Source organism: Cupressus sempervirens, chromosome 5, assembly GCF_028749045.1.
Source record: "Cupressus sempervirens isolate cs-2001-9-10 chromosome 5, ASM2874904v1, whole genome shotgun sequence".
NCBI lineage: Eukaryota > Viridiplantae > Streptophyta > Pinopsida > Cupressales > Cupressaceae > Cupressus > Cupressus sempervirens.
The window spans coordinates 65879854-65951942 of NC_143122.1; the positions used below are offsets into that span (position 1 = coordinate 65879854).

Here is a 72089-nt window from a genome sequence, read left to right on the forward strand (position 1 = left end):
AACCACTTATTTTTGTGAAAAACTTATAAATTTTGAATGGTTTGTGGTAAGCCAAAACCACTTGTTTGGGTGAGAAATCCAAAAGGAAAAATAATTTCATTAGTTGGGGCACAATCTTTTTATGTTGTAAATGGGTACCTAACAAGGCTCAATGTCGGGACCTATCCTATCTAAATTTCTTATTGTAATTTCTCCCACTGAAAGAATTTTTGAAGTGGTAGAAATTAAGGGAGGGTGTTAGAAATTAATACTCCATTCTTCCACATCTATGGCTAGATTAAGTCAATGTTGCATGCACTCTAGTTAACATTGAGTCTCCCCCACACGTGCATTGAATCAAGGTGATTTCTCCACATTTGCAACAGATAAATGTAATGGTTGTTTAGCTCATTGATAGTTCTGTCCATCATACCATCCACATAAAGGTCTAGAATCCCTCTATTTTTAGAGGTTATGTAATTGGTTTTTTGGGTGCAGCTAGATTAATAAAATGCTTTTGTTATCTACTGTCACCGCTTTCTTTCTCTGTTCCATTTTTAATACATATATCTATAACTATTGAGTATTAATATCATTTACAATAATGAGATTGCAATATCAACTATAATAGCACAATAAACAAAATATATCGACATTTCAATCCTACTACTATTTGGCTAAGAAAGGGGACTAAAGTGTTACTAGGGAAGAATTTGTATAAATTCAATCTAATGGATCTTATCCCAATAGACGGTAAGGGTCAACATTCTGTAAATCTTCGTAATACAAATGTGGACTCGTAAACTTTAAGGGAGTATGTAGAAGGTGTCTAGACAACTTGGATAACATCTATGTCCTCTGGTTCTAAATCTAAATAATAATAACATTTGATAATTCTAACGACTATTATGAACATCATAATTGATTAAAGAAGTTCCAATAATGACTGGCTCTAAAAGGGGACATTACAACCCACACATAACGTGAACCACTCTTAGTTAAAATTTCATTTGAACTCTAGAGTTTAAAACCCTAGAGTTAGGGGATTGTTGATTTCTTTGTAGCTTAGGTTGGGTTGATTTTACGCAAAATCCATGGCGCATTTTATTTTTTGAACCATTGTGATGCATCTTTTATCTGACTTGGCACTCTTGGAATATTAATGAAGAGTTGTCTCATTGGGTGGAGACTTCATCTTAGGAGTAGCATGATGAAATCCTTTATCTTGTGCTTAGAGGATTGACACGAATAACATGTGTTAGGAAAATTCAAATAACTCTCGCTGAGAGAAACATTGATCACCAACCTGAATATCAATGGTCTCTTTGAGGTTGCAAGATAGATTAACATTAACACAAATCTTTTTTGGGAGACGAGCATGAAGAAAAGTTTGATTCCATGCAAACCACCCTACCAAGTGTTTGGGAAATTGCATATAATAAGGGAAACTTTATAAACTCTATCCAAACAATGACTTTAAGATTTTTCTCATCCAAGACAATAAGGTCTCGTAACCATGGATGAAAAACCAACATGAAAGACAAACAAACTAGGGCCCGTTTTTTAGGACACCCTCAACATGGGAGGGGTTAGAATATTGAAGCAAGAAGAAACCCTTAGTGAGATTCTAGATGTCGTGAAGTAGGACCTCATGAGGGGTCGAAGCTTCAAAAACTTAATCACACAACATACTTTTAGGTGAAACCCTCTCCAAAAAATATCTACTCAAAGTATACCTTTTTAGCTAGTTACACACATTATCAATATCTTACAAAGACAAAATAACATTAGAAGTACTTAAAACCTCAATTCCATAATATTTTTTGATTGTGTAAATTCAACTAAAAATGATGAAAACTCAAAATCACGTCTATGTAAGAGCTAAAATGCATATGATTAGACAATTTGTGCTAGTTTATTAATTAATTTTAAAATTACAGTACATTTATGTTGTAAATTTTAATTTAATTTAATAAATACAAATAAATTGTCTATTCAAGTGAGTTTTCGTCTCTATAAAGACAAAGTAGGCAGGATTCCCATTAGAAGGGCTAAAACTCTATTTTTGAAGAAAATGGCGGTCCTATGAATAAAATTTATTTTGCTACAAGATTATTTAGAATCTACTCTTCAAAAGTAAGAGTCTCCACTTTTTAGCAAGTGGGTGAAGAAGAAACAAGGTTAAACATTGATCTACCAACTTAGAAGTGCTATTTAGTGCTCGTTAATTTTTTTTATAGGAAATGGGCCAAAGCTTAGATTATTTATTATTATTTGTTGAAAATAATTATAAATACGTGTTACCATATATTTTATTTTCATTTTTTTAAGATTAAAAATCCTTTTAAAAAAGAAATATTTTTTATTTTTAATGTTCAAAATATAGAAACCAAAAGTTCTTATTAGTCCCTGGAAACTTTAACACTTTTACTTTTTAATTTGTTTGTCCAATTATAACACTTTATTATTCAATTACTTTTTGAGCTATAAAATTTTCATATTTATTGTATTTAAAATAATTCAAAATAATATATTTATTGACAATTTGCGTGGTTGTTTTGCGAGTGCAATTTTTTCCTTTATTTGTTTGTCCAATCAAAACAATTTATTGTTCAATTACTTTTTGCAACTATAAAGTTTTCATCTATATTATATTTGAAATAATTAATAATTCATAAAAATATATTTATCTTTATTTATTTGTCTAATCAAAACAATTTATTATTTAATTTTTTTTGCAACTATAAAGTTTTCATCTATATTATATTTGAAATAATTCAAAAAATATATATTTATTGACAAATTGACTTGTTGTTTTGTAAGACTTTTAATTATTTATACACAAAATGCAACATATTACTTTCAGCACTTTATACATTTTATTATTGCATAAAATTCATATTATTAGTTCCTGCAGGAATACTTATGCATTCATGTCAATCCAAATATGTCATTAACACTCACCAATCAAATCTAATAATTTAAAAGATTATATGAGATTTCAAATGTTTATATCTTTTTCTAATTTTCCATTAATTTATAAATCACATTTTTCATCCATTCTATTGGTCTATACTATTTTTAGTGGGGGAGAAAATTAATTTTCTTCAAAAAAAAATACAAATATTTTCTAACAAATTCATTTGCATTAATGAATGTATTAATTATAACTTTATCTTTTCCACATTTGTGACAAGTTGATAAAATTTTATTTTTTCAATTATTTTATCTTCCACCTCACATAACATGTCCACCTCACACAACATGTCTAATCAATATTAATTATCACAATCTATTAAATATTTTTAATTTCTTATTTTAAATATATTTACTATTAGTTTTACATTGATGTTTATTTTTTACTATTTGATATAACTTGTTCTTAAAACTTCATGTAATGCATAAGTTCAAATTATATATATATATATATATATATATATATATATATATATATATATATATATATAACTAATAAATATGTCTTTTTAATATAATTTCAATATGTTATATCTTTGTATTTGAATTTCTGATTTTTTTAAAACTTTTCTTTTTTATTAAAAGTAGTTAAATTATTACTATTATTTTACTTTTATAAAAATAAATTAAACAATATTATTTTTTAATCATATTTTATAATAGTGTTCAGTGTTGCAATTTTTGAATTATATTATTTATTATTATTAATATTTTTTATTTAAACAATTTATCATTTAGTTTAAATAAATTTAAAATTTAAATATATATTTTAATATTAAATTAATAATTATATTTTATATTAAAAAAATACTAAAGAAATAACCACAAAATATAAATAATTCAATTCTAAAAGATATATAAATTATTATTAGGTTTTTATAAACTATGTATTAAAATAAAATAGTTATATTTTATTTCTTATTTATTATATCATATTTATTCATCAACATCAAATTTATATGTATTACATCTATTTATTATTTACAAATGTACATATTAAATTATATAGATATTATTTCATAATTAAAAATTACTTAATTTTATGAAAAATTTGGAAATACAAAACATTAATAGTAAACCTTCTCTAATTGTTTAAAATTAAACAATTAGTTTTACTTATAAAATATTTTAATAATCCAATACATTTCATTTTTTCTTATAGAAATGTGAATTTTAATATTAAAAATTAAATTCTTAGTTTCATTAATTAAAATATAATATATTTTAATTTTTTATTATAACCATGATTTTATTTTGACTATTTATTTTATTAAGAAAAATAATTATATTTAATTCTTTCTTCTCACACACAACTTATGTTGGTATCACTCTATCTTACTATTTTATCTCTCTTCCTCTTCCTCTATATTATCTATCCTTTTTTCCTTTGCATATATGTTTATGTTGTTATTGTTGTATATTGCTATTTATATCTATCTATATCTCTATCCTAGTTTTTGTCCAATGGTAATGATTAAATAAAAATAGCGTGAGTTCCATTTGATAATCAAGATGAGAATAATACATAGTTGGGGGAGTTATTCCAACTACTTATGGTTGTCTAGTAGCATGCATGGTATGCTTAAACATATAATGTGATACTCCAAATGCTTCATCGCTTCTTCAAGTTCTATAATTCAAATATTGGTATGAATATCTTTCCTCATTGCACATAATTTAAGTTGTCAATGTAGAAAGTGCAAATTTGTCTAAAGCATATGTATCGATCATAGTATGATATTAAGTACTTAGTGCGATATTTGAGACTTTGGCCTCTTATTCTTGCGCTTAAATGTCCAAAGATATAATAATATAGCACGAGAACTTAACAACAAAATATGAGCCATCCTATCAGATCACAAGCGCATTTCTAAGACGAGAACTTAACAACAAAATATGAGCCATCCTATCAGATCACAAGTGCATTTTTAGGCAAAATTAATGCATTCATAATGTTAATTTAGATTCTCACTCATTTACACCTCTACAACCATTATGCGTTAAGCACGAACATTGCGTCTCTTGTTTACGCTTTCCATCGTTGTTTTAATAAGATTACCTACCAACTTCCTTGATTTAATAGTAAGTTGCACTAACTAGACTACAGAATATATGAATTCCCTGACTTCAGAATATTTCTAAAAACAAGAAGCTAGAAGGAGGAAGCCCTCCTCCATCAGACCCCAGTTTTATTGCCCTATTGGATAGATAGATTTTATCAGGGGTTTCTCTCCTCGCGATGTTCCCTTTCTTCAGTTTTCCTGCCCGTTAAATTTGTGCTGCCACAAGAACGATCGGTGGAAACTATCGGATGCTTAGATTTTTATACATATCCTATAAAACTCAAAGCCGAGGTACAGAATTCAGAAGTTCAAAACATCCGTTTCAAATTTAAGGGTGGACTGAAAGTTAAAAGTATTGCATGGCTTTTAGAAATTTTCTCTTACGAGCTTGGAGTAACTGTACCCGGTCTGTAGCTCGCCCTTATGTAGCAGGTGGGATTTTTTTCTCCTCCCTTCCAATTAACTTTGCATTTTCAGTGCTCGAAAACCTGGATAGTACAGAATGTCTAATTTCTTATATGGAATATAAGAGTGACATTACGGAGAGAGTTGTTGGATGTAGATTTCTCTCTTTCATTTGGGGCTCAATTTTCCCAGTGACAACATTATATGTTCGCTCTTTAATTATTTAAAATTTACGTTTATGGTTGTGAATGTATGCGGCAATTGAATGAAAATAAGACCTTTAAAACACGAGTGGACTTGGTAGATGCCAAAGTAGACGTGACGTTCTGAGTAAATTTGAAACACAATAAGATACAGATTCATATGGTTTTGTGGCTGATTTTAGCTTATAGATGGGATATCTTATAATTGGCGTTGCTTTGCTAGCACCCTTCCTCTCTCGGTACTGATATCCTTATAAGTGCGTTGTCGAGTACCTTAGCTTTTGCCTATTTTTCATGTATGTGGTTTGAAAAATCACAGAGTCACTGCAACTAAATGACATTATTCAGTACCGTAGGTTGAGAGTTTCATTCCACCACAGTATTTAACCATAGTTTCGCGTCTGATCTTAGCTTATAGATGTAATCTCTACTAATTGGTGTTGCTTTGTTAGCACCCTCCCTCTTTCGGTATCAATATCCCTAAGTGCAAATCACAAAGTTGCTGCAACTAAATGGCATAATTCAGTATCCACAGGTTGAGAGTTTCATTCCACCACAGTATTAAACTATTGTGGTCATGGTAAAGAGGTTTGTTAGTGTGTTTTGGGTTTCTGGTAGATTGCTTTAGGCACCTTCTGCGATCCTATTACTGATTTCTTTCCTCCCTTTGGTTTGGCCATTTAGGCATAGTGTCATTGAGGGGCACAGTTTTAACATAAAAATGACTTTCGATTCTCCGTAGATGTCAGGTAATTCCTGAAAGTACTCGAAGATGTTGGCCCTAGATAGTGAACAACTGAGCATTCTCAAAGTAGGAAAGAAATAGGCGTTACTAAAATTCCAGTTGTGTTTTTTAAGTTCTGCTAAAACTGCTGAAGTCGGTTCTAATTTAGGGGTGCTGTTGTTACTATCAGCATCCTGAGGTGTAATTTTGGTGACTAGTTATTGATGAGACCCAGCTGATATCAGCAGATAGAGAGGTATGCTGATCAGATTTGACTACAATATGCTTCTGTACATTGAAAAATCTATCTTATCTGCTGGAGTAGGTTTCTTGGTTTCTCTGCTAAACCGTAAGAACAATCTCTATCTTCACTTTCTGTAAATCTGCTGGTACTTTGAAGTAAGGTTTTGTGGCAGCCAATGGACACCTTCCGATTTAGTCGCTTTATGTCAGTATACAAACAGTTGATTACTTGATATGGTTTATGTACATGGCATCAAGAACTTGATATTGATCTACAGATGAATGGTAAACCCTCAGTTACTGATTCGCAGCTCCCAGGCCTGGATGCAGAAGTGGGTTCGTCCAGAAACTGATTTAGATCCAGATGCCCTGGATGCACTTCCTGTGAGCACTCAGATGACATCCGGGAGCCTCTGCAAGAATCCACGCACCCAGATGTCAAATTTGAAGTTTTTTTTTAAATACACTTTATAACCTGTGCTTTAAATCATTTTTTGCTAATCGTTATGATTCTGATTCAGATTAGTGAATTTTGATTCTTGATTGATGAACATTGAATCATGAACCGAATATTGATTTTGTAATTGTAATGATATTTTGATTTGCATTGGAATCGTGAACATAGACGTATATGACATGGATTATTTAATATTTACCAGATATCTTGATCAATGGTGAAGTATCATACTATCAAATGATTTAATTTTGTATATTTCTTGCAATTGTTTGTGTATATATAGTTAGATATTTTGATCAATTGGTGATGTAATGTTCCCTTTTTGTGAGGATCTTGGATCTTGCTGTAGAATCGCAAGTGCAATAAAAAATACAGAATGTAATAGTTAGAATTATACCTTTACCAATAAATCATCTTGAGATCCTACAACCATGTTGGATAATACTTGAAATATAATTCATAAGATCAGTTATTCCTGTCAGGGTTTGTAATCACACACATGATTACAAATATGCTAAGTTGCCACTTTTGCTCTTGGCATGTGAAATCCAGGAAATGGTTTGCTGTAAATGTTGATTTGGTTTGAATTCGTCCAAAAGTCTGTGAGAGTCTGTCAAATTCGCTGGAAAGTCCTGCAAAGGGACCTGGGTGAAATTTTGATAGACTTTTGCAGACTTCTGATTTCAATGCAGGAACCCGTAACAACTTTCAAGGAAACTTGAGCGAATTAGACCAAAAAGCACATTTTCATTGACTTCTTCGAAAAGTTTATTTTGCTAAATTATGTCTATTTGACCCTCCATTTCTAAAGGTGACTACCAAAAAGACCAAAAAGATTGTTTTTTGTCATTTGTGTATTTGTGAACAAAAGATTGCTTTATGTCATTTGTGTATTTGTGAACTAAGTGGTGTATAAACTTTTTATATAATGTATATATATGTAGTTTGTAAATATTAAAAACACATATTCTTGTATGGATGAACCCAAAACGAGTCTAAACCCAACCCATTTTTTTTCTTTGAAATTTTGAATGAATTTCAAACCCAAATCTTGAACCCAAATTTGTACCCAAATTCAAACCAACAACTTAGCAAATATGTAAAATCATCATAATTCATTAGATAAGTCATGTTTCATATACATTCATCACAATCGGTTTTGAATGAGGGAGCATCATAGGTTGGCCCAAAGCAATCTTTGTACCAATCCCAAGAACAAATATATCATCCCCCCTTGGCCCCAAGTGGTAGACATAGTGGAAATCCATCATGGGGTGGTCCACCTAGTGCAATGCTTGTCTTCGCCTCCTTGTTCATGTTGCCTTATTCATTTTTTAGTATTCAGTTACAATAGGGTTTGAATGAGGGAGCATGATGAGTTGGCCCAAAGTAATCCTCACACTAAGCCAAAGAGCAAACATTCACCCTTTTCTCCCTAATTGGTAGGCACATTGGACATCCAACATTGGGTGGTCTACATAGTGGGGTGCTTGTATTTGCCCTCCCTATTTATGTCTCCTTATTCATCCTCGTATTACTTTTGATTCTCCAACAATCAACCATAATAGTGGTTGGAAAGGAAATCGTAATAGGGTGCTTGGAAATCCTTCCTATCTAAGACTAGGAGCAGAAACGCACCCTCTTGGCCCAAAGTGCTAGGCACATTGGAATCTAGCATGGAGTGGTTTTCTTAGATGGTGATATTGTATCTGCTCCCCTCTCTTGCATTTCTTCCTCTTCTAATGTGATTTATTGTTGGATTATAGCTGGATAAATAATTTAGAATATGCATTTCACATCATTAACTATATCAAACACCAGGGTTACCGGAAATGCAACCCCCCGACCTCTGACACGTGTATTGCCGTATCTGATATGGATACGGAGACAAAACGGAGCAAATACGAGGGAAAATCTTTTCCGCCCGTTTTTGGAAAGATGCCATTTACAAATCTGTGCCAGAAACGGTGAAAATAGATTTCGGAAAAATTGGAGCCGAATGTTGAAACTTAGAGCCCAGAAATCAATAATGATCAACAACAACAAGAATAGAGCTCAAAATTGAAACAGTAAACACCAGAAATATCCTGGGAAAACCCTTCAAGAATGAAGGGAAAAACCCAGTTACACGACAAAATATATCTTTATTGATAATAAAAATTCAAGTGTACAATGCCTATTGCTTAATGCGATGTGTATAACAAAAGAAGAGACTCTTCACATTATAACCGAAGGTCTCTTGAGATTCTTATAACTCCTATAATTAAATATGACTCTTCAAATATTCATGCCTCAATGCATGAGAATGACACGTCATTTACATTTAATGTTACAAATTAAAACTTATGTGTCTTTTTCAGCTGAACATAACAATAACGGTAATAACGTTCATATTTACAGGGATAAAGATCTGTATCGCAGCTACCATCTTTAACACTCCCTCTTAGCCAGAGAGAGATCTTTGGCTGAACAATCACACAAGACTACAACCAAAATGCTAATGATGAAATTTTATCCCATATATCCTATTAGATTCATGGAAAACTATAACAATCAATCATATTCATGGAATTGCTCAACATGAAAGCTTGTAACAATTAATCACATTCATAGAATCTCTCAACATGAAAACCTGTAACAATTAATCACATTCATGGAATCACTCAACACGAAATTTGTAACAATCAATCATATTCATGGAATCACTCAACATGAAAAGATTTGCAAGACTCATAGCTAAGCCTTTGTTCATGGACTCTCTCAACGTAAACTGTCATGGAATCTCTCAACATGACATCCAACTCACATCACGGAATCTCTCAACGTGACGACATCATGGACTCTCTCAACATGATGTTCACTATCACATAGTGAAAGAGTTATCATAGCTGATCTTACAATCTCATTTATTCACACACGAATAAAATAGACAATAACAAACTAAGATTTGATTCCATTTAATTCTCAAATTTTATAAATACCACAAGCATCACAAGCATATGAGAGAAATAAGGGACTTCCATAAGCACTCCTTTTTAATTATGAAGCCTCCCTCTGAAGCTAAAATCTCCCTCTAGAGCTATAATCCTTTGTTGCATCCTGCAATCAAGAAAGATTATTAAAATCAAATATCAATGCTAAATATAATCACTTTTCAAGTAATATAACCATAAATACTCATCTCTTCGTGGTCTAATCTCTATAAACACACATATACAAAGAGGTTCAAAATGATGCCTTAATAGCTACTATAAATTTCATGGCATCAATACAATTATAAGAATATAATATAAACATCACAGTAATACTTATCTCTTCAACTCCATGCAATACTATTTAACAACAAAGTCTCACTTTGTAGCAAAAGAATGCAATCAAAGTGTCGACTTGACACAATCTTGCATGAGATAATGACCAATGTGCACCCATGGTGGCCATGTATAAGATCAAGCTTTCCTAACCATCCAACAAATTGTTGATCCTCCTCCTCCAAAAAAAAAAAACAGAGTGAAATTTATCTACAATCTTCAGATAAAAGAGCTTTACACAAAGATACTCATAAACTATTCCTCAATATTTTATCAAAATCTGAAGACTGTAAGCAAATATCACAAAAAAATATGCCGGAGACTTCCCTCTGAATGTGACTGTGAATAAACATTCTCAAAGATCTTATAGCATCCATTTGCAACCAAAAGAGATTAGTAAAATAATTTTGTCATAAACTTTCCAAATCTAACCATTTCATATATGACAATATAGTAGATGACTTTAGATAGAAAGATAACATAGAAAATACTTGGCTTCCCCCTTTTTTTTTTCGTCGAAAGTTACGCAAATCTCTCCATATGTGGCACTGCGTACAAGAAATCATCACCATTGACAGTTACTGAAAGTAACAGATCGTTAACGCATGAAAACAAGAATATGAGGAGAGGCTATTAGTTTTCCAAACGCCCGTGCACATCTTGTATTTCCAATATCCTTAATAATTTGTCACCTCTAATGGGAGATCAAAATTCTTCTGGTACACAAATCCGTTCACTTCCTATAGGGCCAAACATTACTTCATCGGGTATGATTGATGCTTTAATCCTCGATAGCAGATTCTTTGACTTTTCTTCAGAAAGAACCAAAACGCTACATGAGATCCCCATGTCGGTTATGCTAAAATTGATGGACTTAAATCTGTCCAAGAGCCGCCTCAAGAAAACGGACAAAATTCCCGTTACCATAACGTCTTTCATATTGATCGCAAATAGAAGAACGATGATTAACAGGAGGAACTCTCTGTGTTCTGCAACTCAAAATACATGAACATACACAAACATTTCTCCCGATAATCCTGATGAAGTTGCTATGAGCTATGAATTACAATCAGGATGATGCTCTTCTAGCGACCAAATCTACGATGCAGAGAAGGAAGAACCCCAACTCAAGGACCTCTATTCGGTATTCCCACCATTGAGTTCTGTTAGATTTGGTGACTTCACTGAAAATTAAAATAGCCGCAAACTTTCCTCTACTTTGATGTTACATGCTTCTCCTTGCATAAAAGATCAAGTCTCGCAATAGATTTATCTCCACCAATACATAAGAATGAAACATAAAAGATAGAGAAATAAATGAGAGAACCATCGTGGATCATTAAGGATGGTGACAACAAATACACCACAATGCATTGCATATTTGACAATGGTTAATTGACGTGACGACACATAATGACTTGACCTTTTGAATAGATGAACGCACAATCTCTTCAGAATCATGCATCGATGTCTGACATCATACATTTCATGCAAAACCTCTTTCGAATATTAGCGGGCATGAAAAGTATCAGGGGTATCCATGTTCCCCTTGACCAATGAAAATGTTATTATTTGCAGATCACAGATATCCCTTCAATTGAAATATACAAATACTTCAATAGATAAAATCAAGAACCGACTAATATACTCTGAATCATTTAATATATATTCAGTAATAAGTTAAAACAAAACTTATCTTTATATTCAAGCATTGACGGTTACAAGGACTACAGGCTATGGTACTTTCATTGTTACTTTGAACTCTGTATCCAAACTTTAGATACTCTGATTGAATAAATATTCATCCACCTTTAAACTTCACCATGCAAGACTTGGTCCTGTAACTCCATTCTCGAGTATACAGATGCATAGATATGCAAATCATAAGACTCTTCCCCCGAGTGCTATCATCCAATGTTTCGTGAATGATTTACTTTTACTGACCCATGTGAACACTTTTCAACTGGCTCTGATACCATGTTGAAACTTAGAGCCTAGAAATCAATAATGATCAACAACAACAAGAATAGAGCTCAAAATTGAAACAGTGAACACCAGAAATATCCTGGGAAACCCTTCGAGAATGAAGGGAAAAACCCAGCTACACAACAAAATATATCTTTATTGATAATAAAAATTCAAGTGTGCAATGCCTATCGCTTAATGCGATATATATAACAAAAGAAGAGACTCTTCACATTATAACCGAAGGTCTCTTGAGATTCTTATAACTCTTATAATTAAATAGGACTCTTCGAATATTCATACCTCAATGCATGAGAATGACACATGCCATTTACATTTAATGTTACAAATTAAAACTTAAGTGCCTTTTTCAGCTGAATGTAACAATAACGGTAATAACATTCATATTTCCAGGGATAAAGATCTCTATCGCAGCTACCATCTTCAACACCGAATTTCTTTAGTCGTTCGGAAAAAACTTTGGTTAATTATGATTTAGTAGGAAATATAAAATAGATTGTCATTTTTTTCATGTTGATTTAAAGAAATATCCACACCAGGTTGCCGTTAGATTGCCGTAATCGCTGGGAAAAACTAAAAAAAATGCAGTTATAAATAAACCCCTCAAGCGATTGATAGATCAAACGTTCAAATGGCATTCTGAATATGGGCGTTTTGCGTCTACTCCAGCCTTGATTTCTCCTATGCGTGGAATTCCAATTCGTCTGCATCCTCCATCGTTTTCAGCGCTTTTCATCGCAATACAGGTAAACCGTAACTTGTTAATTGTTTTAAGTTTGATTTTTAAAATTTTTGTTTATATGTTAATGATGTTTTTTAATATAGTTCAAATTAAATTTACAAATTACATTTCTAAGTTTTATTTTACAAATATCAAGAAAATTGAGTAAATGAATATAAAATTTAATAGTATAATTTTAATAAATTAATATTATTTAGTTTTTAAAATAAAATAAAATAAAAATAAAAATTACAATAATAATTATTAAAATTTAAACTAGTTTTATATTTATATTTATTTTTTATTTTTTTAAATTTAAACTTTGTAAAAATTAATAAATATTAAATAGTATTATTAATTATAGTAATAATATGTAATAATTCATAAAGCCTAATAATTGTTTTAGACTGTAGAGTTACCATTAGAATATTAAATTTATATTTCAATGAAATTAATTAATATTATGTGTTGATGTTTCTCAGATCTGTTGCAAATGTAATGGCATTGCCTGTAATAAGGTATATGTTTTCCATATGCAACATCCTCTAATTTATATTGAGCATAGGTGAATGAATAGACATGTCTATTCAATAAATAGATAACTAATAATACAAACTTAATTGTGTTATATATATATATATATATATATATATATATCTCAAATAATATTATATCTCATATATAATTATATGTATAACCATAGAGTTATCCGACAGAAGCTACCAAACATTAACACTCCCTCTTGGCAAGGGAGGATAAACACAAAACAAATATTACACCATTGGTAATATAAGGATATCTCAAAAGTTTTCCACAATTTAATATCGCGTATGATATCAAGAGTATTAATCTCTAGAATATCAACATATGATATTCATCAATTACTCAAACTTAGGGTAAGATATCGCATTTGATATCAAGAGTCTGGATCTCCCAGAATATCGACGTCCGATATTCACCAAGTACTCAAATAAGATTTGATATCACATTTGATATCAAGAGTATTGGCCTCCCAAAATATTAATGATATTCACCACTTACTCAAAATGTTTAGATATCACATTTGATATCAAGAGTATTGGCCTCCCAGAGTATTAATGATATTCACCACTTACTCAAAACGTTTAGATATCACAATTGATATCAAGAGTATTGGCCTCCCAGGATATCAATGATATTCACCAAGTACTCTAAGAGTAATGGCCTTCCAGAATGTTGAGATACAAGACATTCACCATTTACTCAATGTATTTGATCTCATAATACAAGTTTATTGTAAGATCGCCACCTTACAACAACTTCTCCCAAATACAAGTGATGACCATTTGGAAGTCGTCACTTCCTCATGATGTACACAAGAGATAGGTCCATATAAAAGTCACATGGTCACAGTCCTCTTGACCGTGACAACTTATAGATCATTATAGAAACCATCTCAGCATGGTTTACTCCCTCTTAATCAATAAAATCGGGTTTACTGAAGGTTAACCAAATAGCATCCTCAGTCTTCTCCCTTTGAATCTTAATCTCCCTCTTTTTCCTACAATACCATTCTCAAAAGAAAAGATCAAAGCACATAGTTTTTATAGTATGTATTGAAATAAAAAATAAGAGAGAGAATACAAGGATAATAATAAATAATGATAATGATATTAACATATAATATCATCTTTATTCTCAAAACAATAGTATTATCCTATCCTTATTATTTAAAATAGCATTCTTATTTATATTTAGTATTACTAAGAATTTTATTCTATTTTATATTCCTAATAATCATATTAGGAAATTTTCCCATAATAATATTATCATGAATATTAGTATAACTTTATAAACATGTCAGCATACTTACCTTTTACATACATATAGTTGGGTCCCACAATTTTGTTCTATACCAATCATTTCGAATAGCTTCAGCATGTACTATATCTATGGACACTTATCCTTATTTTGCCATTTTCACATTTGCTAAGGTATTGTAATAATGTTTTCAACAAATTTGATCGCAAATGCCCCTTTCTAAGTAGATCAAATTTATTTTGACACTATGGTTGTCATAACATACTGTGGATATGTTGTAACATGAGCTGCATTGCATGAGACCACAGTTCTCCCTGCACAATGATTTCTTGGTGAGAAATAGTGAGTCTTTGAATCAAGGTTCATCCAACAACATTCACTCATTTCAATGAGTTGCCTAGCACATTTAATAACCTCGTGAGCATGGCTTTTCCAAACAATCGATGCACTAAATACTCCCAGTCGTCCTTCTCCACAGTACTCGCCTCCCTCTAATACTGACTTATTTGTCTTTTCTTTTCGCTGCAAGAGAAAATTGATGCCACTTTCGGCACACGTCCCATGCCAACAAAGTTCTGACATTAGAGTTGGCATACTTTCTACCATATACATTTGCATACGTGTATTTTGTTGCATGTATAGTTTGCATTCATTAAGTCCTTTCTTTGTATTGATGGTAATATGATTTGGCTGACATTTTTCACACAAGTTGGAACAACAAAACGCTATATTGGCCTAAATAGTGGATTTAGCGAATCATTGATATCATCAAATATAAAGCGTTCTTGGCCTGAACAATGAATTTGGCGAATCATTGATATCATCAAATATAAAGTGTTCTTGGCCTGAACAGTGGATTTATATTTGATTAATAGGTGCGCCAATTGCACAAATATCAACTCTCGCCTTTAATACTTTATGGTGGCCTAGACATCAAGAGCATCTTACTATTATCTTCATACACAATTTATGCGCTCCATTCCTATTTCAATGTTAGCTTCAATTTGCACTACACACAATTGTGTAGAACTAATGAGAGCTTACGGTTTTGATAGAAAATGCACAGGTGCTGAGAGAAACGCACATCACGACCCTTCTTTATTTTCACAATTAAATCTCTCAGAAAGATCCCTAAGACCAACTAAGCTCTGATACCATGTTGATGTTTCTCGGTTTTGCTACAAATATAATGGCATTGCCTGTAATAAGGTATATGTTTTCCATATGCAACATCCTCTCATTTATATTGAGCATGGGTGAATGAATAGACATGTCTATTCAATAAATAGATAATTAATAATACAAACTTAATTGTGTTATATATATATATATATCTCAAATAATATTATATCTCATATATAATTATATGAATAACCGTAGAGTTATTTGATAGAAGCTACCAAACATTCACATTATGAGTATATTTAATTTATTTTTAATTAATAAATAATTTAGATTTAAGTTTCAAAGTTATATTCTTGTAAAATTAAATTTGAAATAAAAATTATTGCACATATATTTAATTTAATCATTTTATAAATTATTATTATAATTTTAAATTTGTGCTTTATAGCTTAATGTAAATTTGTTTTGATTTCATAATTTTACTAATTTTTAATTTTTTTCAGGAACCTAATTATGGCGTTATCGTCAGCAGATGTTAGAGCATCAAAAAATGACAAGTGGATCAAACCAAATGCTAAATATCCATTATGAAAACATGTGCTAAATATCCATTATGGAAACATGTAACCATCATCGAGAAATTTCAAGGCGGTGAAGGTTTTAAATGGAGGTGTCATGAGTGTCTGATTGATTATAACAGTTCTTATACTAGGGTTCGTGGACAATTTTGTCACATAAAAGGTATAGGATGTGAAGTGTGCCCTGGTCCAAAGGTTGATGGTCAAACAGGGAAGGGATTGTCACGTGAGAAGATTGCAAAGTACCAAAAAGAAGAGGATGAAGCTAATAGTCAAGTTATAAAGTCAAGACAAAGGTCAAGTCTCAATAGACCTCCTTTGCATCCAACTTTAGGAACATTTGCTGGTGACAAGAGGCGTAATTTAGGACCTCTTGAAAAGGCATTTAATTTGCAAAGTTGAGAGGATACAGATCAGAGTATTGCACGTTGTCTATATGTGAATGGGATTTCATTTAATGTGGTTTGCTCGCCATATTGGCAAGAGATGGTTAGGTCTATTGATGAAGCTCCAAAAGGATACAAAAGCCCAAGGTATGAGAAGGTTTGTACTACTCTTTTGATTAAAGAAAAAGAGATTATTGATAGACAATTGCAAGTGATTTGAGATTCATGGAAAATTTCAGGGGTTTCCATCATTTGTGATGGATGGAAGGATGCTAGAAATAGGCCACTAATCAATGTGGTTGCAATGAGCCCAAAGGGGGCAATGTTTTTGAGAGCAGTGGAATGCAAGGCTGAAGAGAAAGATACATAGTTTATTGCCAACATTCTAATTGAAGCAATTGAATTTGTGGGGCCAGAAAGTGTTGTTCAAGTGATCACAGATAATGCAAAAGTATGCAGAGTAGCTAGGTTGGTCATGGAGGCAAGATATCCAAAAATTTGGTGGACTCCTTGTGTAGTTCATTCTTTGAGTTTGATGCTACAAAAAATTGGCAAAATTCAATGGATACAAAAGATTTATGAAGAAGCCAAAGAGATTTAGATGTTTATTTGTAATCATTACATGTCACAGGCCATTTACAGACAATTTGCTAAGCTAGAGTTGTTAAGGGTAAATGTCTTGTCTCAAAAATATTCAATTTGTTTTTCTATTGAAATATATTTAAGATTTATATGGTTTTAAAATGTTTTTATTTTATTTTATTGAAGGTGGTCGAGACACGCTTTGCCACACACTACATTGTTCTCAAAAGGCTTGTTGATGTCAAACAAGCTTTAAAAAGTATGGTGATTAGTGACATTTGGACAGTATGGAGACAATCACAAACAGATAGAGCAGATAATGTCAGGTGGTTAATTCTTGATGAGGATTGGTGGGCTCAAATAGATTATTTACTTTCACTGAGCCAATATACACCCTGATTCGTCGGTGTGATACTGATAAGCCACAATTAGGTGACATCTATGATTGCATAGATACAATGGTGGAGCAAGTTAGAGATATTATTATAGAAAAAGAGCAAGATCCCTCTGAATTTTTTTATAAGCAAATATATGATGTAATAAAAAAAAGATGGGATAAAATGACAACTCCATTGCAACTTTTGGCATATGCTTTAAACCCTAAGTAATACCATGCTGATATGTTAGCATTGCCAAATAGGACAGCACCAAATAGGGATGTTGAGGTTGTTGAAGGATATAAAAAAGCTTTCAAGAAAATGTTTACAGATCCTAGAGTTGCTGCGGAGATTCGAGATGAGTTTGGGACATTTGCTTCCTCTAATGGAACTTATGTAGATGTTGATTCAATGGCAGATAAAAAAGAAATGGATCCTAAAAAGTGGTGGAACTTCCATGGTGCCATGACTACACATTTTCAAAAGCTAGCAATCAAGCTTCTATCACAGGTTTGATTTTTTACTAATTATTCTAATAAGAATTATTTCTTATTTCAAATGTTTTTGATTGTTTGTGTCTTTGTAATTGTAATTTTAATTTATAATATAAAACTCTTTTATTGCAGGTTTCTAGTTCTTCTGCATCTGAGAGGAATTGGAGTACATATGGCTTTATCCATTTTGTGAAACGAAATAGGTTGGCAGCCAGCAAAGCAGAGGACCTTGTCTATGTGCACTCTAATCTTTGTCTGTTGTCACATTCCTCCACAGACTACATCAAAGGACCTAATAGACTTTGGGATGTACAACCTGAGATAAGTGACATTGATGTATCCACAAATGCATTGACACATCTCAACCTCAATGTTGAGAATTCTGACATGGTCAAAGGACCCTTCGCTGAATCGTCAGTGGGTTTCGAGAGTCTAGGTGGTGGTCGTACTCAATCCAGCTATCCTAACTCTTTAGAGAATCTTGATGATCTAGATCTCGAGTTTCAAGAGAACAGTGATGATATTTTTGATAGCATGCGATTCTACCAAACCATTTCTGTATTTGAATTTCGTTTTAATAATAAAACTATATCTAACTATAGTATTTTGGAATATGTTGCAATTATGTGTTCATATTGCTTTCATTATAATGAAAAACTTCTTTAATGACTCTGAAAATTTGTTTATATATATATATATATGTTTTAAGAATCTTGTATTTGCCGTTCCCAAATAAGAGGTCTAAAAAACTGGCTGTACCCGTACCCGATACCGTACCCGTGTCCATGCAACTCTGTCAAACACATAAGAAGTTAGACAGTATCTTTATCAGGCATACACTAAGCACGTATCTCATGTAGACCACCATTGACCAAGAATGCTATTGCCTGTATTAAGTAGTAACCACTGATCTGATCTTTGAACTGCTCTGCTACTTATGAGCACCATGGTAATTCCATTATTTGCTTGTCTGATGACTAAATACTATTGCTGCATAGTAATCTCATTGTTGCTTTATTTACACCACTGTCTCTGCTCTTTCTGAACACCATGCTAATTCCATTTTTTGCTTGATTGATTACTACATACTATTGCTGCATGGTAATCTGTTTGTTGCTTTATTTACATTGTTGTCTTCTAATTAGGATAACCGCTGCTTTTAATAAATTATTGTTGCTGCTCATTCCTCAATGCTTTGAAGACTTATCTTTGCTTATATCTGCGGTACATCCTCCCATATTTTATTGACTTCTTGCTTTCTATACCCTTTCATGCCTGTATAAAGAGGCGACTCCGCCAAGAGAGGCATCTCTCCAAGTGGTTGGCCTCCCTCAACAAAACAGATTTAATTTAAATTGCAATTGTTTTGACTTTTACCCATTGGCAGCTTTCCCCTATCTAAGTGTTCTTTGCTTATTTATTTTTGAAGAAGCTTGCGATCTTATTTAATGGGCCGCACTTTGACAACTGGCTGGTCCTTCCTTATGCCATAGTTAGGCCTTTTTTTAGCAAGTCACTATTATTACTATTAGTAGAGTCTGCAATCCAAGTTGGGTGCATGACAGTTGATGGCAGTATAATGTGTGTGCATGTGTGTGAAGCATGTCCAATTGTGTGTAACAAGTTCAGTTGTACATGACATCAAGATTCAAGTCTAGACATTCACATAATGCATCAACTTTGAGAACAATGTTTGTGTTTGTTGATTCAAGTATAGCAGCAATAAAAAATTCACAATTTTTTAGACCACAGGAATTGGTTCAGCCCCCTTGTAACCCGCAGTGTGCTGAGCAAACATTTGAACGTGGCTGGTGATGTTGTAGGGACATTTCTGGTACCACAAGAAAGAGGGGATTGGACCTCATGACCATGTGCCTGGAACAGGGTGCTTTCAGTCAATTGAGCCAGGATTTCCGCCCTAAAACATATATTTTCAATACAAATTCAGATTTACAAGAAATAATGACATAAGCCTTGAAGACTACAAAGTTTCTATTGAAAGGCATACCGGCAAACAAAATAGATATAAAAATATTCATCTAAGCCTCCTATGACTGCACTTCATTTTATATCAATATGAAAATTGGCCTCTGGTTCTCACTCACCACTGTATCATATGTGACTCATGTAATTGGACCCCAGCCAATCCCTGTTATAATGCCTTTTCATTAATTTTTCCAGCATTGATAAGATCAACTGTCAAACGTATACTTAATTCTCTGTCTTTCTGAAGTCACAAGGTGCCATGAATTGTAACCAACATCTGTGCCCATCTAGTGGAAGGTTGTTCTGCTTCACTAAGTGGATGAAGTTGTGTGTGGACCAGTTCTTTGTTGCAGCAAAGAAATCATTTACTTGTGAGAGAATGTAGCATCCTAAATTGAGCAATACGGTTCTAGTCCTTTGCTACACCCAATTTTAGTGTCCAAGGCTTCCATGCATTAATTGGTCTTTTTCGGATGCAATTAATTAATTAATATTTAAATATTTTCCATTTAATATTTAATTTATATTGAAGATCGTTGACAAATCTTGTGCTCATTCGAGCAACAACATGACGCTTACAAGCTTATTTGAGCTTCTTATGAGCAACCACACTAGAAATATCAATTTAGAAGACTAAGAGTCGCAACTTAGAATTCCACAAAGATGTCTGTCTTGGGGTTTGGAGCAGGGTCTCCACAATGAGAACTCATTGCTTCAACCAACTAAGCTAAACCCCTTGGACTTAATAATTTAATTTATGCAAGAGGCCTCCTTTAATTATGGGCGTGCCCCTTTAATTAAATCCTCCAATTGCAAATAATTAAATAATAAATTTAAATACAAAGCTCCATTTATTAATTCAATGAAATCAAATCTCTGTGAGTACCCTTTAATGATGGGTGTTTCCCATTTATTATTTCAATAATTTGCCTCCTCTTGCATACATAGGCCCTATTTCAAACTTGGGTTGCCTTATGTACTTATTTTGATTCCATACTCAATTTCGTGTTCATTTTCCAAGTTCTTATTTCCCAATTGGTTCCTGATTTAATTTTCAGCCCTTTTTGTTTGGTATAGGGTTCCAAATAAAGCATGGGGCGAAATTGGTTGCCTCATATGTCAGGAGGCGCTCCATTCCACTTAAATGTGGCCCAAATTTAGATTGGAGTTTGTTGTTGGGTTTTTAGTAGGATATTCAAATCCATGTTAGCCCTCTTTGACTTTTGAGCTTTGCAATAGATTTGGAGAGGTATTAAAGCAATGCTATCTCCCTCATTTTGGCGTCTATGGCATCTCATTTCTATCCATGTAAGCATTCAAGCATTAAAGTCAAGGCAATATATTGACATTGATATTCAAGCATGATAGACAAGGAGTGAAGTTTAGATCAAGGTATTTGTGAAGGCATCCAAGATCTTCTTTTCCTAGATCCAAGTTCAAGACAACATTGCAAGCATCTTCATGAGCAATTCATACTTGTAAAGGTATAATATTTTATTCAAGTCTCTGCTGCTAACAACACAGCATTCCTTTTATGCAATTTCAATTCAATCTCAAGTTTAATTCCTAAAAAGGGATTTGACCAAGGCAAACCCCTTTCTCCAACCAAATTTCCCATTGTCTATGTAGTGAGAGGTGGCAAAGATATGGGATCAACCATATGTAGTCTGACAATAGGTTACGAGTTGCAAAACTTTTATCAAAATTACTAGGACTAGGATGCCTCTTGTTGCTGTTTCCAACTGATGTTTGAGATACACCTAAGGGTTTGCCTTTGCTTATGATTGGTTACCTCTAAGCAATGGCCAACTTGCTTGAGAATTCCATATAAATAAGGATGTTCTTCTTCTGTTTGGGCTCTGCAAAAGCCAAGGAGACCCCTCTTGTAATACTTTTGCTTATTGACAAGATTTAATCAAGTATTACACATTAAGCAAATGGTTCTCAGTTTGTTGGACCATAATGCACATGAATCCATCCAAAATTGGCTCTATTATGGTGTACATCATTATTGCATATTTGAGAGCAAGAACATTATTCTATAACATAAATAGAAAATGATTTTGATGATTTCATGGTTGCTGAAACTAACAAGATTATGACCAGTGCCTATGATCATTAGGACATAGTTTGATGCCTGATGAGTGACAACAAGATTACAGAAGCTCTTCTACAACTCAAGCTTTACTTAAGCATCAGTTGTTCACACCACATGTCATAGCTTTAACAAATCATTGCACTTCTCAAATAAATGTTGCAATTCACAGTAAGTATTTAAATTCTTTCCTTGAAAGAAAACAAAACTATGCATGACACAATCATGAGGAATTCATGAGGACAAATTCATCTCTTTTGAACATATAAATTCATACAATTAAGAGAGAAAACTACAGGAGGCAACACATGGTGAGATTTTCATTAACACTTTCAAAATACAACTTATGCTAATCAAACAAAAGACACAATCCCAGAAAGTTACAGTATATGTAGTGCCTGCCCCTAAGTCTCATTTTTGTTATCATTGTCAAACTCTTTTAGCGCTAATTTTATGTTGATGGTTAGCAACATTGTTGTGAGACTCTCAGATATTGTGCTATGGATTTAGTTGATATGTGATGAGATTACTTAGACTTTATATTTCATGTATGCATGATGATTATTATATTGTTTCCAGCTATTGATGCTGATTAGTTAGATGATTTATTATCACGTGTTTTCTTATGGATACTTACCCCATACTTGCATGTGTATGGTGTGCGTGTTTGCTTTTGTATGACATGTCTAATGCGGTTAAGGAAGGGAGTCGTAGTCACCTGCTAGTCGGGATCTACACAATGCACCACTTCCTGCCATTGCTTGTTTAGTTTAGTATATATTGTGCTTGTACATGCATGGTTTTTATGCAGGTTGCAGGTACCGGGTATCGACTTCTCTGAATTGCCAGGATGAGTGTACCTTATCACATTATCTCAATGGTAAGAGAGGGGAGATAAATTCTCAAGTCCAAATCCCAACCCTTTAAGCCATTTGTTCCAATTGAAAATTAGGACAAGTATCTGAGTTGAGTACCCTTCGAATACATCGGATGACGTAATTCGTGATATTAACCCTTTTGGTTTGATTTTGTATGTGTTTTGTTATGATGGGTTTTCGTATTTTATTTTATGAGTCTTTGATGTATTTTCTATTAATTAAGCCTAATTAAAAGATTTAATTAATGGAAAATTAATATAATATTTTAATATTTGTTTTATTTAATTAATTAGGAAATTAATAAAATAAAATAATTAAATTTGAAGATAAAAGTTATAATTTTAAAGTTGGAAAGTAATAATATTTATTTAAGTTAATAAATATTTTAGCAATTAAGTTTTGGAAATGAATTTAAAAGTGGAAAATATATTAAATTATTAAAAGATTCTAGATTTCATGTGATTAAAATATAAATATATTAAGATTAAATAAGTGGAGTTATTAAAGTTAGTGCATGAGATTTAATAAATAAATAAATAAAATTGGAAAGAGTAAAGTAAATATTATATTAATTATTGTGCATTATTTTAATGTTTGCTCACATAGGAGTTTGCAAATTCTCGAGAGTTGTCATGTAGACAACACAGGAGTTTGCACTCTAAGAATGCACAAGTTGTCTACACTTAGGAGTTAGCATATTATTTGAGCACATGGTGTCTACAACCTTATGACTCATCTAGAAGGTTGGAGAAGACTCATGCTTAGTTGTCATGCTTATCTTCTAGTTTTTTCTAGACACATTCTAGATGCATCTTAGAGGCCTTTAAATAGAGGCTCTCCTAGTGTGTTTGGACAAGCTTAAAAGCTTACATGCATTTGAGAAGCTCATAGGCTTCTGCATGCTCATATGCTTTTATAAGCACTTCTAGTCACGTGGGAATTTTGGTTGGTTCGGTCTTGGAGGAATTGCGAATGTTGGAGAAGGAAGGGATTCTCTATGGACTTCTGAGAGATGGCAAATTAGCATCAGTGTCCAGGTCCACTCGTGATTTTCGCTTATTCCCTTTTTACACGTTTTCTCTTCCTGTCTTCATCGTGTTTGCTAGATGACTGCTTGGATAATTCTTGTGATGAATGTTTAATTCAGATTTGCATGTTGATTCTCTCATTGTGTGAAGAAATCAATAGAGAACTCAATTAGAAAACCCTAGCTTCCATTCATGAATAGAAATTAATATAAATCGGGTTTGGGTTTGAATTGTAATAGAATCAAAGATTTGATTAGACAAGGGTTTGTATGAAGAATTTCTAAGTTAAATTTATAGCCAATCCCATTAGAAGAATTATGGGATAATTTAGAGACAAATATTTTAGCTCTTAAAATTGGTAGCCCTTTTAAATTATGTATATGTCTCATTTTAAAATACACATATATGTACAAATCCGCATACATTTCATATATATATATATATATATATACATATATAAAAATAGTAGTGCTAATTTACAATCTGCGTATATACATATATATATATATATACATACATACATATACGCATATATACATATACATACATACATATACGTATATATACATATATATACACATATATTTATATATAAAATTATTTAAATGCTATTTTTGTTTTAATATTGCTGCAGTCGAAAACGTTAATTAAAAACGTTATTGCAATGCACTGAGAAAACGTTTTATTAAAAACGTTATATAAAAAAAATATATATTAAACATTTGGGGTGGGCGGGGTTTATACCCTCCGCACTCCTATTCCCTTTATTATTTCGACGGCGGCGTTTGACGCGGGTCTGCGTGTCGCAGAGTACCTGCAATCGGCAGGCCACGCGCACTGTAAGGACCGCACGGCCGTATTCAATGTGGCTGCAGCTTTAAAAGCTTGCGCCCATTCGTAAAATCGCAGAGTTAAACACTTTGATTAATATATTTCATTTTATTATGTGATTCAAATGCAATTCGGTTATAATAGTTTGTTAAAATATTGTAAGATATATATATATATATATATATATATATATATGTATATGTATATATATATGTATATGTATATTAAATATATTAAATATGTGATTTAATAATAATAAATATATGTATATATATTCATTTAGTGTTTGACTTTAAAATTGTTGTTTTATAAATGTTAAATGTTAAACATGAAATAGCATTTTAATAATAATTTGTCAAGTGTTGATAATCAAAAGAGATATTGAATTCATTTGAATTATTAATTTGAATATTGAGGGATTAGAAAATTAAGTCTAATGGTTGACTTTAAAATATTAATTATTTAATGTATATTAAATATTATTTAATATATATTAAATAATTAAGAGACGGTAATTTATATTATGTAAAGATGTTTAATGATGATTATTTAAATTAAGAGAATTTAATGATATGGGATTAAGATCTAATTGACAAGGAGTCATTGTTACATTATAATAACATTGCTACGATTTGAATACGTTATGTATTATTAAATAAATTATTGATATACCTTAATGGTGTTAAGAGTTAGTTAAATATTAACTAATGAAGTTTATGGAAGGTTCTCTAGATCGATTATTTATAGTTTCGATGAGTTTATTATTTATTAATGTTTGTTGGGTCTAGCAAATCATTAATAAATAATAGTATAATGGTCTAAATGATTATCATTAATACGAATATATTAGTATTCATTCAAGAGTGACGAATGTGGTCATTATAGATTTATTAATAAGATTCCCAATAGAGTTTGTTATTAAATATTAACAAGTTATTATTATTGAATTATTAATATGAATATTTGTGTATTGGATTACAGTTGACTTTTTACGTACAAACTATTGTTAGTTATTAGTCAACTGATTTTCATTGGGTTGTTGGTATGGTTATGTAATTATTAATTAAATCGATTAATTAGAGTTAATTATATTTAATTAATAATTGAGTTATGTAATAGAGTTTTTAATTAATATGATTCTTACGTTGAAGTTGATAAGTCTTATTCTAATGACTTGAATAATGACTTTAGATATTTTAATGGTTGTTAGTGATGATTTAATCAAGAGACTTAAGATTTAGTAATATTTAATTGAGTTTTAATTAAATGATATAGGGTCATGGATTGTGTACCTATGAGCATTATTACTTAATGATTTAATAAAGCATGGCGTTTTAAGTAAGGCTAGTTAGTCTGGTTGTTATCTTCTTATTCAAAGATTGATAATTGGCTCTCTTATAATATAACGAATAATGATCCTCTTATTATGTTGAAAAGTTGAATTAACATTAAAGAAGAGTTAATCAATTAGAATATGGATCTTAGTTAAATAAAGAGAACAATTTAATTAAAGGTCAATGATGATCAGTTTAATGAGTAAAGTATTTACCCTTAAGTTATTCTTAGAATATTATTTTTAAGTAATGGAAGGATAATGCTATCGGGGAACAAATGGGTTGACTTGTAGGTCAAATGATTAATCTTATATACTTGAAGTATACTTGCAAACAGAAATTGAAACCTCCACACTCAATTCAACTATGAAATTTTAGTACACCAAAACATGTGTTTGCATTGTGTTTTCTCTATGCTATCTGTTTTGGGTTTTGGGTTGATTAGTGTTGCCCAGTCTTAGGTTGTTACCAAAGGCTCGGGGGTTATGAGATGTGATGGCATGTTGATCTTATTTGGTCTCGATCTTTCTAAACCCAGCCATGGTTATGTGATGGAATGCTCTATGAGATGTTTGTATTTACTAATTGTTATTGCTTATCAGTCTTCTTGAGTGAAGTTGAGTTATATGTATCTGAGACACTTGACTTAACCATATTTTTGAGTCATCGATCAGTTATCCTTGGTTTACTTTCCAGTTGCCATGATGAGACTGAAATGTTGATTTATTTTTTGATGATGTCATGTTGTGACATGTTTTGACTCAACCATTTTGGAGTCTTCGATCAGTATGATTTTGAGATATATTTTGGTTATTGAGAACCAATGGATACTTTTGATTATCAGTGATACTTTCAGTTGCCAATAGAGAACTGTTGTGGTCATGATTTTCTATGGATGCTTTTTAGATGCTCATGGAGATCTGATGCTTCTATTGCAGATATTTGATGATTCTTATTGTGGATTATCTTTTGGTATTTCCTTTCCAATCGCTTGTATAGGACTGGGGTGATTTTATGATTCCATAAGCTTAGGGTAGGTTATCTACTTGTAGTGTCGGGAAGTGGTTTGCAATGGGGGCCAGGGCCCTAAGTGGCTGCCAGGGTAACTCATTGTAAGTTTTGTTAATAAGTGATAACATTTACACACTAAATGGGTATTAAATGAACCTGAAAAGATAATTGTTTTGGTTCTCGTCCATGCCTCGAGTGCTTGTACAGACTAGGATGGGAGTAGAGAGAACGCTTGGTTACGACCTTGCATTCCATAGTATGCCTCGTCAGTATGAGAGGATACTAGTGGCCGCATGAGGATCAGTAGGGACCTGTGGAGTTTAGCTAACTGCCAGGGTAACTTTTACATGATATATGCGATGACACTTTCCCGCTTGCATAGTAGGTTTCTTACATGTCTTTGTGTGCCTCTGAGAATTAGATGTCGGTTTTGTGATTGGAACCTTTGAGTTAGTATACTTTTAGGATTCCTAGACTTGGAGAGTATTTATGCTTTGTGGTTTGATAATCTATTTGGGACTTGAGATTATCTCCTCAGCATGGTGGGAGTGGACCATTTAGGTTCCACGCGGTTGGGTGGTAGCGCTTTTTCACTCTTACAATTCGAGATCCGTTTGAGACACCATGGCTGGAGCATTCTTGGTTGGTATTTATCTTCATTATGTTCTTGGATCATTATGATATATGATATACCCTATGATGGATGTATTTACTGGTATGTTTCTTATATTGATGATTTGCATATCTTAGATGATGTTATCTTATGCTTTACTTTGCATGTTAGTAAGATATTTTAGGAGTGACATTCTTACTATGTTAATATCGATGGTCTCTTCGGTGATTTGGAATGTTACGCATGAAGGGATGGCTAGGATCCATGATCGTCTAATGATGCTATTTATGGTTGGGAGGAACCGTGCACTTAGTTATTTATGTTTGTGATATATGGTTATCTTTTATGATGGATGTTTGTATCTTTTGTGATTATGTATTATGTATGATATGTGGTTTCATTTACTTTAATTACATCATAGATTAATGTTGGATGATGATGTACTTTATTTACACGGATGTATATTCTTTTAAGCCTTTCATACCCTGTGGCATGTACAAGTGGATGATTGAGCAATCAGGAATGTAATTTAAGAACATTGGATGTATCATTGCTAAGGATGTGATGTTAGGTGAGTAGTTAATTTAGATGTGATACAACGTTAAGGGATTCATGAAGAATGCAATCTGTTATGTATGTTATGTTTACTTTCAGTTGAATTGATGTTAATGCTTCCGTTACTATGTATAAGTTGTGAATGGTTTATCTTTCATGTTTAAAAAAAAAGACAATGCTACCAAACTTAGTGAAACTTTAAGTTAATTCTTTGGATCTCTTGGTGGGGCATTACAGTATAAACTTTTATCTTATATATTTAGTAAAAAATTCTCAAGTTTCGAATCGCACTTACTTTATTACAAAAGCTTGCCTTTATAGTGCAGGCATAACTCAGATCGATCATTGAGTACAAAACCCTAACTAGGTTTAGAGTATAGAAAAGGAAGCTTTAAGAAGGAAGATTAGAAGAAAATCTGATCTCAGATAAAATATCCGTTGCAACCAATCATAAGCAATAAATATGGTCAAAAGATCTCAGTATGTTAATAACTATGCTTCTGACTAAACAAATATGCCCAAGTTGCGTGTGCAAAAGAATATGGTGTTTATGAGAGTTAATGGAATGTAGAATAGATCAAAAAGCAATTGAGAAGAAGATAAACATTCATGGTGATTTTTGTACGCATTGAAGCTAGAACCCTTGCTGTCAACACCCCTTGATCAATATGTCAGTCATGGCTACCCTTGGCCCCAAACCTGATTACTTTCCTCTTATTTGAATAGCTAGACAATCGAATTAGATATCTATTGCCATTGCAGACCATTGATAAATTGTCAAGCAAAGGTTGTGAGGGCTTTGGTCCATTGACCGTTAATATTCAATATTAAGTTGTCACCTCGTCGGTCTAAAGAGGTCAAAGAACGCCGACCAATAGAATCAGAACTGTGGCCCATGGGCCCACCCTTATCTGGTTGCTTCCATTAAAAAACTCCCATCACTATTTTGTGGTCAAAGAAATTTGACCAAAATGTACTTCTACATAACAACAACGAGGCATTTTGTTGTCTTTTTTGTGGATTTGACCATTGCCATTTCATTTTATAAAACCCTTTTTGCTGCCATTTCATTTTATAAAACCCTTTTTGCTACTTTGCGATCAATGAAACTTGACCGATTTGGTTCCTTGTGAAATGGCGAAAGCCATTTGCCTTTATGCATTGTGGACCCACCATCGCCATTTTGCAGTCTTTGAATTTATACTTCTTTGCTTCTTTGCGAAATGGGGAAAGCCATTTGCCTTTATGCATTGTGGATCCCACCATCACCATTTTACAGTCTTTGAACTTTGACCTATTTGCCTCTTCGTGAAATGACAAAAGCTATTTACCGTCGCTATTTTGTAGTCAATGGAAGTTGACTGGAATGTGCTCTTGCGAAACATCGACTAGCCTATCAGTAATCGTCATCATAGTTTCACAAAATTTTGAGATTATGGGAAAAGATTAGGGGTTGGTTATTCGATGATAAGGGGGACATTGATTGGAAACTTTAAGTGATCAGTGACCTAATATAACTGGTCAACATAAAAATTAAACTCAAGTGCAAGATCACTTATGAAGGTGTAGAGAAATTTAGGGTCTTTGTAGGGTTTATGGACTTAGAGATTTTTTGGAGGGTTCGTGCCTAGTTTTTTTTTTTTTGCATCTCTAAGACATGGTGCAATTGAAACTTGTGACAAAAGTTTTAATTAGAGGGCAATGGTGATAGAAAGTCAACAAGTTTTTTGGTGGTCTTAACACCTTCTAGGGCCTTTGGCAAGCCAAGTTGCCATATACCCTCTAGGCTGCCCTGTTATTGCCATTTTAGACCAAAATTTGAATCCCAAGTTCGCCTTTGTTTTTTTATTTATTGATTTGGTGTTGGAATTGGTTTTTGTCTAGGATCTGTCTATATCCACAATTTATTGTGATTTGGTTCCGACATCTTGCATTTTCACTTTCCATTTTTGGATATTGTCAATTTTCAACTCAAATTGAAGGAAATCCCTTACATGCAATTTACACTTGAGTTTCTTTGAGCCTAGCTGATCATATTCCCCTCTAGTTTATGAAAGCAATGTAGGCGTGAGCATTCTAGTTGGATTACCCATCCTCGTGATTCATTGCCCCTCACACCTATTTTCTTTGATCATGGTAAGTGAAAAGCATTTTTATGCATTCATCCTTTGAACATCTTCTTAAGGGCATTCATAAGCCCCCACTTGATCTTACTAGTTTTAGGAGGCATAATGCTAACCCAAGGCGCAAAATACTTGGGGTTAAAAACATAGGTTGTTACATGAAGTGAGGATACACGTGTGTGGTGCATGAGTGTGCCTATCTAATGCAAGAGCATTCTAGGACCTGAGAGCAATCTTTTTTTAATTGGTTATTTGTATATATCTTATTAATAATTAAAAGTAAGTACCTTGATTTTAATAAGTTGTTTTTGAAACCATTGTAAATTGGAAACACTAACCCCTTACCAATATACCACTTTTACAGCTACACATTTTGCATCACATGATCCACATGCCTTCTATAAAATTCAAAAACCACATTTAAAGACTAAACCCTTGGTACTTCATTTGTTTTCCCTTAAGTAGGGATATTTGATACCGTGCTTCTTGGCCAAAAAAACCAAAAAAAGAAACAAAAACACCACCATTGAGCTTGATTGCCCTACATTTGGGCAGCCTAATTTATCCTTACACGTCTTGGCCTTGTCCTCTGTGTTCATCCTCTTCTCAGATCCTGCCTTTTTGCTTTCGCATTGAGTGCCCAGAGAATTCACTCATCCTCTGCATGCAACACCCATTTCAAATTTGTTCACACCACCCTCCTTTTCTCTTTGTATGCCTCTCTTTTCAAATGGCTTGGTTAGCGAATGAATGACACAATGCTGAACCGTTTTGCCTCCTCTAGATCCTCTATACCCTTTGAGACACCAAACCCTACACCTAATATCGTCCATTCAAATAATTTAGTCCAGCCCCACAACATGTCATCCTCCACCAATTTTGGTAGCACCCATTTAATGATAATCTCATCCTCTTCAGCCCCCATGCAAGAACCATACTTGCGATATCTATCGATATCAATATCTGGTTGTGATGAATTCATCACCCAACACTTCCAACACAACCTTTATCACCTTCTTGCTCTTGTATTTTAACATTCATTTGAGTCATCTACACTTTACCTCACCCAAAAAAGGCTTCTTGTTGTCATGTTGTGAGCAGAGAAAAAATGGTCTACATGTGTTCTGCCAATTCTCTACCTAAAACAACAGTCGACATCACAATCACTCTTCTCTGCAACATTCTGGTTTTAAAGCCTTCACATGCACCTCCATTCCATCACACATTTCACCAAGTCGATCATTAATGATGGCATTGGTCCTTTGCCATGACACTTTATCATTTTCTTACCTCATCATCATTGCCGCCAGCGAGTTTGAGATTTTCAAAATCTTTGTCTTTTGTTTCATTAATTGCCAACCTTACAAACCATTTTGATAATGTGTCTACTATGTCATTACCTATGTGCTTGATGTGGGAAATTTTGAATTCATAAAAAAAAAATAGTTCTAATAATATGTATTTCTGTAAATGCCAAGCTGGTATCGATCCTGCCATAATTGCTTCTACAATTACTAGGGAATCACCCATTAAATGTAATATTCTGACCCCCATTTTTCAACCAACCCTTGCTTGTAGAGCAGCTAAGGCTTCCACTATATTGTTTGGCCCATTTTCAACTCATTTAGCTTCCATTCACAGTTTATTACCTCTGCTATCTCGAGCCACACACCCAATTTCTTTTGGGTTTGGATTCCCTTTCAAAGCTCCATCAAAGTTGATTTTGGTCCACCTTTCTTTTGGATTTATCCAACAAACTTTCTCAGCTTTCTTCAATGTTGGATCAACCCAACTTTGCCCCTTAACAGTCCTAATTTTAATGCCTGACCACTCTGCTTGTACTACTTTATCTTGTTTAGTGAATGGCACCTTTGGGTTAATTTTTCTTGAAGCCCTTTAAAGATCCTCTGACTTCTCTCTTTTCAGATTTCCCATACTATAATAGAGGGATTAACATTCCAAATACAAGAGAGAGTGGACTTAGAAATCATGCATGGCCATCCTAACAATAAATCCTTCAAAGTATTTGGAAGAGGATCCTGCTATCCTAACTTCCCTATCACCATTTCCCAGCATTTATGAGCCATCTTACATTGTAAAAGAAGGTGATCCACTATTTCTTCATACTGATTACACATAACACACCAAGATGGCCCCTGAAACGCCAAGCTTATTCTCCTTTCCTCTGTCAAAATTCTGCCTTTATATGCTATCCATGCAAAAGTGCCTGCCTTGAGGAGGCTTTCCTTAGTCCAAAATATTTGTATTGGCCATCTTTTAGTTCTTTCTCTGCAGGCAAGTTATTTATACCCCAACTTTACTGAATATTTCCCATTGGATGCACCACACCACATGACCACACAACCTTAAATTCCCTACAGGAGAATATGATTCCCCCATTGTTAACAATTTCCTATAAACACATTTGTTATTCCTGAGATAAGCCTTCCGGTGTCATGTCTTTCCATATCCATTCCTCGCCATTTGGACCCTACCTACATTCAGCATAATCAATAGCTCTACTACCCTTGGAGCAGAAGAAGATTTAAATTCAAAAGTTGATCATTTCCTGCTATCATTGGAAAACTATCCACGAATCATCCCAGAGTTTCGCCTTTCTACCATTCCCTATTTGCCATGTTAAGTGTGCTCAATAACTACTTCTCGACAACTCAAAATGAAATTCCATATAACAGAGCCTTGAGGAGGGTTTCTAATTGTGAAGATGTGATGATCTTCATTTGAGTCTAGGTATTTTGTTTTAGGAATTCTCACCACCCATAACTAGGAGGAATTTTCATAGATACTCTATACTAATTTTGCTCCAATAGCTTAGGCCATTACCTGCTCGTTTAATGTGGGAAATTTTGAATTCATAAAAAATATTTAATCCTTTCTGAATATTATTGATGTATTTTGTAAATGCCAAGCCAACATTGATCTCATCTGAGATTGCTTCTACAATTACTAGAGAATCACCTTCCAAATGTGATTTCCTGACCCCCATAATCCGACCAAGCCTTACAGCTTGTAGAGCAGCTAATGCTTCTGCGACATTGTTTGCTCAATTTTTGATTTGTTTAGCTTCCATTCTCAATATTTTACCTCTGCTATCTCTAGCCACACATCCAATCTCGCTTGGTCCTGGATTCCCTTTTGAAGCTCCATCGAAGTTGAATTTGGTCCACCCTTTCATTTTTGTCAGCTTTCTTCTATGTTGGACTAATCCAACTCTACACCATAATGAGCCTAATTTTAATGCCTGGCCATTCTGCTTGTACTACTTTATCCAGTTTAGTGAAAGGCATGTTTGGTTTAATTTTTTTTTGAAGCTGCAGTACTGGCAATTTCTTCGATAGAATGATTTATTCTGTAATTAAGTCTTTCCAAATTTTCACTCTTCCCTTGAAAGATCCTTCGATCTGCCTCTTTCCAGATTTTCTTTACTATAATAGAGGGACTAATATCCCAAATACAAGACAGAGTGGCCTTAGAAATCATAGATGGCCATTCTAAGAATAAATCCTTCAAAGTATTCAGAAGAGGACGCTACCATCTTAACTTACCTATCACCATTTCCAAGCTATCTTCAAACATTGTAAAAGAAGGTGATCTACTGTTTCTTCATGCTGATTACACATAATACACCAGGATGGCCTTTGAAACCTCAATCCTCTCCTCCTTTCCTCTGTCAAAATTCTGCCTCTATATGCCATCTATGTAATAGTGCCTGTCTTCGGGAGGCATTACTTACTCCAAAATATCTGTATTGGCCATGTTTCACTTCTTTCTGTGTGGTTAGGTAATTTATACTTCAACTTTACTGAATATTTCCCGTTGGATGCACCACACCACATGACCTTACCTTCCCTACTTGAGAACATAATTCTTCCGTTGTCAAAAATTTCTTTTAAACACCTTTTCTATTCTTGAGATAAGCCTGCCTATGTCATGTTTTTCCATATCATACCTATTTCTCACTGAATGGACCCTACCTACATTTAATATAATCAAGTACTCTGCTACCCTCCCTATCTTTGGATCAGAAAAAGCCTCAAATTCAAAAGTCAATCATTTCCTGCTATTGTTGGAAAACCATTCCACAAATCATCCCAGAATTTTCCCTTTCTATTGTCCCCTATTTGCCATGTTAATTGCTCAATCACTACTTGTCAGCAAGTCAAAATGAATTTAGCAGATCCTTGAGGGGATTTCTGATTGTGAAGATGCGATGATCTTCATTTGAATCCAGGTATTTTTCCTTAAGGGGTTTGGATACTAATTTCTTGTTAGGAACCTGTGTGTTCCTTCTGTTTATTTTGTTAGAGTAGTGTTGTTGGACGCATATGCTTTGTAAGTCGTCCCGTGAGTATATTTTATTATCCCACATGCATAGGTAGTATTACTTTTCTAGATCGTACTCAGTATATAAGAATAGGTTGAGGCCCTTGATGGGCACGGACGAATTTATTGTATTGAGCTTGCTCAAAGGAGGTTACCCCCTCGAAGTGGCCTGCGATCAGTAGATTCATTCTGAGTTCTGCTATCACTTTGTATTCTGTTATTTCGAGCATTCTCACGATATTGCTATAAGGAGGTTCATCACATCTGGTATCAGAGCACTCTCTTGGGCTCGCTGGGTGGAAATTACATCAAATTTTTTTTCTGTCGTGGCCTTCAGGTTCCTCTCACTTCTAATATCTCTTGTTATTGCAATAACTCTTTTCAGTTGTTCTGTCTGTGAGTGAATTTTTCTAAGTCCGTAGCTTCCTTGTTTGCTTTCTGTTTCTGCTCATACTTCCGCAGAACGTCTGCAATATCATTTCGCATACTTCCTTCCTTGGCGACCCAACCCCAAATTTTACATATCAAAGCCCTAAATCCCTCATTTATCTAATTTTAGGGTTTGCCCTATCTTTTTCACCTCTCATCCAATCGCCACCAAACTGAGCCACAAGATTCAATTCCTCATTTTGCTCCCTTATCCCTCTTGGACTGTTCGCCTCATTTCGCCTCCCTACCCTTGAAACCCTCATTTTTCTGTTTCCCTTGTCCCCAGATAGTCTCCCACCACCCGTCGAACACCCATTTCCTATCTGAGTTTTACCCAAATCCAAGTTTGCCGTAACTAAAAAAGTTTTTGTTTCTCATCTTCTACCCATTCCAAAAAAAAAAAAAAAAAAAAAAAAAAACCCTTGCTTTATGGTTGTTACGCGTACAGGAGCCAAAATCATGGAAGAAGAAATGGCATCCCTCAAAACCAAACTTCAAGATCTGGATGACAAAATTCTGGGTCTTAACTTTCAGCAGTCAGCCATGAGCCGAAACCATTCAGGAGATACTGGGTCCTCTTCTGGCAATTTCCGCGGACCAAAGCTTGATTTTTCACGCTTCGATGGTTCTGATCCGACTGGATGGATCTATAGGGCAGAGCAGTATTTTAGCTTGCATAATACTTTGGATAACCACAAAGTCCCCCTTGCATCTTTTCATTTGGAACATGAAGCTCTTCAATGGTTCCGTTGGTACATCAAGGCTAATGTAGGCCCAACGTGGAGAGAATTGTGCACCCTCATTTTGGAGCGCTTTGGCCCTAGTTCCTTTGATGATTTCACAGGAGCACTCACTAAACTGCGTCAAACAGGCACTGTAAGAGAATACCAGACAGAGTTTGAAAAATTAGCTAATCACACAGAGGGCTTGTCTGATGAATTCTTCCGTAGTTGTTTTGTCAGTGGTCTGAAGGATGCACTTCGCTCAGAAGTCAAAATGTTTCGACCTACTACAATGATGGAAGCCCTTGGGTTGGCTAAGTTAGCGGAAGACAAGATTAGTGCTCTACAACGCTCCAGATCTAATTTTGTTCCATTCAGAAATACAGGTTCTCACAACCCTCCAGTCATACCAGCTCCCAGAACTACTCCGATCAAGCACTTGTCTGAAACAGAGATGCGAGTCAGGCGAGACAAAGGGCTTTGTTATAATTGTGATGAGAAATGGTCTCGGGGCCATAGATGTGTTCAGCAAAAGCTCTATCTCTTGGATGTGGATTCTCCACCGGAACTGGAAGAATATGTAGATGCTCAGGAAACAGTGGATGATGAGGTTGAGCCTCACCAGCCTGAACCTCCTTCACCAGAAGCTCCACCAGAGATATCTGTCCATGCTTTGGCAGGAGTCACTACTCCACAAACCATGCGGGTCCAGGGTTTCTTTAAGAAGATCCCTCTTACTATACTCATTGATTCTGGTAGCACTCATAACTTCATTGATCCACGAATAGCCAAACAGGCTGATTGCTTTATCCATCCCTGCTCTAGCTTTGAAGTCATGATTGCCAATGGGGGCACTTTACCTTGTAAAGGGAAATGTCGCAATGTGCGTCTCTCTATTGGCAATTATAACATGCGCTCTGACATGTTTGCCTTACCCTTAGGTGGCTGTGATGTGGTTTTGGGTGCCCAATGGTTACGCACTCTTGGCCCCATTCTCTGGGATTTTGCTGAACTTTGGATGCAGTTTTCAGCCGAGGGGCACCAACACACTTTGAAAGGCTTACAACCAGGGTCTCTCAGCATCATCAGTTCACACCGTATGGAAAAACTTCTTAAGAAGAATTCACATGGTGTCATCGCTCAGCTCCATTCCATTCAGATGCAGCCATCAACAGTCTCTAGCACTCCTGCCGATCTCCAACACATTTTGGACAAGTATTCTGGTGTATTTGCTGAACCTGTGGGATTACCTCCTTCTCGTCCAGAGGACCACCGTATTCAGCTCCTTCCTGGCAGTGTTCCGCCCAACATCAGGCCCTACCGCTACCCATTTCATCAGAAGACCGAAATCGAGATACTTGTCCGTGACTTACTGAAGCAAGGTATTATTCGCCCTAGTACCAGTTCCTTTTCTTCTCCAGTTCTGCTTGTTCGCAAAAAAGATGGGTCATGGCGACTCTGCATTGATTTCCGAGCACTTAATCATCTCACTATAAAGGACAAGTTTCCCATTCCAGTTGTTGATGAACTTCTTGATGAACTTCATGGGGCTCATTTTTTCTCCAAGTTAGATCTTCGTTCTGGGTATCATCAAATTCGGGTTAATGAGGAGGATATACCTAAAACTGCCTTCCGCACACATGATGGTCACTATGAATTTTTAGTCATGCCCTTTGGCCTCACGAATGCTCCTTCAACATTTCAGGCAGTGATGAATAACATATTTCGACCATACCTCCGGAAATTCATTCTGGTCTTCTTTGATGATATCCTCATATATAGCAAAACTTGGGCTGAGCATCTCCATCATTTGGAGCTTGTCTTGCAACTTCTCTCTGATCATCAACTCTGTGCAAAACTATCTAAATGTGTGTTTGGCCAGGAGGAAGTGGAGTATCTCGGGCATATTGTTGCACACCATGGAGTGCGGGTGGATCCTACAAAAATAGATGCCATGAAAACTTGGCCGCATCCTAAAACTCTCAAGAGCCTTCGGGGTTTTTTGGGGTTGACTGGCTACTACCGCAAGTTTGTCAAAGATTACGGGAAAATTGCAGCACCATTGACAGCTCTGTTAAAAAAGGATGCCTTCTCCTGGACCCCTGTTGCTGAGACTGCATTTGAACAACTGAAACAGGCTATGTGCAGTACACTTGTTCTCGCAATGCCAGATTTTTCCAAACCCTTCACTATTGAGAGTGATGCTTGCGGCAATGGATTGGGTGCTGTTCTCCTGCAAGATGACCATCCTATTGCGTTCACTAGCAAAGCCCTCTCTGGTAAGAATCTAGCCCTCTCTACTTATGAAAAAGAAATGATGGCTATTTTGCATGCTGTACAGAAATGGCGGCCATACCTCTTAGGGAGTCATTTTTGCATCAGAACCGATCACCAAAGTCTGAAATACTTCCTGGAACAACGGGTATCCTCTCCTACACAACAGAAATGGGTCAGCAAACTCATGGGGTATGATTATGAGATCACCTACAAGAAGGGTAAGGAGAATATTGTGGCAGATGCTCTTTCTCGCACATTTGATAATCAAGCTTTCCTTTCCGCTATTTCTATGCCCATTCCCAATTGGTTAGCGTCTGTTCAGCAGGGCTATGACAGTGACTCTTCTTTATCTCAAATCATTCACCAGCTAGCCAATAATCCTTCTGCTATACCACATTACTCTTGGGATGGTGCTTCTCTTCGATACAAGGGTCGGCTAGTGCTTCCTCAGAACCCAGCTCTCCATCAGGCTATTTTTTATGAACTCCATGCTTCTCCTTCAGCAGGGCACTCAGGCTTCCTCAAAACTTATGAGCGAGCAAGGAGAAACTTCTTTTGGAAAGGGATGAAACAGACGATTCAACAGATGGTGGCTGAATGTGATACTTGCCAACGCCACAAGGGTGAAACGACCCTCCTTCCTGGCTTGCTCGAACCATTGCCCATCCCTACACGGATTTGGACTGATATTTCTATGGATTTCATTGAAGGGCTTCCTAAATCCGGTGGCAAGACAGTGATCTTGGTTGTGGTTGATCGTCTCTCGAAATATAGTCATTTTTGTGCCCTCAGCCACCCCTATACTGCCTCCTCTGTTGCACAAATCTTCATGGACCAGATATTTCGTCTTCATGGACTCCCTTCTTCCATTGTCTCTGATCGTGATGCAACTTTTACCAGTCATTTTTGGACTGAACTGTTTCAGAAAACTGGCACCAAACTGAAGATGAGTTCGGGCTATCACCCACAAACTGATGGTCAAACTGAAATTGTCAATAAATGCTTGGAAACTTATCTTCGTTGCTTCACTTCCGAACAGCAACATCAGTGGGCCAAGTGGCTCCCTTTAGCTGAATGGTGGTACAATACCTCTTACCACACTGCCTCTAAAATGACTCCATATGAAGCAGTCTATGGTCAGGCACCTCCAGTGCTCCTTCCCTACACTCCCAACAGCTCACCAGTCCAGGCAGTTGACATAGTTCTCCGCAGCAGGGATCAGATTCTTCGTACCTTACAGGATAATCTTCACATGGCCCGTAATCGGATGAAACAGCAAGCAGATCAACACCGTTCTGAGCGCTCATTTCAAGTTGGGGATATGGTTTTTCTTCGTCTACAGCCATACAAACAATCCTCCCTAAAGCTGAAAGGGCGTCATAAGCTGGCCCCAAAATTTTATGGGCCTTATAAGGTTCTGCAGAAGATTGGTTCAGTTGCTTATAAACTGGAACTTCCTCCTTCTTCCCGCATTCATCCAGTCTTTCATGTTTCTTGTCTAAAGAAAGTTCTGGGTACCACTGTCAGAGCACAAACTACTCTCCCTGAAATGGATACGGAAGGATCCATTATCCTGGAGCCGGTGGCAATCATTGACCAGCGCACTCGCCAGCTTCGCTCTCGCTCCATCTCTGAGGTCTTGATTCAGTGGCATGGCATGCAACCAGAGGATGCTACCTGGGAACCCCTTCTTCAGATTCAACAACAATTTCCACACCTTAAGCTTTGAGGACAAAGCTTTTTTCTAAGGGAGAGGGGATGTTAGGAACCTGTGTGTTCCTTCTGTTTATTTTGTTAGAGTAGTGTTGTTGGACGCATATGCTTTGTAAGTCGTCCCGTGAGTATATTTTATTATCCCACATGCATAGGTAGTATTACTTTTCTAGATCGTACTCAGTATATAAGAATAGGTTGAGGCCCTTGATGGGCACGGACGAATTTATTGTATTGAGCTTGCTCAAAGGAGGTTACCCCCTCGAAGTGGCCTGCGATCAGTAGATTCATTCTAAGTTCTGCTATCACTTTGTATTCTGTTATTTCGAGCATTCTCACGATATTGCTATAAGGAGGTTCATCACATTTCTCCCCCATAGGCTCATTCATAACCTGCCAATCTCTAAGGCCAGCACCCCCTTCATCTTTAGGTTTGCATATCTTGTCCCATGCTAAAAGGAGGACTTCCTGTTCTCTAGCTCATTCCAAAAAAAAAAATCCTCATTTTTTGAGTGATAGTGTTGATTTCTTTCTGAGGAATTTTTAGCCACATCATAGAAAAAGTGGGCATTGCTTATATAACTGATTTTGACATTAGAATTCTGCTTGCCAAAGACGACCACCTACTTTTCCAACCCTCCATACTTCTCAGACAATAATCAACCAAATTTCTCCAAAGGATAGCCTTACTAGATCCACCAAAAAGAGGAATACCCAAGTAATTCACCGCAAATCTCCCTGGTTTGATTTCCAATATTCAACATATTTCCCGCCGCTTTTGTACTGGAGCGATAAAGAAAAACACTTCCTACTTTCTCCAATTAACACATTGTCCCAACATTCTACTATACTGATCAATAGCTTTCTTCATGGTACTAGCCTCTCTCAAAGTTGCTTACTAGCCAACATATATCATCAACAAATTGCAGGTGAGAAATGAGTTCAACCACTCTCGCTACATGAATCCCTTTACGTCTCTCATCTATTGTAGATTTTGAAATCAGTCTATCTAAAGCTTCTGCCATAATAATGAAAAGGAGAGACGATAAAGGGTCCCCTTGCCTTAAACCTTTTTGAGATCTTGAATAAACCTTGTGGACTAGCATTAACCAATACCGAGAAACACTGGGAACAAAAACAACTTTCCACTCATGACACCCGTGCTTCAACAAACCCAAATCTACAACATCTAAAGCAGAAAATTTGATTTGGAAGCCTCAGATTGTCCTAGTCAGGATGTCAGCAAAGCGGAAGATACCACTCAACCATATACGTGTCATCATTTTGACATCACTGGCCACCAAATCAAAAGCATAAAAGAAAGAAAGAGAAATAAATCGCAAAACAACATTAAAACTCTAATGAATCACCAGAAAAATTAAAACGTGTAATAAGCTCAACACAAGGAGGGAAGAATCGAGAGATTTAGAGCCGAAATTTTCAAAATAAAAACATCAAACAACCAGGAAGCCTGCAAGCACAGAAATGCCCACATAAAGAGCTCAAACAAGCTAAGAAAACAATATTGAGTCAAGAAATAATAACCCATCAACAGTATTCTTCAGATAAGGATAACTGTTTATAAGGTTTCTCATTATCCTCAACCTACAAGGTGAACCGATTTTTCTTTGCAGAAGTACAGAAGCCCAAATGAAATGAAATTGATCTGTGCAGCTAATAGCTTGAGCAATTGATGAACTACAACCACATATCTAAATGAAACACAAACAACAAATGATTTGGGGAAAACTAGCTTCTTTGTAGTTCTTTTTGTGCAAATAAAGCATTGTAAAGAGCTAATTAATCCGAGAAAAGCGAGAACACATATAAGCCACATGATTACAGCCAGGGCAAATAACAGTGAAGCACAAATGCGGTGAAGAGTAGAGAAGATATGTATTATAGACAAACTATAAATATAGAGACTCTGGTAACTGAGAAAGAAGTTGTAGTCCAATCAACTTCAGAACCTTCACAGAAAGTGCAAACCAGAGCTCAGTGACCAAAGTCGGGGCTTTGCAAACTGCTGCTGCTGCTTCAAATTCCACAGAATTTGCAAACCAGAGCTCAGTGATCAAACTCGAGGCTTTGCAAACTACTGCTGCTGCTTCAAACGATATGTGGAAACTGCTACTGCTTTGGATGATAGCAGACAATATCGGAGCTTTGTGGACTTCAAATATTTATCAAATTTGCTTTATTGCATAGTGAATTGTAATACGTTTTCCGATTCTAGAGTTTGAGTTGGAAGATAGGAATGCTTGTTTTGGGGTTAAATTAGAATATACAGAAACCTGTTCAATTTTAATTTTTAGAAACAAACATGGAATATGCAAATTCTGGTATTAGAAAATTCCAATTCTATCTCAATTCGACCAAACAAACAGACCATAAAGGATGTTACCTCTTCTTTTTTGAGAATAAGAGCAATGAAAGTATTATTTAGGCCTCTTAGAAAAAACCCTGTAGCTCTTGATTCTTCCACAACTTCCCAGATATCTTGTGCAAAATATCCCAAAACTGTTGGGAGAAACCAGCAGGAAATCTATATGGTCCTGAAGTTTTGTCTCCTAGTGAAAAAAGAGCCCGCTTCATCGTCTCCATTGAGACTGTCATCAGCAACATCTTGTTCTGTGCCTCAATAGTAATCACATCCCAGAGACTTTGATCTTCTTCTCTACTTGGCATCCAACTATCCATCCCTTAAAAATAACGTTCAACCTCATCATTAATCTCCTCTTTATTTGTCAACAAATTCCCTTCTGAGTCTTTTATTGAGCTGATCCTTTTAAAACATCTTCTGACCTTTACAAAATTATGGAAGAGTCGTCTGTTTCTATTTCCTTCCATAAGCCATGAAACCTGTGATTTTCAATGCCAAAAAAATCTTCCCTTTGTAACACTCCAGCATACTCCTTATTCACAGCCTTTTCCATATTAAAATCCATATCTGTTTTTGCTGTTTCAACTACTTTGGAGTGAAGCCTACTCAAATCCTCTTCGAATCTCAATTTCTCCACAAAGATGTTTTTAAATGATTCTTTGTTCCATCTCTTTAGACATTCATTCAAAAAATGAAAGCTTTGCTACCTATTTGTGGTGGGGAAGAATTCCACCATCATTACATGAAATCTTTGAACCCATCTGCTCTGGGCCACATCTTCTCAAACTTGAATGAACATCAAGTTGTTGCAACATCAACCTAGAAATTTAAACTTATCAGATAATGATTTGATCGAGGAAAGATTTCAGCTTCATACACTCCGTTGGCACCTTCCCATCACCTGCCTAGAAGAACCTATCCAGTGCTTTTGCAATACTAACAAAACCAGTTCTCCAATTGGTCCAAGTGAGAATTCCCTTTCTAAACTGAGCATCGAACATTCCGCAATCCAAGACAAAATTGGTGAAGGCCTCCTGAGCTTTGTTCTCCTATCCTAAACCACCTCTTTTATTGCTAGGATGCAGGACAAAGTTAAAATCCCCTCCTAGTACACGCAAGGAATCTTTCTCTGGTTGTAAAAATAACTCAATCGCCTGCCAAATACCCCTCTTACCTACCGTGCTTTTTGGGCCATAAATATTTATAACTATAAACATTACATTAATGCCTGAACCCACCTTGTTGCATTATTTGAACCTTACTTTTGTTTCATTCCAAACCTAGTCTGTTTGAAGCACCCACAACTTCACCCATAGTGCACCTCATCGCTTCAAGCTTTGTGATAGCAACACGTATTCATCCCCTTTTAACTTTGTTTCCTGTAACAACAAAGCCACTGATCTTGTTTTCAAGATATTTCTTGATCAAACACCTCTTCTTAGGGGCATTGCAGCCCCTGATATTCCACAAAAGTATCTTCATCCCTCTTGGGAAAAGGCATAACCTTTTGTCTGAACCCACCTTGTTGCATTATTTGAACCTCTGCTTTTGTTTTCATCCCAAAGCACTCTTAGCCCACTTGAAGCACAACCACAACTTCACCCATGGTGCACCTTCATCTCTTCAAACTTTGTGATAACAACACACATTCATCCCCGTTTAACTTTGTTTCCTGTAACAACAAAGCCTCTGATCTTGTTTGATCAAGATATCTCTTGATCAAACGTCTCTTGTTAGGGGCATTGCAGCCCTTGACATTTCACAATAGGACCTTCGTCCCTCTTGGGAAAAAGCACAACCTTTTGTTGATCTCAATTTTCTCTAACTTGCCTCACATCTTGAATTGGGGAAGTGGCCTATGAACATGAATTGCCAGTAGGATATCAAATCCATAGTATTTTTCATGTAAATTGCCTAAAGAAGGTGTTGGGGCAGTAGGTTGTAGCCTCCCCGGAATCACCACCATTAGACGAAGAAGGAAGATTGGGTTTGGAATTTGAGGGTATTGTAGATTGGAGGGAAAAGAAGTTGAGGAATAAGATTGTTTGCGAATATCTGATCAAATGGAAGGGACTACCTCTGGATGATGCTTCTAGGGAAGTTGAAGAAGTATTGCAACATCCGAATTTATGATTGTTTGTGGACCAACAATCTTGGGAAGGGAGGACTGTAATGTCTCCATTGTAGGCTGCTGCAACGTCTTGAGAGTTTGCTAAGTCTATTTTTATTCCTCCAACACTTAGCCTAATTTTTGGAATAAGGAGGAAGACTTAAAGTCATGTTAATGGTGGGCCCGTTATCAATTAAATGGCCCTGTTTTCCAGTCATAGGTTGGGGCCATGGTTTCAATTGATTTATCTAAGTGCTGACGTTGGGTTTAATTTGATTATTTGGTGAAAGGGTGAATTAATAATCAATACTCAGGTTTGGCACCTCATTTGTTTATGAACCCGTTTCTTCTACAACACTGCATATCAGACGCCCAATATATCTGCATCAAGATTTTCTAATTCTTTCGAGTGAAGACTGATAGTTATGGCGTCAATGTTTGGTACAACTTAGAGTCTGATTCTTTTTCAAAACTTTGCATATCTGATAATGGAGTTTGGTATTTTCCTAGACCGAATAATAAAGCTTTTCTTCTGAAACTTCCTTTGTCAATTCAGGGTTTAGTTTTCATTGTAAAAATTTGAATAAAATAATATATGTTGCTCGGAAAATAAACAATTTGTTGAAAAAAATCCTTAGTAAGGATATTTCACTAACTTTGCCTTTTAAACGAGTCACTTATTTTATTCTTATTCCCTTTTCCTCTTCCATAAATTCTTTCTTGATTCAGTCCTTCCGTATTTTCTTCCTTCCTCTTTCCACCCCCCTTTTAAATGAAGTTTTGTTATCCACTTGCTTGGAGCAGCCCCTCCAAGTGGCTCTGTTATAAGATGGCATTCTAAGTTGAGCATTTCATTGAGCTACAAGATGGGGTCATTATGGCACCACGCGTACCTGTCCTGTGATTGGTCCCACACTCTTCGCATCTCTCTTAGTTCTTTCAGAGTGGGCTCCCTGTTGGTTTCGAAAACCGCAGATTGAAAATCCAAGAGTCTGCCACTTTTCCGATAGGAGTTCTCAATCAGTTCTGGCCAACGAATGGGAATACTTCTCAATTCCCCTGCACTTTAGGCTTCGCTACACCTAGGCGGGTAAACCTTCACCTCAAACGCTAACTGTCTAGTTCAAAGCTTTTCTATAGCGAATTTAAACTTTTGGAGTTCTTCGTTTGGCAAGGTCTTCGAACTCAATTAAAATGAAAACTGGATACTGAATAATAGTTGAATGTTTTGTTAATTTGAATAATAATTAATTTGATGCTTGCAGGAAGGAAATTATAGGATTTCTGACTTCAATAATAAGAAGACTAGTGCCTATACTCATCTGGGCAATAGAGTCAACTTCAGTAAATTTTCATGTACAACTTCATAATGTTTTACACAATTTACTGCCAACAATTAAATAATCAAGTGCGACAGATCAATTATTACGCAATCCTAAATTAGTCCAGATTGAATTTTAACTCCTCTAGGAGACAAACTGAACACAGATACGGAAATGATTAAATATTTCACAATATCTGCGATGATCAAATTTAAAATGCTAAATGACCATATCCACTTATCCGACATTTAAATTGTATACAAAATTCTAGAAAATAATTACAAAGGACGATTCACATGCAGTTTAAATCTCCATGCCTTTAATAACAAACGAAGAACAATTTATTTTATTATTAAAATAAAATAATTGGATTTACATTATAAAATCATATTTAGCCCGTATTCCTCCATACAAATAGATAAAAAATACTCCTTGAGAATTTCTTAATGTTCTCCTATATCTCTTACAAATAAAGCAACTTCCTTTTATATATTTCAAAATAGAAAGATGTGCCTTTTCGTTCATGAACAGATGCAACCATTATTTAGTAAACAATTTAAGTCATAAACATTAACAATATCGAATGAGATAATTAATTCATTAATCTCATTAGTCTTTCACGGCAGCTCATGAAATTCGTCATGCCTTAATATTATCCTTCGATTTTTATTTTTGTTGTTTTTATTGCTCGATACCATGACTTTGGCGACCATGTGATGAAGAATTGTTCCAGGCGATGTATCCATTATTTGCCAAACAATGTCTTCCTCAGGCTTTCGATGCTCAATGGGTTTCCATGAACCATATTTGTCTTTTCCGGACATTTATTCTGTATACCAGACATTTGGCAGCAATGTAATACTGGTTTTTTGGTATCAATGCATGTTTAAAAAATCGACCATCACACTTATTCGTGACTTCATGTCTTCGTGAATCCTTAGGGCATACTCGCGTGACTTCCTTATCGCTAATAGTGATTATCATTTGGTTTTATAAGTACTGCTTGAACCATGCGAACAGTATGCATCCTTCAATCGAACTACCCAGGCTTTCGTGGTTGTATCCTTCTACAATGATTAGTGTATATATGACATGATTTATTCTTTGCAAGAGTTTCCTGATGACATATCTGTTATCCTTTTATAGTTCTGTACAGAACTTTACGCATTTGTGATTGTGAACAATTCTTCTTTGTAGAGAAAAGGAGTATGGTTTTGCACAAAGGTGACAGCTCCTTCCTTCTTCAACGGTGATACGGAAACAATAAGATGCCCGATAATAATATGGGCCTTCATATCCTATATGCGTTGACTGGGCATCATTATCATATGTTACTTCAATAGTTTAATAGCATCCCAATAACCTCAATACCAAAATACTGCTTGAGTGATGATTCAATAGGTTTGACTACCATATCTGCATGGGAAAATTTGATTGAATATAGAAACAAGCTCCTCTTGATAGTATTCCAATTGATCTCCATCCTATATAGATTCTGAGGATCCTGAAGATGATTTATTATTCAATATCTTATCTACTGCACTTGTATGTCATAGCTTTTGTTAGTATAACGGTTTCTATGGCCTCTCTCTTTCTCATTATCTTTACTCAACATGTCTTGGTCTGCTGCTTCTGATATTCCAACTATTGGTGTTGTTCAATAAGAGACTATAACTACCTTTGTTACTGTTGTAGATTATAATGCTTTTCTGTATTTCTGATCCACATTTTATAATCTCTGTATTGATGGACTGTAGGATCAATATTTTTGTTTTAAGTTCGAAGTTGTGATATAGCTGAATAAGTGTATCACCACCTTGCAAAACCTAGTTAATCTTTAGAAAAATAATTGGAAATAACACATGAATGGAAGCTCCAATTTTGCCAAAATTTAGAGTTCCATCACTCCCATCGGCTCTACATTCAGTCTGACCACCACCTAGATAGAGAAGACAAGATTTTTCAGCTTTATGACTTGGGTGTTGCTGAGATTGAGATTCACCTCATTTTTCATTGCCCCACTTACTTACTACAAGATTAGAGGGAGATTCTATTGCTTGTTTCGTGAGCCGCAGTCCCTTGTTGATTTTTTCACTTACACTGACTAGAGATGCCTTTCACTCTTACCTCCAGGAGACAGAGACATTGGGACCACACCTTGTAGTGGCTCTTTCCCGGAGATCCTAGTCCAACCAGCTCATCACCTCCTTCTTCATTGTGGTTTCCCCCACCCAAAGTACCAAGTGTGAGATGGACCTCCAGTCTGTGCCTTAGAGTGGGGTGAGTCGGGGTACATCTTCCATTTAGCAGCAACTTTCTTCTACCAAAGTCGTCAGGAACACTTAGAGATGGCTTGGGATATCCTTTCCTGTGGCCCATCCATCGATCCTCGACTTTTTCCCAGTGGATTGGACCAGCTAGTGGGCAGGGCTACTGTGTTTGGCAGCCCCCACTAGCTTTGGTTGCTCTGTTTGTTTGCTTGGTCTTTTGTCTCTTTGGTTGCTCGTTTGTTTCTTCCAAACACCATTTGGTGCTCCTGTTTTGTATGGGGTTGCTGGTTTGCTTCTAGCAGTCCCTTAGGCCCTTTGTTGGTCTCTTGTTGGATATTAATAAATTTATCTAATCTCCATTTTGTATCTCATATTTGAGGTAGTCACAAATTTTTATTTTATGCCCTCTGATTTTTCATTAAACTTAACTAAATATTAATTATGTTATATTTAATTTTTATTCTTTTATTTAATTTTAATTAAATCCTATTTCAAAAAGGCGGCGTTAGCATTACAATCTGTCTGAAACAAGACACAATATTGCGGCAGTTTTAGAAGGGTTAAGGTTCACAGCTTGCTAACCTTTGGACACTATGATTCTTCCATTTCACCGCAAATTCAACATCTTTTATGTGGACTTTTGTGTCAAACTGTCATCTGTTGAATAATATTTGAATGTCTAGATGGTGTCACATGGGCATGCTAGGTGCAGTAAAAACATACATGCCTGTCTTAGGCTTGCAGGCCCTGTGCTTTTTGTTGTTCTTGTGTGTTGTTTTGTCTGTTTGGGTCATTGGCATAGTTACACCACCCTGGGGGACAAGTTTCCGGGACAGGGGGACATCAGGGCCTTAATTTGGGAATGGCAGGAGGACAGCGAGGGGACTGGGGGGGTTGTATATATTATACATATGGTACTTAAAATGCTAGTTATGAAAAGATTTATTGCAATATAAGATATAAAGATGTAAAAGAGTAAATAGTTGAATTGGAACATCAAACATTGAACATAAATAGTTGACATCGGGACATCCCCCCATCCTTGGCGGAGGTGGTGGAATCTGGTGGCGCCACTGGAGACGGGGGAACAGAGTCCCTAGGTCCCTAGTGTGTCAAAGTCCCTGGTGCATGGGCCAAAAAAGGGGGGGGGGGGGACGCATCCCCATGTTACTATGGTCATTGGTGAACCTGCACTACGATATTCTTTTTAATTGTTCTCTTATTTTGCACAAGTTCAACTAAACTGAGCCAGCAACAAATGGGAATTAAAAATACGTCCAAGGGCTGGTATTTCTTACCACAGAAAAAAAAAAATTCTCTCTGGAATATAGTGCTGCTCTATGGATAGTTGTCTTTAATTCTGCCCTTCCCTAATGGTGGTGGAGCACTTCCCTAATTTTAGACACCTCAGTCCATGGCAATTTGTTTTGCAACTGAGCACAAAAATAGACGAGTAAATGCTAAATCTGATATTACGTTTTCTTGAATGTGGTATTGTACTTGGATACCTATATGAAAGCTGTAAGCTATTTTATTGATGCTTAGTGGCAATTTTATTTTTATTTTGTTTTAGCTGTTCCTTCAGAAACTAGTTTGTACAGTCAATGCGGAATCTGATTTAACTGTATTTATGTCAGGTGAACCATCAATCTTGTCTGCTTCCAGCAATGTATTTTCTGTGTGCGAAAAATCTCTAATTCAATTTAGAAGTTTCTGTGGAGCAAGGAGTTTGCACACAGGAATATGCAATATCTCAGAGTGTTCGTCTGACAAAGATAATACAACAACAAAGGAAACCTCAGGAACTCTTCCTGATATTGTGCAGCAACTTGATTTGGAATCAAGAACTGACTCACATGCGGACGTGTCCAATCCTAGTGTTAAAGGAAAGTCTGTTGAATCCAGTGTTGTCTCTGATATGAAGGTATCCAAGCGGCATGACTTAGCGATCCTTTATACCTGCAAAGTTTGTGAAACTCGATCAGTAAAGACTATGAGCAAGGAATCATATGAGAAGGGGATTGTTATTGTCCGATGTAGTGGATGCAATAATTTGCATCTCATTGCTGACCGCTTGGGTTGGTTTGGAGATCCCAGTAGTGTAGAGGATTTCCTCCGTGCCAGAGGAGAAGAAATTCGGAGAGGATCTCAAGATAGTTTTGAGCTGACATTAGAGGATTTGGCAGGGGCGAAACCCAAGTGATCTGTGAAGATGGTATGGCAAGGAAATAATTGTGGGGTTGCAATCTTTGTTTCAAAGTACTCTAAAAGAAGCAGCTATGGGAATACTTAAATTTTGCTTTCAGTTATCTGGATGGAGATGGCATACAGATCAAGCCAGGGTTTTAGCTGCCATTTGAGTTTTGGTGCAATCCCAGTGGACATATTTACATGGGTTGTGTATGAGATGAGTGTTTTATTTTTATGTAGAACGTGTGTCGTCATCTCGTAATTCTTCAAGTATCTTGTAATCGAATTGGTTGGAGTCTCCAGTCCATACAAAGACAGAGAGCTATATGAATTTTTTTTTTGCATGTTGACTGGTTGCTAAACGAAAACCATGGATGCAACTTGAGATTGAAGCATCAATTGGGGCCTGTCGATGTGCTGAAGTCCCTTATCCACTGTGCTGTTTAGTTTTGTAAATATTTTGATATGTTTATTTCCATGGTCTGGGCCCAGTAATACTGTTGTTAAAAAGGACAGATGTAGACAGAATGAATCTCTTCAAGTTCCTAGGAATCTAGTTTCCTTCAACTATTTGATTCTTGGAGGACATTCAACATTTTTCCTCCAAGTTCCATGGGTACAATTTTTATTGCCAAATCCGTTAAATAATTAGATGCTATGTTAATAAAATTTGCTTTGTGAATTTATGTTTTTTTATCTTCGTAATTTATTTTATGAACATGGCTGGAAGTACTTCTTAGTCAAAGAAGATATTGAACATTTTTACTTTTTTGTTGAATGAATACGTGCTGTGAGTAGATGAAATATGTTTTAGTCCCTTCTCCTATCTTGAGGTAATACAAAATGGTCTTGCAGCTGTTGCTTGAGCTGCATTTCCTCTGGTATATTATATGTTTATTATTCCTTTAGTGTCATAACAAGAAATGACCTCCCCACTCTAGACCAGGTCTAGAATTTGAAGGTCACACCCATTGATGTAAAAATCGCCTGAGGAGATTAATTGCCTAGGCTTGAAAAAGTTTAATCGAGAAAAATCGGGAACTCAAAAACCACTAAAATTTTAATAAAAAAATGCGATTTTTTAACAGAATTCAATGTTTTTTTGCATCTAATGACTTAATTACTAACAATACATAAGAAACAATCATGTTTAGATATATATCAATGCAAAAAGAGTTATTAATCGGTAAATTACTAACAAGTAAGTAGTGACAAGTTGTAAATTACTAACAACTAACAAGTTCACAACACATGAGAAGTTGTATTCTCATAAATAAAGTGTCAAATGTAAAGAGTTCAAATAAGCACATCAACATGACTACAAATAAGTACAAATGTCAAATACAGGACTACATCTTCCTTTTCCCAGTCTTACTAGCGAGTGCGAGAGAGGGTAAAACTCTAGAATTAGAACACCGCAGGGTCTGTGCCTGTGTCTGTGTCTGTGCCAATGCAGGAGATGGTGTAGCTATAGAACTAGATGTGGTAGCTCCACATTCGTTGCGCGCAAGATGTCAAGGTCCTATGCAGTAAGCTCAATGTCATCATCCCATCATCGCCCTCCTTGATGTCATCCAAATTGATGTCATATCCAGTTCCACCCCCTTCCTTCGCAGCCTCCTCCGCGGCCTACCTCTCCAAATTGGAGATGTCCTCCTGTGTAAATAAGGGAGCCTGCTCCTGTGCCGTCCAATCATAATAAGGATCTATCTCATCCAAATCGATTGGCTCAGGAGGATCTTGTTGTGCCCTTTTCATGCGCAATTTAAGATTATATTGCACATAGACCATGTCATTCATCCTCTTTTGGGACAACTTGTTTCTTTTTTTTGTGTGGATGGCCTCAAACAAACTCCAGTTTTGCTCACAATGTGATGCGTTGCAAGGCTGTGATAGGGTTTTGAGAGCAAATTTTGCAAGATTTGGAGTGCTTGCACCCCAAGTGGTCCACCAAGCCACTGCATCACAAAAATTGTACAAGTTAGAAAATACTAATAGACAACAAAAAGTGAAACATAAATGTTAATTTAGCATTTGAGATTCAGACCCTGGGGTTTGTGTAAGCCTTGCTTTCTTGCAAAGAGGAGTGGAGAACACTTTGCCCCCTGCTGAAGTGAAGATCTCCTGCTCAGCAATGATTTTATCTTGTTTCTTCGTTGCTTACTATCTTTTGGACGCACTCACTTAGGCCTATGATGACCTCTCCATCAGGATCTGCATATGTACCATCAGCTCTAAAACCAAAAACCAAAAAGAAATAAGTCTTGCAATTTTAGTACACACCCAACACCCTACAAAGAAAAATGAACTCAAGTCTTCGTCAACTCAAATTTGAGTAAGAATGAGCTTATGGTATACCTAAAACGTGGGTTGAGGAAATATTCTGTTGCATGAATGGGTTGGTGGAGTTGATCATTCCACCTTCTATCAATGATCTGCCAAATGGGTTCATATTTGATGCTTTCCCCCTTGTAGTAATTTTTGACTGATTCTTTGGCCTTGTCCATGGCCCCATATAGTTCACCCATTGGCGTTTGGTCTCCATCAACTAAACGCAGAACTTTGACTAAAGGCTCAGACACTTGCAATATAAATTTGAAATTAGTTGACAAGTTACAAAATTATTATTTACTTGAGTTACAAACTTAGTATGTTAGAAAGTTGTGAAGTGTAAACTAAAACTTAAATTTTTGTAGTTACCTTTACTATTTCATTGGCCTTATCTACAAAATATTTATCAAACACAACCCGCACAACATTCTCTCCTTCACTCTTCTTTGAAAATGTGGAATCAAGCCATTTTTTGGAAACAAACATTTGCTTCAAAGAAACCAAATTATCGAGAATGCTTTGCATTGTCAAGAAAATCGTTGCATACCTTGTGACGGCAGGCCTGACAATTTCTTTGCCATGAGTGTGCTCTCTCATCAGGCTAAGGACCCATGGGTGATTGTATATGTATTTTGTCACCCGCCTTGCATCCTCCACAATTGGAGTGACCCACTCAAGTTTGCCCATGTCCTCCAAAAGAAGGTCAAGGACGTGTGCTGCACATGGGGTCCAAGAGAGAGTGGGGTGCCTCTGCTGTAGGAGTTTTCCTGCCAATTGTAAAAGCAAATACTAATTAGTTTCCAACTTTTTAAAAATATCAAACTATTAAAAATTCTTGTTGTGAAATTCACAATGCACATGCAACATAAAATTACGGTTTACCTACTGATACATATGCAGCAGCATTGTCTGTGATGATTTGCACCACATTTTCAATGCCAATCTCTAAGACCATGTTCTCCAACATCAATGCCAATGTTTGAGCATTTTTTACCTTGTTGGAGGCATCGATTGATTTTAGGAACACCGCATTATCATTACAACAGGCCAAAAAATTAATTATGGTCTTGCTCTTCCCATTCGTCCACCCGTCAGAAAGAATGGTGCAGCCAAATTTTGTCCATTCTTGTTTCTGTTGCTCAACAAATGCTTTGGCCCTCTCAAGAGCAGTTCCAATAAGCCTACAAAAACAAAATTTAGTTATGTTTTGGATTCTTAGTAATTTTAAATTGATTTAGACTTTAGTAATCAACATTCTAATTTCTAGATAAATTAATGAAAATTTAAAACTAAGTAAAAAGTTAAAAATTAAAAGGAAATCGAGTGTAATAAAATTATTCGCTTATCTGCCACCCAACACAAAATGAGAAGGGGACTTGTACCCCATTCTTGCAATTATCAACCCTATGGCCAAAGCCTCCCAATAGGGACTGTCAACAACACTAATAGGAAGGTTGTTGAGAACCCAGAAATTTGCTAGTGCATTGTCCACTTGGTCATGGACCTTATTCCATCTAGTGGCCTCTAATGAAGGTTGTGCACTAAGTGTGTGCCTCGGCACAAAATAGCTTCCTATCCCAGAAGCATCTGCTGATCCTGATGGTGTGGAAGTGCTAGGAGGTGTAGGAGTGGGAGTGGGAGCGGAACTTGTGAAAGAAAAACCACCCTGTTTGCGGACACGCGGCCCATGATAAGAGCCGGCCATGCTCTCAATGGCTGCCTCCTCCTTCTGAACATCAACGAAACTGCCCTGGGTCTCTGCTATGGCTGCCCTGACATGCGATTTATTCCGCTCTCTTTGCAATTTTTTTTGCTCTCCAGCTGTGAGCAAGGCATTTGCATTTGCAAACCTTTTTTATTTCTTTTGTTGTACTCTCACAAGGATTCGTATCATGTTTTGAGATCTTTGCAATGTGATATTTGAACCGGTAAATGCCTCCAGATATTACTTTTTCACATCAAATGCAAATCACTTTGGTTGGTTCATCGGGTGCTTCATAGGCATATTTTCATGCCTGATCTCTTGCATTCTTTAGCGTGGTGCCAATGTAGCCTGAAGGGCATGAAGTCAATGGCCATTTGTCTGCCATTTAAAACTGCTACGGGCTGCCTTACACATACAAATTAAAAAAAAGAAAAACTATAAATAAATTATAACAAGATCAAAGTTAATAGTTAAACAAAGAATTCAAGCAACATTCCAATAACAGCGCCAATAAATTGAAATCCAAATAACATTCAAACAAACTAGCTGCTAGGGTTTCAAATTTTTCAAAAAAGTGCAAATTTCTAACATAAATTCGATCTAGAATGGAAAAAAATGCAAATGAATGCATTTAATCTTGCTTACATTCATCAAATGCATTCCTAACTAATTAGAAATGTATTTTTATCGATTTATATGCAAGAAAAAAGAATACAATCTCTTGCAAAAATTAAAAACAAAGATTCAAATCACTTACCTAGTAACGAAGAAATCAAATCAAAAGGCCTCTAAATGCACTCGATTCCGCCTCTTGCTTGCCAAGAACTCCTCCTCTATCTTCTCCTCTCCAAAACGCCCTAAGCAATTTAAAAACCAAATGAAAAAAATATGTTTTTTTGTCACTTTATGTGATTGCCGGGCGCAGGCGATTTTTTTTCCAAGAAATTGCGATTTTAGGCGATTAATCGCCTATCGCTAGCTCCAAAAAATCGCGATTTTTTCTAGTATTGCCAATTAATCGGCGATACTCACATCTATGGTCACACTTGCCTGTTTTTTTTAATGATGGTCAGGTCCATTCAATGCTTTTCATTTTATGTTTTAAAAAAAAAAAACATTGATTGCCATTTTTTAAATTTATAATTAATTTATATTATATTCTTTTAAATTTACATAATTTACTATGTATGAAATACAATAATATTGCATTTCTAAAATAGTAGTTCTAATAATCTAATTATTATTTAACAACATATGATTATATACCTAAAAATCTCAAATTCCAAGTGTATTTGCAAGTTCATATGTAAAAGAATTCTAAATTGATATAAATATATATAAAACAATTTAAAAACATTTATATTATATTAAAACTATAAATATATGTGATTTTGTTTTCTATTAAGTGTAAAGCATGCTACATTAGATCAAGTTTACCACCAGCTGTGTACAATATGCCTTGAGCTGAGATCACGATATCACTACCAGATTATATTACAAAAAGCCCAGAGACGTACCATGTTATACCAAAATCAGAACCACGTTGCCCACGCTAGAGGACCATATGTCCATTCGAGTCTATTACTATTTTCTGTGATATTATTGTATGGATTGGACATTAAGGCCTCCCAGTTAGAGAAGGGAAAGGATGTTTGGTAGAGCTGTTGTAGCTGGGACTGATACAACTGGAACATTTGGGGTGATTGGAATTGCTGCATCTTGGATTGTGGTTTTTTGTTTGATTCTCGAACACTCTCCACGATCCTTCTTGTTCTTTCTTATTTGGTTTAGGAATTATCTGATGCTAATGTCAAATTCCTCGTCACGGACTGGCTTCTGTATAGTATATCCATATGCAAGCTGTTCTTTATGGAGTTAAGCTCTCCGTTCATTAAGGAGTCAAGAATTTGTCTTCCTTCGTTTCAAAATTGGTTGTCACGTTATGTTAAATGAGTCTCCGCAGAGACTAGTTAAGACATCCGAAACTACCGTTAAATATATTATCATTTCTAAATTTCCAAATGTTCTAAAGAATATATTTAGAAACAATAGACCAAAAGAGATAACAACTTTGACTCGGGTCATATATATAACCGCATACATTGAAGATATTAACATTGGAGATAAATGAGAGGCCAAATAAAGCCCATGAATCAGGAAAAGCCAAAAGAAGCACGCAACCTTGGGCTCTACTGGAGAATGCTATAGTTTCTTGAAGATATTAGTCCTACTATTACGTTCAAGGAGGAGGGGCCAAACATAGTTAAGGTGAGTGAATACATCATGGGAATCAATAAGCAGTCTATAAAGGATCTTGACACTAGTTGCATGCAAGGGAGGTCTATCTTTCCATTTATACAAATCCACACTGACCTTGCCAACATCCAAACTTTTTGAGAAATACAACTTCTCACAAGCTTCTTTAATCACGCAGTAAGTTCTCCACTGGGTATGTAGAAGATCAAATTAGTTCTGCAACTGTTGCCAGCTAATGAGCTCTTCATTTAGTATCATACCGTGATTTTGCCGAGCACCCTTTAATGAGAGCTAGGGGTTTGCTCGTTAGAAGAAGGCTCCACCAGATAGATCTTTCCTTGAAAACTTTTAGATCCTCATGACATCCTTATTATGATCAAATGTTTGGTGGCGACCCACCTTTTCTAGATTGATTTAAACACCTTGGACCCATTTTACCTGACGAAAGATCATTCAAATGGAGGTTCTTCCAAACTCGGCTTTGACATGAGTAGTTCTAGTAGTGTTATTCCAAATTAGGATTTTTTCAAGGTTCGTTCCCCTGAGTTGCTTTGGCAGTTCATTTTACAACAAGAGAGATTCCTCAAATTTTCAGATCTTTAAGGCCCAATCCACCCATATCTGTATGCATTGTGTACCGCTCCCATTTTACTAAATGTGCCTCTTGTGTCCTCTACCATTAGACCAAAGGAAACCTCTGATTCTCTTTTGGATGTAATTGAACTGATTCTGATTGAATAACCAAGTTAAAGAGTAATAGATGGTGTATGAGGATTAGACAAATTATTCCACCATATTGGTGGATTGTCATCCCATCCAAGCAGAATGGATTTCGGCGATGCCACTTTACTTCTAGAAGCAACACATAATAAGTCTAGTTTAGTAATGAATTGTTTAATATTATCTCAAGAAGGATGGCCGTGTCACCTGCAAACCGAATGTTCAAGAGTTCATTATCAAATTATTCCACCATATTGGTGGATTGTCATCCCATCCAAGCAGAATGGATTTCGGCAATGCCACTTTACTTCTAGAAGCAACACATATATAAGTCTAGTTTAGTAATGAATTGTTTAATATTATCTCAATAAGGATGGCCGTGTCACCTGCAAACCGAATGTTCAAGAGTTCATTATCATTAGGCAAGAATATCCCTTTAACCTTAGTGAATCGTCCTTAAGGATATAGAAAAGAGCATCAACTGCAAAAAGGGAAGGGGCCAAGGGACGTCGTTGTCTTGTGGATATGGTTAGAACAAAATTGCTTTGACTTGTAGTCATAAACTTCCACAACTACGTCAACGTCTTTCATCAAGGTGAATACCATTTGATCGGAAAACTTAGGGAACAAAAGACATTCCAACATCATCACGATAAACTACCTTTCTATCCTATCTTTCTATCCTATCATAAGCTTTCTCATAATCCAAGAGAGTCATGCAAGCTTTTTGGTTAGAATCCTTGGCCTAGTCTTTTGAGGTTTTCAAGAACGAATCTTCCTTTGACAAACCCTATTTGAGTTGGGCAAATAACCTTAGGGAGGATTGTCTTCAATCTTAGAGCTAATAGTTTGGCTAGGATTTTGTATGAGACATTAAGCGTTCTCTAGTTCTTGATTATAGTTTTATTCCCTTTCGTTAAGAATAAGTTCAATTAGTCCAATATTGATGGTACATCTCAAAGATTTCTGCTTAATAACTTCTTAATAAAGTTGAGCCAGGTTTTCAACAACCTTTTCTATGTTATGTTTATAGAATTCAATTGGAAGGCCATCGACTCAAGAAGCCTTATCATTTTGCATATGTAACATATTATTCTTAATCTCATTAACTCAGATGGCCTTATTGAGTGCGGTGCATCTTCATGGATTACTTTCCTTGGATCATATTTTTGATCTTACTTCTAGCATATCTCATTTCATTACTAACATCTTCAGATGAAAATAGCTTAAGAGTAATATCTAACAAAAAGCTTTCAAAATATCCTCTTGCTTGTCCAAAATGACACCACCTTCATTACTACAGTCAATACTCTCTCTATCTTCTTTCTTTTTTAGGAGTGAAGAAATATTTGGAGCCTCTATCCCAAAGAGAAAGTCAATTAACCCTAGCTTTAAGAGGGTTGCTAAATTTAGCAGGTCCTCTGATGACTAGTCAAAACCCCACTTGTAGTGGCAATTAATGGTTGACTTAAACATTATTCGAAAAGAGTATAATTAATGATATTAAATAACTCATAATGAAGTTATTTAATAAAGTCACTTTAATGATCATTTAAAAGGGCAATGGAGCTAGACCCATCAAATAATTCTTTAATTGACTTAAGTGACTACAAATAAACACACACACGCTGTATAGGTTGTGACCAAATATAATTAAAACCAAACTTCTAAATACAATGTCCAACAAAAATAATAATGATGCACAAAATAAGAAACCATACACCATAACACAATGGTTTCTTGACCACGGAAGCCCTTGATAAGAGGGAAAATCCTGGTATGGATAACACCCACAAGATAATGTACTAATATATAAGTTTCTTGTGTAAGGCTGTGACTCTGTTAGGAGTCAAATACAATGCATTTAGTACAATAGTCCTTATAAGAGGAAAAATCTATGTTATAAGATCTTGAACCCTTGTTAGAAGGTTCCAACCTTGTTAAAGGTTTTAAGAAACCAAGTAGACCCATTGCCTAAATGCTCCAGCAAGTGCGAAAGACAATATTTCAAGGTGTCATATCCAAAAGCATGAACTGGTTGATTTGCAACTTACTTGCCAAAGTAGTTCCTTTGAAGCTCACCCCAATCAACCACCATCATCACTATTATGCTCTGATCATCCACCATATAAACTTGTATCCATACATATACCATAATCATACCTAATCAAGTAAAATATATTTCCTTTATATCCTTTACAAATAATTAATTAGGTTGACTTGTTAGAGCTTCCCCAATGTACATTTAATTACATGAGTGCATGCTAAGTTATAGACACCTTCATAAGAATTATTACAAATATGACAATAAGGTTCCCACACGTTACAACATCAATATCACATTTTACAATAACAAGATACGCGTTTCCTCAACACAGTTGGTTGCCAGTAAAATATACCACACGTTACATGACAACGACCTTTTTAGAATAATTCAAATGTTTCCCATTCTCGATCATACACGCACAAACAAGTCTTCTATCATATCCCAAGCTTGTTGACATTAATTCTAGTCGCTAGTAAGATATAGAAAAAATGCTACCATCTTCGTCATTCCTTGCACACTGGTTTGCTACCAGTCTTCAAATAAGCTATAATTCATCTAGAACTCAACATAAGTCTCAACAAAGATAGACATGATGTCTAAACTCATTATTCCATACAAATCTAAGCTCACATACATAATACTCTAACTAACTTCGGTGTAATGATAATCAACCAACGATATATAGAATCTATGTCTGTTGTGAACATATAACAATATGTTGTCATCATCAATGACAAAACTAGTCATCAATACGACATCTCAACGTCGAAGTGCCAACAAAGGCCTCAATTCTTAACAAAATTCCCCTTTGGCATTAATGGCAACATATGGTGAAAAATCATCAATCCAAAAGTAACTTGTATCCTACTGATTGCTTAGTATAAATTTTTCAATATCCTCAACATATACAGTCTTCACTTGGGTACACAACATCATTGATAAACTTTGATACATTCTTGCATGAATCTTCTCTCCCATAGGGCTTTGAATCTTTTTCCCTTAGGTTTCTCACTAACATCAATGGAAAAGGTGCCAATATGTCAAATATCAACTACATCTTCTCCCATTATGAGTTCTCCCCTTTTGATGATGATCTTCATAAAAGTACCTACATTGGATTTGGTTAATCTGCAACCAAAAATATATCAAATTCCAACACATTCTTATGCAAAAATCATTACATAAGAGTTCTAGAATTAGGTCTTCTCAATGCGATCACTCCCCTTAAGGAGCAATATCAAGCATCACGTCCAGATGAATAAATACGCTTTGAATACACTAGACTAGTGTAAATCTGCATCAATTACTCTACACTAGGTGGGGCCATTACCCCAAGCATACATCTTAGGTACTCAAAAGTGTTTTTAGCCAATGGTTTAATGAATACATTTGCTACCTGCTCTTTTGTGCTGACATATTCCAATCTGATTTCCTTCTCAGTGACATTCTATCTCAAAAAGTCATATTTAATTGCAATGTTTTTTGGTCTTAGAATGTAAAATTGGATTCTTAGACATATTAATTGTACTTGTATTATTACAATGCATGATAGTAGGTTTAGAAAATGTAATACCAACATCCTTTAACATATGTTTCATCCACATTATCTGGTTACAATTGTTTGTTGCTGCTACATACTCCACCTTTGCAATAGATTGAGAACTACAATCTTGTTTCTTTCTCAACCATGATACTAACCTTCCTCCAAGGAAAAATGCTCCCCTGCTTGTGTTTTTTTTGTCATCTACATTTCATGTCCAATCAACATCAGTATATGCATACAATGTAAAATCATTAGATCTATCATACCATAAGCCATATTCCAATGCTCCCTTCAAATATTTGAATATCTTTTATACTATTGCAAGATGTGATTTTTTAGGATCTTCTTGATAGCTTGCTACACTTTGAAAATTTTGTTAGTTGCATAAGCCAAAAATAGTCTTACTACTTCTAATCTTTCTACTGGGACAAAGGTTTTTTCAAAGTCTATTACTTCCTGTTGTGAATAGCCTTTACATACCAATCTTTCTTTGTTCCTTACCACTTCTCCTTGCTCATTCATTTAATGTTTGAATACCCACTTTATTCTAATAATATTTTTTTATCTTTAGGCCTAGAGAGTAATTCCCATTTATTTTTCTTTGCAATTCTACTCAAGTTCTTCCTTCGTAGCATTAACCCAAGATTCATCTTTTGCATGCTTCATCAATATTCTTAGATTCAATTTGTAAAATCAAACAAATATCATTGCTTATCTTTCTTCTTGTTAATAGCATCATTGACAATCTTTTCATCAGGATGATTTTTAACAACATACTTAGGATTTCTTTATTCTCTAGGTTCCTCAATCTGAACTTGAATTCCATCATCAATCTCAAAGAATAGTTCATGTTCTACATTCTTCTTTTAAACTGATCTCTGACTTGGACTTGCTTGATTTGAGTCATCATCTGAATCATACTCAAGAGTTCTCTCATGTACCTAAAATCTCTCATCAATTCTAACATTTTCACTTTCAACAAATTTCTTTAGTTTCAAGTTATAGCATTAATGAGCCTCACTCTTAGTTGAATATCTAAGAAATATACCTTCATCACTTTTAAGATCAAACTTTCAAATTTTCGCATCCCTTTGATATAACATTTACTTCCAAAAATTCTAAAATACTTAACTATAGGTACATGACCAAACCAAAGTTCATAAGATCTTTTACATGTTCCTTGTCTAATATGAAACTTTGTTCATGGTGTATACTATAGTATTAACTACTTCTCTCCAATGTGCATGTGATGCTTTTCATTCAAGCAACATCACTCTTGCTACCTCATTAACTGATCTATTTCTTCTTTCTGGCTACTCCATTTTGTTGTGGTGTTTTACGTGCTAAAGTTTTTCTGTGAATACCATTATCCTCACAATATGCATTGAACTGATTAAAAGTAAATTCTCCATCTCTATCAGATCTTGAACATTTAATCTTCATTCCAAATTCATTTTTAACTTTTGCCTTAAAGATCTTAAACTTATCAAATGCTTCATACTTTTCTCTCAAGAAAGCAACCCACATCATCTTAGTAAAATCATCAATAAAAAGAATAAAGTATCTCTCACCATAGAATGTTCTTGTCTTGGCAAGTCCACATAAATCTATGCGAACAATCTCCAACTTCTCTGAAGTAGTAAATTTTTTTCTCTGAAATGTGCTCCTTTTCTATATAGCCATCACACACTCTTTACACATCATGTTAGAAGGTTTCACAATCTTAGGTAGATCTATATTATCAAAGTTCATATGAGAAAATCATACACCATAACACAATGATTTTTTGACTAGTGAAACCCTTGATTAGAGGGAAAACCCTAGTGGGGATGACACCCCCAAGATAATGTACTAATATATAAGTTCCTTGTTAAAGGAGGCAACCATTTTAGGAGTCGAATACAAGACATTTAGTACAATAGTCCTTGTTAGAGGAAAAATCTGTGTTAGGAAACTTTGAACCCTTGTTAGAAGGTTTCAACCTTATTAAAGGTTGTAAGGGAAAAAGTAGACCAACTACCTAAATGCTCTAGCAAGTGTCAAAGACAATATTTCAAGATAACATATCCAAAAACATGAATTGTCTGATCTACAACTTAATTGACAAAACAATTCCTTTGAAGCTCACCTCAATCATATAACACCATCATTGCTTAGCTCTAATCATCCCCATTGAACATTAAATTACATAGGTTTATGCTAAGACATACATGCTTTCCTAAGCATCATTACAAATATTACAATAAGGTTCTCACACATTAAAAAATTAATTTTACATTTTACAATGATAAAATACATGTTTTCTCAATACAACTGACTACCAATAAAATATACAATACGTTACACAACAACAACCTTTTTAGAATAACCCAAATTCATCTCACTCTCAAACATACACACAAACAAGTCTTCTATCATATCCTAAGCTTTTTTACATTAATTCTTTCTCACCAATAAGAAATATAAAAAATGCTACTAACTATCTCTATCATTATTCCTTATACATTGCACCAATCTTCATCAAATAATCTACAACTCATCCAAAAATTGATAATAGACTTAGTGAACATAGACATGATGTCTTAACTCATTCTTTCATACAAATCTAAGCTCACATACATAATACTATCACCAACTAACTTTTGGTACTGATAATCAACTTTCAATATGCAAAATCTATGTCTGTCATGAACATAGCAACATATGTTTTCATGAATGACAAAACTAGTCATCAATAGAATATCTCACCAACTCATCCAAGAGCCAAAAAAGGCCTCAATTCTCAAAATATGTACATTATGAATTTTTGGGTAAAGAATAGATAAATTCTAGTAAATTAAATTTGCAACAAAAGTAATTGTCATTAATTAGTTATATATCATTATACTTTCAATTTTCTTCATTCGTATTACTTTCAAAGCTTGCATAATAAGTGTTTGACAAAATGTCAAACCATTATAATTGAAGTTAGAACATTTAGGGGTTCTTACATTTTTAAAGTGGTATTAGGGTCATGGTCCTGATATCTTGTTGGAGTTGGAAAATATTATATATTGATCTTACCGATGATATTTGAGTGAACAACATTTTGCAATTATTTCAGTCATGGAAATAATCAAACGATTAATTAAACATGGAAAGAATATGAAGGTTACACCACAAGATATAAGAGGTGACACAAGGAATATGACACTCTTACGAAAGATTTATCTTTTTTTTCTACCATTTTATGGACTTTTGTCCAAAACTATACAATATGATTGCTCCAACAAAGAAACAATATTACATGATAGTCTGTGACCTATTTGCAAGAAGAGTTGATTGGTGGGATAACATGCATATGGTGTCTGGTGGTTGGAGGATGAATATTGAGAAATAAGTGGACAAAAGAGTTTTGATTTTATGGCAAAAGTCATAATGGTGAGCTTAATCATGTGATACTTGTCATACCATGTGTAAAAAATGGTTGCATGAAGTTTCCTAGTGTTGACACTTATGGTGTTAAAAACACATTATGTGATCTAGATGTAGGCCAAAAAAATCTAATTTTTCATATCAAACTGAGACTAAATCAAAAAAATCATTAATTGGTAATAGGTCCTAGGATCATGATTTGCATGGACTTGCATTTACATTGGAAGTGAAAGTGGGCGTAGAGATGTTCAAGATAGAAGATTCCACTTTACTAGTTAAGCCATCTTTTGATATACATAGTAGAAGTACCTTGGTTAATGATGTGTGCACTGATGGTAGAATACATATTGTTGATAATTAGGTGAGCATTATGGATACAACCTCCTTTCATAGCACATACTTTGGATCAAAGAGCTTGCATGGAAGGCATTAATTTTAGAGACATGAATTGGTTGGACAATTAAAAGTGAATGACAATATGATCACTATAGCCATTGAGTATTTTAACATTGCTCATCAAATGTTAGCCACCTATGGATGAGGCACTCATAATAGATGGGCACTATGATGGTAGTCTTTCCATTATAGAGTTTCGTACACTTTGATAAGCCATTAGACTGTTGAAACAAATCTATTTACAATTATTAGCTGACAAATACTATATTTTTCATTTGGGTTGCATTTTCTATGGTGTGTTGGGAGAAAGGAAGATGAGGTGGATAAGCTCACTCATGAGTTGTGAGTGACTAGGGATTCATTTAAGAGAGAAAAATTGACCTTTCATAAGTCTTAGTTGTAGATTGAGGAATGAATTGTAGAGTTGAGCCAGTCACATTCTTCATCGACTATAGGCACAATACAATTCTCTATAGTGACAACTGAAAATGACATTTTTCCATGAATTGTTGGAATGGATGTGTTGAGGATGGAGCTACATCCATCACAGATTCAAATGCAATATTGTCTTATGAAAATATTCTTTTTGAGGTTGATGATGACCCGTCACCTAAGTGGAGCATTTATGATGTTCCTATGTTCAAATTATGTTTGTGAGGAGGTTAAGGATGTGGCCATTATTATCATAGTCACAAGTGTGGATTATATATATATATATATATATATATATATATATATATATGGGATGAGACCATCTATACAGAGAAGAGAAGAACCACATGTTGCATCTAATTCTCCTATGTTTACATTGTAGTGCCTCTTGTGTTTGTAGTCTATACCTTGTCTATTTTGATTCGAGAGATACTTGATACTCTTATTGTTATTTGTATTTTGAGATGACTTGTGGGTCAGATGTTATACTTTGATTCAATATCATAGATGCTTTACTGCTATGTTGTTCAGTTTATCATATTTGCATGTTGATGCCATATTGAGATGACAGTAGACCTATGAGGATATCTAATTATTTGGTATTTGGGCATATTTCTGATTATGTTATGTGATGGATTTCATGCTATGGTTATTTACTTCATTCTTGTATCTTTATGGTTTATGTGAACGTGAGTGATGTAAATGGATTAATTAGTTATTTAATGCATTTATTGCTTTGACTATGATATTATTATGCAATTGCACTTGATCGTGTGCTTTAGTGTGTAGGATTAATATCCCTGATAGTGGCACATGGAGTTAGTGATTTAAATATTTATATTTACCAATGTCGTCCTTGTATGGTTGACATATCCTTATTTTAAATTGTTTAAATTAAAACCTTTCGGTAATTATTAAAACTGAACTCATTTGCATTATGTGATTAGACTAGTAAGCATGTTTGTGCATTTAGAGGTTCGCATTGTCGTGAAAGTTGTTTAGTGATTTTCTGTGATTTTGGATTTTCAGTCTTTAAATCTTCTCGAATTTAATTTCTGTCAGCTTTGCCTTAGGTGAATTCCCGTTACGGAGATAACGTATTTTTGTTTGGGTCGATTCAGAGTCTAGCTAGTTTAACTAGCTATGTGCCCTAATCAACTATTCACTCAAAAAGTGAATAAGTATTGAAAAAGAGTTTTTTATTGTTCACTTCTCACTTTTCCAAAATAGAAATTTTAGAGCTCTTTTGAGAATCCTCTTTTGAAGGATTCAATTTCTGCTCGTTTTAGGAGTTGTGAGCATGGGTTTTTCATGAAATTAGACTCATTGGATCTAGCTCGGGGAGTTCTTGCTTTGCCGTCACTTTCAACAGTTTTGGCGAGATATTTATTTTATTCTACGGGTTTCAATTTTTGCCCTTTTTTAATCAGGTAGAGCCTTCTTGTTTTATTGTTTTTTCTCCATTTCAACTTCTATTTCTTGTAACAGTATGTTAGGAGGCTAAGAACTAGTGTTCCCCTTCATTTTTGTTTGCTGGTTCTGCTTGGTTGGTATGAACATTTTTCCTATTTTTGGGATGAGGGTTTGGGGGGTTTTGAGCTGTTACGCTAGCTATTTTTGCATATGGCATTTGAACTCATTTATTTTTGAATTTTTGAGGTTTCTACACCCAAAGGTCAAATGGGTTTTAATTTTGAATTTTTTTCAATTTTGGGATTTTTACCTCGTTTTGCGTGCCACTCTATTTTCTCAAGTTTTCTTGGCATGAGTTTGATAGTGGACCTGGATGATCCATTTGGATGTCAATTGGATCTTTGTTGTACTTTTATTGTTGCATTGGGATGCGTGTTGCATCTGTCCTCTTGAGTCTATTTTCGGTTGAGTGACTTTATGCTTGTGTTCTCATCCAATCCTTGTGTTATGATCTTTGTGATGATAGTGCACCACACACAAGTACATGCATGTACATTTTTTGGGTGACTTGCGAGTCCCGATCTTCTGTAGTACTTTTGGAAGTTATGATCATTGGGGGGTTAGGAATCTGCATGCCTACGGGCACTCATCGTTGGATGAACATGGGTAGGGTAGGGTAGCATATGGAGGGGGCTTCTATCTTGTAGCCTGGTGATCATTGTTCCCAGAGGATTGGTGAAATAAGTTTTAATTAAGTGATAACTAAATAAAACACTAGGTGGTAATAAAAATTAAGATAATAAAAAGATGTGGTGTGCTAGAGCCTTCCATCGAGGAGTTGAATCTACATGGTCCAAGCTTGGGCTTTTGGATGCCAAGTGACTCTCCATGATGTCAACCCCTACTTATTAATCCATTGAGTGTCTGACCAGGACTTGTAGTTATGCATTGTCTTTGTCTTGGTTTTAGTCATCATATTGTTTGGCGTGTGCGTGAGCCATGAACATTTGTTTTGTGTGTTTGTGGTTGGATCATTATCTCCATCAGCATGACCGGTGTGGACCTACAAGTGCCATGTGGTTGGGAGGCATAGCTACCTACACCATTGCTAGGGACTGGTGCACAGAGATGGTCTTTGTTTTAGTGCGGCCACTATTGGATGTTTTCACCCGGTACTTTGGGTTTCAGAGTATGCTTTCTTGTGATTTATGCTTTCATTGGAATGTTTGTATATCATGATTAGACGATGTTAGTTACTATCGCATTTCTTTATTATTATGATTAGCATGTGATAGGTGAGGGTATCTACTTTGTAGGATTATCTTGTGCTTTACTTCTAGCATGTTAGATTTCCTTATGCTTATGTTGTAGCATGTTTTAGTAGTGACGCCCCTATTACGATAGTACTGACGATCTAATTGATGGCTTGGGATGGATGACTAGGGCCCACAATGGTCTTATGATGCTATTGATGGTTGGGAGGATTCGTATATTTAGTTTGTTTTTACTGCTCATTGCGATGTTATTTCTGTTTACTACGATGTTGCTTTTGTACTCTATGTTGTTTCCCTTCTGTTCCTTTCCTTCGATTTTTGACTAGATGGTTAGATGTTATTTCTAGCTTTTCATCTATTTTTAATATTGTATTCGAGTGTTTACACCTCAAATTGTGGATTTGGCACTCCTTGGTGCAGAGGAACTTTGTTTCTTGGCTTTCTTAGCTTCCTTCTCTATTTTTCTGTTTTCATTGTCTAGCGTGCTAGCTTGAGACCTCACGTGAGACTGCAACTCTTCGCGTGGTGTAGTGAGTTTCTTCGCGTGGAGTGGCACTTTCTCATGCAAAACCCTACACTAGTCTTGAAGGGTTTTGGTTGTACGGTCAAACATTTTTTCATGCCATTGTGCACATCTTCGTGTGGAAAGATATTTCTTCGTGTGGCATGATGCACTTCTTCGTGCGAAAATCTAGTAGAGGTAAGTTCTCACACAATAAACAGGAGGTATCTCCCTCAATTTTTGGGGTTTGATTTTTAGAGTTTCTAGTAACCTTTGGGTTGGCTTAAATTACCTTGGTTGGGTAGTTTTGAGATTCTTAGTGTTGGTTTTCGTTTTCAGGTTTTATCTCTTTCAATGTTGTGTCAATTTTGGTGGTGGTGTTAGGAGGTCTGTTGGTTGTCGAGATAGTGATTAAGTCTTCCATTGTGATCTTTGTGATCCGTGTATATTTTTGTCTTGTGCACTTACACTTTTTTTTATCTTGGCTTGTCATCCTTGTTCCAAGGATCTCCGGGCGGGGCACTACATCTGGTATTAGAGCCCATGTTGCAACATTGGGATCTTTGTGTTATGCTTCCACTATGGCTTGTTTTTTGTTGTGTGTTATTATATTATGGTTGTTATTTTGATATCTTGTTGGTTCATGGTTTTGACTCTTATGCTTGTGATCTAAGTGTTCTGATATTATCTTGTTGTTTCCAGAGAGATGCCTCCTGTACGTAGACCTGGTGGCCGTCGTGGTACCCATAGCGATAACCGTGGAGAAGAACACCATGAAGAAGGATGTCAGGAAGGAGAGGGAGAATAGGGTAATGCTAATCATGCTATCATGGGAGCATTGATGCTAGTGCTCTAGGAAATTCTTTCTCTATTGGGACCTTGTGTAGAGGAATGCCAACATGAGCATAATCATGAAGAGGGATCTCATCATGAAGATTCCCATCATTCAAAGCATAGAGAGGAAGAACATGAACGTTCCCGTACTCCACCAAGTGGCATAAGGCACCATCAGGGTGGTAGGGACTGCAACAGTGAAGATTCCATCAGGTTGGATATCATGAAGTCTTTGCAGCAATCCAAACCGACATTGTGTGATGGCAAGGGAAGTGGCCTCAAGGTTGAGACTTGGTTGTTGGACATGGAGCACTGCTTCATCATGTATCCATATTCAACCAACATGAGGGCCTATCGTGCAATTATGTAGTTGAGGGACCACACAACCATTTGGTGGAATATTGAGAGTTAGAAGATTCAAATTAGTGTGGTTGATCTCACCTAGGAGATCTTTGAGGAGAGGTTTCAAGAGAGATTCTTATCTCCTTAGTTCAGAGAGTCTCGAGCTGATGACTTACACTCAATTTGACAAGGAAACATGTCAGTGCATCAGTACAAAATTTGATTGTTTGAGCTTAGGCAGTATTCATGCTACAACAATGACGATTTACTCCTGGCTCATCATTTTATCTGGGGCCTTAAGGATGCCCTCATTGGAGAATTTTGCATGCATTAGCATAGGACTCTTGTTCTCGCTATAGAGAAGGCATGTATTGCAGTGGAGAATCTAGCTAGAGGTTTCAATAGTAGATATGGTTCTCAGAACCAAGGTGCAAGGAATTCAGTGTAGGATGTTCAATATTCTCAATCCTCTAGAAAGGACCAAGCCCAATCAGAACCCTCTCAAGGTGGTTATCACCATAAGAATAAGAAGAAATTTTGGGGCAAGGGTGGACAAGATTTTGATACCTCAGGAAAGAAAGGAGATAACCAGAACCGAGGACACAAATCTCAGTAGGATCATCCTTTATAGAGTGTTCAATAGAATTCTAGTAGGGGTAGTGCACCATATCCTAGCACTACTCAAGGTGTCCGTGGGACAGGTTCTATCTTTATAGGGAACTATTATTCTTGTGGTCAACCCGGCCATAGATCTTTTGAGAGTTCCATCAAACCATCTATAGGACTTGGTAAGGGCACAACGCGATCTGAGCCTATTGTAGGAGATGTAGGTCAGAATCAAAGAGTCTTTGCGATTGTTGACAACCGTCAAGTGGATCATTAAGGTACAGTAGTCGAGGCTACAAGTATGTTGCGTGGTATTTCAGCTTCAATTTTGTTTGACTCTAGTGCTTCAGATTCTTTCATTTCACTATCTCTTGTTCAACGATGTGGGCTATTGGCAGTACATTAGGTTGATAGGTGGCAAGTTGAGTTAGCCATGGGTTCCAAGGTGGTTGTTGACTCATTAGTTAGGAGTTGTATTTTGAATTTGGGAACCTCCACCACCATAGTGGATCTATGCATTCTACCTCTGGGATCGTATGACATTGTGTTGGGCATGGATTTGGGCAAATATCGATTTTCATCATAAGATAGTACAGTGTGTTGATGATAGAGGTAGGCAGGTGGAAATTTTGGGAGTCCCGAGACCAGTCTCACTTCAGATGATGTCAGCTAATCAGCTGAAATGAAGTGTGCGAAAAGGTTGTTAGTTATTTCTTGTTTCTGTTAGTGATCTCGAGGAGGCTGAGAGCCATTCGGTGACACTTGATGATCACCCACTCCTTCGTGAGTATGTAGATGTGTTTCCTGATGAGGTTCCAGGTATGCCACCATAGCATGACATTGATTTTTGGATTGGTCTTGTACCAGGAGCAGAGCCGATTTCACGAGCTCCTTACTGCATGACTACTTATGAGTTGAGTGAGCGCAAATTGTAGTTGGAGGAATTGTTGGCCAAGGTCCATATTCATCCTATTGTATCCTCATGGGGTGCACCAATCATCTTCGTACAAAAGAAGGATGGCTCATTGCATTTGTGCATTGACTACTGACAGTTGAATAAGGTGACGGTGAAGAATTGTTATCTTTTGCCAAGAATAGATAACTTGTTTGATCAGATGAAGGGAGTAAAAATGTTCTCAAAGATTGATCTTAAGTCAGGATACCATCAGCTTTGTATCTAGGAGGCTGATATTCATCGAACAACTTTTCGTACACGGTATGGGCATTATGAGTTCATGGTTGTACCCTTTGGGTTAACCAATGCACCATCAATGTTTATGAGTTTGATGAATGGTGTATTTCACACTTACCTTGATCACTATGTCATTGTATTTCTAGATCACATATTGATTTATTCAAAGACTATGGGAAAGCATGAAGTCTATTTATGTCAAGTATTGCAGTGCTTTAGAGACCATTAGTTGTATGGAAACTTGAGTAAATGTGGGTTCTTCCAATCTGAGGTGAAGTATATGGGACACATCATCACAGGTGATGGAATTGCAGTGGATCCAAAGAAGATTCATGCTATCATGGATTGGCTGGTACCCACTAATGTCTCTGAAGTTTGTAGTTTCATGGGATTGGCGGGTTACTACTGTCGCTTTGTGAAGGATTTGACATGAGTAGAACGCCCCATCACTTCTCTTCAAA

At 35.6% G+C, this 72089-nt stretch overlaps 1 protein-coding gene and 1 non-coding gene across 2 annotated transcripts; one reads left to right on the plus strand and one right to left on the minus strand.

The window, feature by feature from the left end:
* The first annotated feature begins 5062 nt into the window (after positions 1-5062).
* ZR3 (Zim17-type zinc finger protein) lies at positions 5063-51303 on the plus strand. The gene is made up of 2 exons (XM_089828625.1): positions 5063-5450; positions 50069-51303. Exons 1-2 carry the CDS (start codon positions 5378-5380, stop codon positions 50632-50634), a joined length of 639 nt encoding a protein of 212 aa, XP_089684751.1. The 5' UTR covers positions 5063-5377; the 3' UTR covers positions 50635-51303.
* On the minus strand, positions 41870-41952 carry LOC149554570 (small nucleolar RNA R38). Its single transcript, XR_016352512.1, has one exon. It is a non-coding gene; the product is annotated as a small nucleolar RNA R38 (small nucleolar RNA).
* Positions 51304-72089: the final 20786 nt, after the last annotated feature.

Coding starts and splice junctions, on each gene's coding strand:
- ZR3 (XM_089828625.1), top strand. CDS start 5,378: ATGGCTTTTAGAAATTTTCTCTTACGAGCTTGGAGTAACTGTACCCGG. Junction 5,451..50,068: donor AGCTCGCCCTTATGTAGCAG/GTGGGATTTTTT, acceptor TATTTATGTCAG/GTGAACCATCAATCTTGTCT.